The sequence below is a fragment of the Gigantopelta aegis genome, chromosome 3 (genome assembly GCF_016097555.1).
Source record: "Gigantopelta aegis isolate Gae_Host chromosome 3, Gae_host_genome, whole genome shotgun sequence".
NCBI classification, from domain to species: Eukaryota; Metazoa; Mollusca; class Gastropoda; order Neomphalida; family Peltospiridae; genus Gigantopelta; species Gigantopelta aegis.
Window position 1 is genome coordinate 77,992,696 of NC_054701.1, and position 60,948 is coordinate 78,053,643.

The 60,948-nt window shown below is 35.8% G+C and overlaps 2 protein-coding genes across 3 annotated transcripts; one reads left to right on the plus strand and one right to left on the minus strand.

Annotated features, from left to right (window-relative positions):
* Positions 1 to 26,849: 26,849 nt before the first annotated feature.
* LOC121392829 lies at positions 26,850 to 45,799 on the minus strand. 2 transcript variants are annotated; one of them, XM_041523895.1, is made up of 2 exons: positions 45,730 to 45,799; positions 26,850 to 28,017 (listed from the first exon to the last, which is right to left on the minus strand). In XM_041523895.1, the coding sequence occupies exon 2, from the start codon at positions 27,937 to 27,939 to the stop codon at positions 26,974 to 26,976; it is 966 nt and encodes a 321-aa protein (XP_041379829.1). In that variant the 5' UTR covers positions 27,940 to 28,017; positions 45,730 to 45,799; the 3' UTR covers positions 26,850 to 26,973. The 2 variants fall into 2 exon arrangements, with proteins under 2 accessions (XP_041379829.1, XP_041379838.1); XM_041523904.1 differs by lacking the exon at positions 45,730 to 45,799 and adding an exon at positions 35,897 to 35,980.
* A 278-nt stretch (positions 45,800 to 46,077) lies between these two features.
* On the plus strand, positions 46,078 to 60,673 carry LOC121369115 (probable E3 ubiquitin-protein ligase makorin-1). Its single transcript, XM_041493974.1, has 7 exons — positions 46,078 to 46,142; positions 52,622 to 52,747; positions 53,013 to 53,290; positions 57,507 to 57,736; positions 58,265 to 58,479; positions 59,078 to 59,188; positions 59,824 to 60,673. Exons 1-7 carry the CDS (start codon positions 46,084 to 46,086, stop codon positions 60,122 to 60,124), a joined length of 1,320 nt encoding a protein of 439 aa, XP_041349908.1. The 5' UTR covers positions 46,078 to 46,083; the 3' UTR covers positions 60,125 to 60,673.
* The last annotated feature ends 275 nt before the right edge of the window (positions 60,674 to 60,948 follow it).

Consider the following 60,948-nt stretch of genomic DNA (forward strand, 5'->3'; position numbering starts at 1 on the left):
GGATTGAAACATTCTACAAAAACTCAATGTCTAGAATCATACAAAATGGTTATCTTTCAGACTCTTTTAAGCTGCAAAGGGGATGCAGGCAAGGAGATCCTCTCTGACTGTATATTTTCATAATCTGCGCTGAAATTTTAAGTATTTTGGTAAGAAACAACAAAAGTATTAAAGGTATCACCATTGATGGCACTGAATATTTAATATCACAATATGCTGATGGCACTACTTTTATTCTTGATGGATCTTCTGAGTCTCTGAACAGTACAATGACAGTTCTTGACTATTTTGCTGAAATTTCTGGCCTAATAATAAACTACACTAAATCTAAAGCAATTTGGATAGGAAGCAAAAAGTATTCTAAAGATGTTTACCACTATACTCGCTGGAAGTTAGAATGGGGTGTAAACCAATTTATTCTGCTTGGCATAAACTTTACATTAAATATAAATGAAATCATAATATCTAATTTTGACTCTAAAATCAAGCAAATACAGAACCTGATAAAAATGTGGTCATTTAGAAAGCTTACAGCATTAGGAAGAATTACAATTCTCAAAACTTTAATAATACCTAAAATCACATACTTATTAATATCATTACCAAATCCACCAAAATACATTATAGAAGATTTAAATAAAATGTTTTTCAAATGTATTTGGCTAAATAAACCCGAAAAAATTAAGCGAGATATATTAACACAAGATTACAAATATGGTGGTTTGAAAATGCCAAATATACATCATATTATGACCTCTTTAAAATCGTCTTGGATGAGAAGACTTTTTCTAAACAATACAAAATGGGTAAATTTATTTAAGTCAACCACCGGTCTGACTACAAAAGATCTTATTATTCATGGAGATTATTTCATTACATTAAAGCAAACAAATATCCAAAATAGGTTTTGGAAAGATGTACTTATCAGCTGGCTGTTAATACAGAAAAACCAAAATCTTAAAAATACAGAAGATATACAAGGACTGAATATTTGGTACAATACAAAAATACTAAAAGACAATAAACCATTTGTGTATATTAATTATATAAACAAAGGGATTTTGTTCATAAATGACTTACTTGATGATGAAGGAAACATTTTTGATTATATTACTTTTAAAGGAAGATATAACCTAAAGACAAACCTTTTAAATTACGCATCGCTAGTAAATACTGTAAAATCTTTCTTACACTCATTACAAAACATTAGCAATACAACATTCACCCCTACAAAAAGACCTATATTACCTTTTAAAATGAAAATTATGCTAAATGAAAATACGAGAAGTAAAGATTTGTACAATATTTTAAATAATAAATATGTAATACCAAAGTCACAAACAAAATATGCATCTAAGGGTTTAACATATGATTGTTGTATGTGGGAAAAGTTTTATGCTCTACCCTTTAAATGTGTAAAAGATACAACCCTGTTATGGTTTCAGTATCGATTGCTCCATCGGATTTTAGCTACAAATTGTTTCTTACAGATGATACACTATGTAGATTCAAATAAGTGTAGTTTTTGTAAAAATTTCCCTGAAACCTTACAATACTTGTTTTATGATTGCGATAAAATAAAATATATATGGAATGCATTGGAGGAATGGATATTTGAAAAAATGGACGTTAGAATTTCTCTGAATAAGCATATAGTTATGTTTGGTATGATAAACAGTGATGTGAACAAAGTAATTAACTGGTTAATAATCAATATAAAACATCACATTTATAGTATAAAAATTCTAAACAACAGTCTTAATTCTAAACAACAGTCTTAATTTTAATGTTATAAAAAAGAAATTGCAAAACAAATTTCAAATATAAAGATATATTTATTTTAAAAATTGTGAGTATCAAAAATTCGACGAACGTTGGGGAAAGTGGCTTAACCTTTTTAGTGCTGATGGGCCTACATAAAATCCTAAATATTTCTTTTTATAAGGCTGGTAAACCATTTTTTCTTTATAGTCTTTGCTTTAAAAATATAACAGAAAAAAAAAACAATAAACAAAAAACCCAACAACTTTGTAACTTGTTTGGAAAAAAAACAACCCCAAAAAACCCAAACAAAAACCCCCAACTGTTTTCCATACTTCTTTTTGAACCTCGCCTATTTTTACCATACTTCATTCATATTTCTAGGATACCAAGTGATGTTCTTACTACATTAGACACCTACTTAAAGCAGTTATTAAAAAACCCCAAAAAACATTTGGGTGTTGATAGACAAACCTTTCCTTTTTATCCTTTCTTTCCCTTTCTTTTCTCCCCTCTATGCTCGTTTTATCTATCCATTTTGACCCTCAGATCATTAAAACAAAAACAAATATGGATATGCTTGTGCAATATAGACGACAAATGAAATGAATGTAACTACCATATGTATCATATATGTATGTATATGTGTGTATGTGTGTATATGTGTACATGTATATGTATGTGTATGTATTTGTGTATATGTATATGTATATGTATGTATATGTGTATGTCTATGTATATGTATGTGTGTGTGTATGTATGTATGTATATATATATATATATATATATATATATATATATATATATATATATATATATATATATATATATGTGTGTGTGTGTGTGTGTGTGTGTGTGTGTGTGTGTCTATATGTACGTGTATGTGTGCATATATGTATATATGAAATAAGTTATAATTTTATTATTATTGTACATTTGTAAGACGATGACTCAAGGCACCCCAACCTTGACATTGCCAGTGATCTGGGGTAATAAAGTTTAAAAAAAAACAAAAAAAACTTTGTTGCGTGATACCATTTCCGATAGTCTTTAACTGTGTGCATTTTGATGGCTTGTTTTAGTGATGCTGGAGTCATACATGCATGAACCAAAACATAATTTTGGTCAATTCTTATATGAACGCCAAAAGTGTCAAGTGCCTGTCAATTTGGAATGTAGAATCTGTCATTGTAATGGGTTTTTTTTCCCATAATGTTTGTCTGGACAAAATGTAAGAAAATTCTTATCGGTAATTAAAGGTAGAAGAATACTTTATACCATATTTTGGATCCCCGATTAAAATAACAGAATATGACACGGTTGAAGACATGCATATGCATATTAATCCGAAATATTTTCAGTTAAACTGAATTTAAATTGACAGTAGATATATCATACTGTATATCCTAATGAAAAAACTCCAAACAAAACAACAGCTAAACAAAGAAGAAAACATTTTATTAATATTTTATTTTTTTTAAGAAAGAAAATTCCCAAAAGACAAACAAGATCAAAGACAACAGAAGATGACCAAACAAAAAAACTAAAAAACCCAAAGAGAACAGAAGTGAATAGTAAAGACAAACCAGAAATTTTGTATAGATGCCATTGTTTTTCATCTATTCTTTTTTCTTCTTCTTGTTCTTCTTCTCTTCATCAATTCCATGTTCTAAATCGTTCTTCTACTCTTCATCAATTCCATGTTCTAAGTCGTTCTTCTTCTCTTCATCAATTCCATGTTCTAAATCGTTCTTCTTCTCTTCATCAATTCCATGTTCTAAGTCTTCAATAAAGCCTAATACATATACTGAAAATAGACGACAGCCGGAAACGAAAACTGAACTATATCAAGCACCACAACAGCAATAAAGCAATAAAACCAACAAAATAAACAACAAAACATAACAAATCAAACTGTAGCACAAATCCGTTAATGCAACTGAACAAACTGTAAGAGAAAGCAATCATGAAAATTGAGAACAAAACAAACTGTAACAAAAACAATTAATAAGAACTGAACAAACTAAGAGAAATCAACAATGCGAAGTGAATAAACAGTAACAGAAACCCAATTATATAAATTGGGAACTGAACAAAGTAACAGAAATCAATAATGATAACTAAACAGAAGTGAACATTACGGACTGAACATATTGTGACAGAAACTAATTATGAGAACTGAATTAGAAAAAAAAAGAAAAAAGAAAAAAAAAAGACAAAAGACAAAAACCAAAAATGAAAACTGAACAAACTGAAAGATCCATCACTAGTAATAATGAAAACTGAACAAACTGAAAGATCCATCACTAGTAATAATGAAAACTGGACAAATTCTTAACAGAATGAAATAAGAATTGAAATGTAACAGAAATAAATAATGAGAAATGAACTGTAACAAAAAATGAATAATTAAAACTGAACAAACTGGCAACAATAAGAACTGAACTACGTAACACTTAACACAAATCAATAATGAGAACTGGACAAATTAAAACAGAAACGAGTAATAAGAACTGAACAAAATGTAATAGAAATCAATAATAAGAAGTAAACAAATTGTAACAGAAGTCAACAATGCGACATAACAAATTGTAATATACACCAATATGACAATAATGAGTGTCACGTAGATCCTATAATACCCGTAACTGAATAAAACACGATTATCCAAATATCTCTCCTAACTGTATATCTATTAGATCTCTCTGTATCGGGCAGGCTACTACCCGAGTGGCCCGGCTCTAGGAGTGATCAGAGATAAGATCTGATATAAATATATATATGTAGCACGTTTAGTTCACTAGAAAACACAACAAAACACAATACAGTTTGGAATCTGTATTAACTCTAACGCTGACAAATGTACTTGCCGCAGTAGTTAATTAACAACAACAATATAATAACAACCCAGAGCTAATCACTTAATTAGTTAATCACTAGGTGTCTAGTTTACACAATATTCTAATCACTTCACCGTGATACAACCCACACACGTGTGATAATTGAGAAACGCTGCCAGGGGAACTTAATTAATAAAGGAATTACAACTCTATTCCTAACTGGTTAATTTTTAATTAACCCTTAAATACTCATTCAGTAACCTTGTAATACAGAATTAATACTGGTACATATCACAATAAAGACAATAACCTACAGTTTACCTAGGTCCTCTAGGATGACCGGCTAAGCTTTATCTTACCAAATACTCGTATAAAAAATATTAGAACAGTGAAGCCTACAATTTACTTCGTCAGATTACCGGAGACACTGTCTAAAGAATATTGGTATAATACAGTATTAAAATATTTAAAGTCACATCAATCACATCAAGGTTATACAACAGAGCAGAAATAAATATATTTACCAAGTCCGGTCTGAACTAATATATTTCGTTCAGTTGGACCACGTCCGTTCCCCTGGATACTTCCAATGTTTCTCCTCGATATATCTAAAATCCTATCTATTTGTTATAAAAATCCAAGACTAGTCCAAAGACAGCGAATATCGCCTGGGGACACAACGCGGTACCTCAGCTATCATGTGATAGTTCCACAACTCCCAGAGACGGTATATTTTCTTACAAGCCTAGACTGGTCGTCGCCTAGTTCGCGAGAGATACCATGGTCGCGCGGAGGTATTACGTAACCACTCTCCACATGGCCTCCACAACTGGTCTAAGTGCATATTGGGACGCAGGACTACCACCATCGCACGGGGGTATTACGTAACCAAGCTGCACACGACCCTCTAAAACAATTAACATCGCCACAGGCGAAAATATAAGAGCATGTTCCGCCACAATGAGAAATGAACAAACTAATATAAACAAGTAATGTGAACATAACATATTGTAAATAACAAATGACGTACACTGAACAAATTGTAAAAGAAATCATTAAATTACAACAGAAACGAGTAATAAGAACTGAACAAAATGTAATAGAAATCAATAATAAGAAATGAACAAATTGTAACAGAAGTCAACAATGCGACATAATAAATTGTAATAGACACCAATATGGCAATAATGAGAACTGAACAAACTGTAATGTAAACAAGTAATGCGAACTCAACATATTATAAATAAGAAAAGAACAAAATGTAACTGAAACCAATAATAAGAAGTGAACAAATTGTAACAGAATTTAACAATGCGACATAACAAATTCTAATAGACACCAATATGGCAATAACGAGAAATGAACAAACTAATATAAACAAGTAATGTGAACATAACATATTATAAATCACAATTGATGTACACTGAACAAATTGTAAAAGAAATCATTAATAAGAATTGAACAAACTGTAATGTAAACCAATAATGAAAACTAACATATTGTAAATAAGAACTGAACAAACTATATCAGAAACCAATAATGAGAACTGAACGAATTGTAACAAAAGTCAACAATGCGACATAAAAAATTGCAATAGACACCAATATGGCAATAATGAGAACTAAACCAACTGTAATATAAACAATAAATGCGAACTTAACATATTATAAATAAGAACTAAACAAAATGTAACAGAAATCAATAATGAGAACTGAACAAATTGTATCAGAAGTCAACAATGCGACATAACAAATTGCAATATACAAAAATATAGCAATAATGAGAACTAAATAACCTGTAACATAAACAAGTAATGCGAATTTAACATATTGTAATAAACCATTTATGTACACTGAATAAATTGTAAGAGAAATCAATAATATGAACTGAACAAAGTGTAAGAGAAATCAATAATATAAACTGAATAAATTGTAAGAGAAATCAATAATATGAACTGAACAAAGTAAGAGAAATCAATAATATGAACTGAACAAAGTGTAAGAAAAATCAATAATATGAACTGAACAAAGTGTAACACAAATCAGTAATGTAAACTGAACAAAGTGTAACACAAATCAGTAATGTAAACTGAACAAAGTGTAACACAAATTAGTAATGTAAACTGAACAAAGTGTAACACAAATCAGTAATGTAAACTGAACAAAGTGTAACACAAATCGAGAACTGAAGACTGGAACAAAAATCAATAAGATTTATGGATAAATGAATGTTTAACGACACCCCAGCACAAATAATACATTGGCTATTGGGTGTCAAACTAAGGTAAATATCTATAAAATGAAGTGATTAACAAAATCAATATAAAAATTCAAGTTTAATTAAAACAGTGTAAAGAACTGTGCAAAAAATAAACATATCACAGATAAGTAAAATTAAAATTTAGAATAAAATTCAGTATCATGAAGAAATTACAACAAAAGTTCAAGATAGAATCGAAATGATTCCATCACGGCTTTTTTAATACCAAATATTAGTATATCTTTTCTAGTTTCCTTCAAATGATTGCACTTCACCAAAATGTGGCGTTCCGTCAGAGATCACTAACAGTGCTCACACTGAGCTGGGGGATCCTTCTTGAAGATAAATGAATGAGTCAAGTATGTATGACCGATACGAGCACGACACAAGACTACAGGAGGACTGTCACTCCCCAGGACTGGCTTGACAGAACGAAGCTTGTTCGCAACCGCATCGTTTCAATCATCTTGCCAGGAGGGCATAAAAATGTGTGTGAATGTTATACTCCAAGGCTTTAATCAGAATTTTTGGTATGAGATGGACAAAATGTTTTTTTCCTGGCGTAGGAAGCGGGGTTGGGGGGGGGGGGGGGGAGAGGAGCATGTGTCCCTCACTTTGTTGCAGCAGTGATGTTTTATATATATTTTTACATGTATCTATATGAATATATATGTGTGTGTGCCCCCCCCCCCCCAAAAAAAAAAAGAAAAAAAAAAAAAGTATAAAACCAAATATTACGTTCACAAGGGTTGACGCACTGTCCTAAACAATTCAGATATGCCCTAAAATAGTTTATTATTATTTATCAATACATATAATTCGGTACCTATTGTAAAACAAAAAACGGTTACTGTTTTCTTCAAGATCGGTGTCTTCTCTACGAAACAGTAAAACAGCTGTATTGGGATATGCAGAACGCAATGGGGCACCTAAGTGTGTATTGTCACATGCAGAGGCTGATGCTCACAAAATGTACCATCTCAGTGTGCTGTCAAATACAACACCAGGACAGAACGATGCTGATATTATCATCACCCTTCTGTATTCAACCTGACAGCTAAATTCAGTATTTGGATGGACTTCGAATATTTGCGATATCATTACAATAGCAAACTAAAGGTAGATTGTGATGATCTGACATGATGCGACTACACGACACTTTCTTCTTTCTTCGAAAGAAAAAGGTGAATGACTCGGCAGTCTTGTATAAAACACCATAGTTGATGGTGTCAAGCTTAAGAGTGTAGCTGAAGAAATATCAGGGTTGTAGATAGGGGGTGGGGCTGGGGTAGGGAAAATCCGGAAAAAGTATAGAAACTTAAAAGAAAATTCTCTTCTTAACCGTTTAAGGAGTTTTAGACTATTAACTATTCAGTTGCCTCCCCCCCCCCACCCCCCAAAAAATATATATTAAAAAATGCTAGCTTCGGCCCTGAATATACGTGCTCACGTCTTGCTTTTGTGAACGAGACCAGGTTAAAATAACCTTGTACAGAAATACAAATCCACTTATCCAGTCAGGCAAATTTCCAACAAACAGCATAGTGCGTATTTTAACAAGTGCCATTATGTGGCACATCTAAGTGGTCCACGAGAGGACATTCAAACCACATATACTTAGAAAGAGGCTAATGAAGTTTTTCTGCCACTAGTCTAAGGTTTACTGACAATCAGATATCAATTGTTTGACATCATGGAACTTAAAGATGTAACTGATAGAGATGATGATGATTATGATGATGGGTGATGATGATAATGATGATACCAGTACTGATGTTGATTCAAACACTGAAGATGATAATAATGATGACAGTTCTGATAATGCACAACTAAAATATGTTGTTTTAACACGTTTTATTTTAAAATATAGAAATGTGTTACTGTACATGTAAGTTATAATATATGCACAGTATCTTGGTTAAAATTTAACAGATAGGCATAAAAATGTCAAATTGTAATGTTTAGTTGTATTTTGCTTTATAAATCATTTAATGTGGTGGTTTTTATGAGGTTTTACATACTATTCATATCGAGTACAATATAATTAGTATTACTATGACTAATAACCATCTTGGGTCACAATGGCCAATATGGCAATTTTGTCTTAAGTAGGGCCAATAAGACTGCCATCTTTTGGAATCAGCACCACATTTTACATAAAGTAGGCTTGTCAAACCTTCCTTACCTAAAATTCTGATTAAGAACAGAACAGAACTTTATTTCTCTCAGATCACCAAACGGTGATACATTGAGTTGGTTTACAAACATATACTTATATTGACAGCTGCAGTATACTATTAACAATTTATGTTATATAATAATTAATTATGGTATATAATAATAGCAATAATACATAAATGGGTATAATTATTATATACAAATAATTTTAAAGACGGCAGTGTACTCTAGACGTGGTACATATGATATAATAATACACTGGATATAATTTTAACATATACATGTTTTTAAAACCAGTGTCAATAACATTGAGGAACATACATAATTTCTTTGTGGTTGATAACTTTGTAGAATTAAATAGGTGATAAAATTAGTATTTGTTTAGATATGTTGATCTTTCATTTGTAAAATAAGGACGCTGAAATAAATAATGATATTCGTCACCTAAAGAAATGTTTTGCCATCGGCCAGTTTCAACTGGTAAATAATGATTAAAGACATTTACCTCTTAAACTATTATAGCAGCTGTTCCTTTACATTTTCATGCAAAAACATCAGACATGAAAATATATCCTACTGTGATTCCACGCATCCACCAAAAACAGGCTTTCCACCGAAACATATCCTTTGATAATCAGAACTGAATAAACTAATAGAAATTAATAATCTTAACTGAACAAATTCGTAACAGAAACTAACAAGAAGACATGAACAAACTATTTAAAAAAAAACACCCCAAAACCAGGCCTCGGTGACGCAGTGGTTACGCCATCGGACATAAGGCTGGTAAGTACACGATTCGCAGCCCGGTACCGGCTCCAACCCAGAGCGAGTTCTTAAAGGTCAACGTTTATCAAAAGCGTAATTCATTATTGTTTGGTATCTACGTATACCTTTTACAATATATATGAAGTATCAATAAAATTTAAAAAAATAAAAATTTACCCGTTTTTAAAGGGACACGCACTAGTTGTTAACCATTACGCCGTTGTTTTTCGCTATTAAACCCATTTTTTAACAAATAAAATTGCACTTTACTTACCGTTTATTATTTAGAATATACATTTCCATTCACCTGAAGTGGTTTTTGGTAATCCTGGTGTTTTGTAATACCACAAAATGCATTTTTCGTATTTCTTAAAAAGCCACGGGCCTCTGAGAAAAAACCGTTGAGCAGACAAGGTCTAATCTATTTTTAGAGGGGATATTCCCATTTCAATGTCACAGACGTTGGTATACCACGTGACCGTTATCATTTTCTCGTGCACGGTTAGCGCAATGAACATCCGATTTGTTGTCGTTTGCTTGTTGTTCATTTGTGAGATTTTTCTTCACAGTTCGTGAACATTTTCATTAACAATGAAGTTCAGACAAATAAGTATCTCAATACAAAACGTTACAAACCCTTAAAACCAATAATTTTGCTAAGTCTTACGATATCTGGAGAGGGGATACAACCAGGACAGAACAGTTGGAACATTATCAGGAGAGGTGAAAGGAACGCACCCCAAGTCTGTGCGCACTCTGTGAAATTTGTCGTGACGTAGGCATTGTTGTGCTTCGAGCGACAACTACCGGTAACATCAGAATACTAACTTTCGAAATTATTTCAAGTAATTGGGAAATGGGGATTCCCATGGTATTTATCGATATAAAACCTGCTTTTTCACTCCATTTGATAAAAACGTGATCTAAGTGTGTTACAGGTTTGTAGATTAACGAAAATTATAATTTATTTTCGCTGGATGGAACTAGGGCGTGCGGCTTTAATATATTCGCAATAAAAAGTCGCGTTTTCCCCATCGCTTGCCAAAAAGTCTGTCGACTCCAAGAGCCAAGTCATGTGACCCCGTGACGCGCTAACCGGCATAACATGAAAGCGTGATTCGCAGCCTTTCAGACATTTTACTGGGAAGGTGGAACACGTATATTTTAAAACGCGAACAATGTATTATACATGTATTGAATTGAATTGTATGGATGGAATATTCTTTTGGAGATAGTTTTCAAATTGAAAATATGGTGAACCATTGTTTAGTGTTTGGATGTATCAAAGCAGCAGTTTTTCCGAACTTTAAACAAACCGACAATCACAGGGTTTGCATGGAAGTGGTTCTTAAACAGAACCCGTGCATAATAGGGTAGGATCTGCAGTGACCACTTCATCCCTGGGGATTACGACAATTATTTATGGTGGTCGATAAATATGACATCCTGAGTCAGGCCACCGATCTTATCGGAGGTCGGACTCGGGATGGGCGTGTTCGAAACCCTAGTGGTATATGGGCACGTTAAACTAGTTATCATCATCATCACTCAGGGTTTGGAGTCGGTATCTGGATTAAAAATTCCATGCCTCGACTGGGATCCGAAACCAGTACCTACCAACCTGTTGACCGGTGGCCTAACCACAACGCCACCGAGGCCGGTTATCTAAGACAATAAATTCAGATCCCTATTTTATGTGATATTAATCAATAAAATAATGTTATTTATTCTGCTTGTTGTTTTAAATGCGTTCTGACCTGAACACATATTATTAGTCAAATGTTAATATCCCACTTTCAAAAATCAGGACTGAACTTGTGTCCTGCTGTTCACAGGTAGGTAGGTAACTAGGTTAACGTGCTTATATACAACTTCCTCACCAATCGAGGTACCATTAGAGTAGATATACAAATGTGTTAAGACCAAAATGTCCAAACTAGCGTCTGTTAAGAATCAGCTGTTTTTCGAACAATAATTCTCTGCTGTCGGCATGTTGACCTACTAACAGAACGCCTGACGCTACGTCACAGGTCTTATACGGGTCAAATCGACTGAGCAGTGGGTTTTTTACCCAAGAATTTTACAAAAAGTCACTTTATTAATAACTGGGATGGTATTTTTGTTTTTCATTTTTAATACTGTAATGTTTATGTATTTGATATACTGTGTATTAATAATGTGTCATGATTGTGGACCTTTAGGGGCTCGATGGATAGGCGTAAGGCCACTACACCATCTTCTCTCTCACTAATCACCAACTAACCCACTGTCCTGGACAAACAGCTCAGATAGCTGAGGTGTGTGCCCAGGACAGCGTGCTTGAACATTAATTGGAAATAAGTTGAAATGAAATGAATGAATGAAATAATAATAATAATAATAAAAAAAAAAACCCCAAATAAAACTGTTTTGGACTCAATAATCTGCAATCAAGGGGTACAATTCAGATACTGCTAATTTCAATTCGGTGTCGTAAATTATAGACGTCATGTTTTTAATGTAAATACCTGATAGGATAGTTATGCTTTTATGGGATGTCTTGTATGCAATGGGATTACATTTGAATCACGTATGAGAAAATACCCTTGAATGAGCATAGCCAGCTAGCTCATCTCATTCCTATCTCAAGACATTTATGGACATCCGAGGCCTGGGTCTATGCCATGAGACAGATCTGCTGTCCCATTACCGTGACTTTCATTTCATTTCAACTTATTTTCGTGCTTATATCCAATTAAGGATTAAGCACGTTGTCCTGGGCACACACCTCAGCCATCTGGACTGTCTATCTAGGACAGTGGATTAGTGGTTGGTGAGAGAGAAGAGGGTGTAGTAGCCTTACGAACTCGCTCTAGGTTGGAGTCGGTACCGGGCTGCGAACCCTGTACCTACCAGCCTGTAGTCCGATGTGGATTAGAATGTCCACATCCAAGTTTTTATTTCTCAATATAACAATGAAGTTTCCTACCACATTTAGTTGGGAATGGTCTAGTACATGTAGTAGTTGTGAGAAAATTATTTTAATTTGTTTTGCTTTATTTTAACGACACCACTAAAGCACATTGATTTATTAATCATCGGCTACTGGATGTCAACCATTTTGTTTATTTAGACATATAGTCTTAGAGAAAAAAAGCCGCAACATATTTCCATTAGTATCAAGGGATCTTTTATATGCACCATCCCACAGACAGGACAGCACATACCACGGCCTTTGATATACCAGTCGCAGTGCACTGGCTGGAAAGATTACAGTTTAAATGCATTTTGTTATATATTATACATAGCCTAATGTTATATACAGTCCATTTGCGTCAAAAAGGAACCGATGAATTGACATGTAACTTCATGATGAATAAAGTTAAAATTCATATAAAACATATCAAGTTTTAAACCTATACCAGCCAGTGGCGGAGTGTGTGTGTGTGTGTGTGGGGGGGGGGGGAGACACGTGGTCCATGCCCCCCCCCCCCAATCAAACCTTTAAAAAAAAATACTGTATTAAATTTTAAAAACTCATGTATAGTGTGGGTTGCCCACCCCCACCCCCAATATAAGGTCTCACTACACAGATCACTTCCGGGTGAGAGTTGACTGATCACGGTCCACTATGGTTCCTAATTTTGACACAAGATATAGTTCACATATTCACTTCTAGGAAATGTTGAAGATTAAAACAATATGTATGTTTAATGGTAAGCCTTCTGGCTGTATTTTGCCCATGTTATTTTGGAATATTATGCACCGACCTTTTGGGACGTGGGTGTATAGAGCAAGAGACAGCCGGAGTGAATCGGTTAATGAACCACCTGTTTGGACCGGTACTACAGCCAGATGCGGTTTAATAGCGAAAAACTGAGACGGAAATGTTCTCAATTTTGGAGTGAAAATAAATGCTTATATAATGTATGTTCGCAATGGTGCATGTTGTTAGTGCCAATGAGAACCCGTTCTATTGGCAATCTTCATTTGAAGTTGGGCAATTTAACATGGGTTTCAATGGCAGATGACATCTGTGTAGTGAGACCTAAAATCCTGGCTACGCTAGTGATACCAACTCAAATAAAAAAATCGAAAAACAAATCTATAAAAAAAAGGAAAAAAGTTTCTTTACAAATTACCTTCAAATTGCATAGGTTAAATCCTCTCTGTCTCTGTCTCTGTCTCTGTCCCTCTCTCCCTCCCTCCCTCCCTCCCTCTCTCTCTCTCTCTCTCTCTCTCTCTCTCTCTCTCTCTCTCTCTCTCTCTCTCTCTCTCTCTCTCTCTCTCTCTCTCTCTCTCTCTCTCTCTCTCTCTCTCTCTCTCTCTCTCTCTCTCTCTCTCCAGACAGTGGCGTAGCGTGGGTTGCCAGCGCCCTGGGCAAGGCCTCTAACCAGTGGACCGTTAGCACTCCCCGAGTCCCTTCCACCAGTCTAGAATTTTGCGCCCTGGGCGCTCACGCTACGCCACTGGATACAGGTATATGGTGGAAGAGCTAAATTCTACCTTTAGTCTCAGAGTATTGCGTTATTGATTACTTCAGAGGCAATTAATGCAAGTGAATCCCCATACAACTGCTGTTCTAGCATTTTATTTTTACCCCTGTATTAAAAATGAGATTTAATCTATATAATTTAATACTAACTTGTTAAGAAATGTTTTTATTTACATATAAAATTTTTTTAAATAAACTTAAATATATGTTGTTATACCAATTTTAATTCATTAGTGGCCTGTGGCCTAATTCACAAAGGTCTCTTAGGCTCTGCTAGACATCAAAACATCCTCTTAGTATGTCTTTTAGCATTGCACTGCGAGATCGCAAAGTTGTGAGAGTTTAGTGAATTAGGCCCCAGGTGCTTATAAAACTTGTCCTTTTTGCCGCAAACGGACAGTAATAACTATCCTGTAGATAATCTGATTTGAATAACGTCTGTGAATAGGCTTCACAGATATACTCATCTTGAAAAATCCTGGGTGGTGGGGGTGGGGGATGTTGTATGTTATAGTAGGCCCACGGTCTAAGGGTATTCTTATAGGTATCACCTAGTTCATCTTGATGAATTAAGGTTCCACCGTCACCCTGTCCAGGGAAAATCGTAGGCCTAGGTAGACAGATGAGTCTATAAAATCCCCCGCACACGAGAGCTATCAGCTGAGCAAAAAGTCTCAAGTAACTTTTTGCTCACCTGATTGCTCTGGTGTGCGAGAGCTTTAAAGTGTATATTCAAATCTTCTTAGGTTGAGGTCATGCTACGCACGCACGCACACACACGCAACAGCCCAAACACGTAGAAGAAACCAAAAGAAAAACCACCAAGATTCCAAACGGTTCCATAAACTTACCTTAACAATAAGGTGACGTCAAATGATTGACGACGTCACCAAAGTGGGTCTGGTAGCCTAGGAGATCAGCAGCGCCTCCTAGAGGACGTTTATCAAAATGATATGAATTTCCTCCATACTCCCTCGATTACTCAAATACACCAGTATGACCTTTGTTACAGTACAGGCGTGTGTACAGGGGGAGGGGGTAGGGGGTAGGGGGTAAGGGGTGTCGAGGGTTGAAACATTTTTAGTCATTAGTATCAGGAAATATAATTAAGGATGATTTATTTCAATCTTGTTTAGGGCCGTTGAACAATTATGTAACTCAAAATTCGACTTTTTAAAATTATTTATTTAATTAATTTATTGTTAACTTTGCTCCTTAACCACCCCATTCTCGTCTCGTATGTGCTAGGTTCATTCATGATTGAGAAGTTCAGAAGCCGGAAGTAAATAACAGCGAAGAGCGGAACGCGGTGCTTCAAAAATCAAAACTTAACTATTAAATGAAGTTACTATTTTCCATTCCAAACACTCAGATATTATCAGTAAAATATGTCCCCATTTAATAATTTTGGCATGTTGGATATTTGATGGAAAGTTGTGGGATCTGCAGAGACTCAAGTAGACTTCATGGTAGGGTTTAGTACATGGACTAATACCGAACTTGTATATTATGGTACACGAGCGCCACCTATCAGAACATCGGGCCTTGTTCGTGCTGTATATCGATATTCAAATTGTATATTACTTGTTTTCAACAACAGTAAATTAATAAATATTAATAACAATAATAATAATAAACAAGAAGCAAACCAATGCATATATATGTATTAATATTCCAATTATTACAGTACTATATTCATGTTAGTCAAACCTTTATACGAATATAAGTATATTCGTAGCTATAAATACGAAGGTGAAATAAGACTATTTTGGGGCGTATTGGTGCTTATAGTGATGTTCGTTCAACGTAGCGAGTTTACCATTAATATCATCTTAATTCGCAAAGTAGCTATACTTAATTAAGATGATATTAGGGTAGAATCCCTTCGTTGAACGACCATGATCATGTTTAAATGATACACGCTATCGGGACTGCACGCTTTTATTGTTTTATATAAAGATAGATTATTGCATGAGTGGGAGTGCTATACGGAATTTATGAAACAATTTTCGGGATTATTTTATTCCCCGAGCTAGAGCGAATTTCATAAATTTCGTTTGGCATTCCAGCGAATGTTATAATTGATTCATTATCCACAAACTATGAATCTACAACAAACGTTAAATACGATTGTAATCGCTTTACAACCGGCGTTAATAACATTAAGCCATGTTATTTTTACAATGACGTAGAATAATAATAATAAATAATATTAATAATAATAATAATAATAATAATCTTTATTTAAAGAAGGTTACACAAACAATCTCCCTTGTGGCCTTTTGTCTATTAAGCATTACAATTTATTACTCTGCATATAATAAAATAAACAATGTAATAACAAAACAACAATTATCCTTCATTAGATAAAACTTGTGAACAAATGTGATGAACCTGTGTGATCCAGCTAAGATTTTGATCAGCACAGAGTCCTAAATGTTTTTGGCAATGAGCAGGTGATATAGGGTTATTATTGATACTTAGTTACAACTGACCAGTTTGGCCCAATGTTGCTGTGCACCAATTAACATACATGTAGTTTTAGATGGGTTTATAGACATATTATTATTGATGCACCGAGTTTACAGCATCTAAGTTTGTTTGTAAGTAGCCTCTATTACAGACAAATGTCTGTCAGATGTGTGTAATGTCGTGCCATATGCATACATATATATACACTGACATTTTGGGGAGATAATGGAAGATCATTTACAAACATAAGAAATTAAATAAAGCCCAAGAATAAAGCCTTGAGGCATATACCCAATTATTTGGAGCTAATGTTGTTAATTTGAATAAGCTATTTTCTGTTTTATAGGTACTACTTAAACCATTCAACTATTCGTTGACAGTTGGTGTACCTGAAGTTTTTGTAGCAAGATTTGATGATCCACAAAGTCAAATGCTTTTGCTCAGATCTAAAAATACAGAGCCAATCAAAGAAAGAAATGTTTTATTTAACGACGCACTCAACACATTTTATTTACGGTTATATGGCATCAGACATATGGTTAAGGACCACACAGAGTTTGAGAGGAAACCCGCTGTCGCCACATAGGCTACTCTTTTACGACAGGCAGCAAGGGATCTTTTATTTGCGCTTCCCACAGGCAGGATAGCACAAACCATGGCCTTTGTTGAACCAGTTATGGATCACTGGTCGGTGCAAGTGGTTTACACCTACCCATTGAGCCTTGAGGAGCACTCACTCAGGGTTTGGAGTCGGTATCTGGATTAAAAACCCCATGCCTCGACTGGGATCCGAACCCAGTACCTACCAGCCTGTAGACCGATGGCTAACCACGACGCCACCGAGGCCGGTCAGAGCCAATCATGATATAAGATAGCACAGAAGGAAGGAAATGTTTTATTTAATGACACACTCAACACATTTTATTTACGGTTATATGGCGTCAGACATATGGCAAAGGACCACACAGATATTGAGGGAGGAAACTCGCTGTCACCACTTCATGGGCCACTCTTTTCGATTAGCAGCAAGGGATCTTTTATATGCACCATCCCATAGACAGGATAGCACATACCACAGTCTTTGTTGAACCAGTTATGTCCCCCGTCATGTACGCTTATGTATTCACAGCACAGCAATCAATAATATAATTTGTGACGCATGAAGCTAACCTTTGAAAATCAGCTTCAATACACTTATTTTTATACAAAGGATGTTGCGAGTACCACCATCCTCCCCTTGACGGAACCTCATATCTTGCGCGCACATCGTAAATTCTGGCCTCACTATGTGCCTGACTGAGCTAAATGATGCCCCAAGTTTTATAATTAAAATCACCCCATCATTTCCCAACTGGATAAACCAGACAAACAACACCATCAACAAAAAAACAAAAAAAGTTTTTTTCCAAATACCTTTTTACTCTCTCTGATTCTGAATATACATAAAAACATTATTTGAGACCAATCCAAATTTAAATTAATTCTACATCGCATGCTTTTTCATTAACCTTTTAACACTCAAATGTACATATGCATGACTGACAGATTTTTATAATCACTTAAATTATAACATTTATAAAGCTGCAGTCTTAAGCAAAATAAAGTGGCACACTTTCAGGGTATTAGGTCATCATATACTACTAGTAATGTAAATGTATAGTACAGTACTAGTAATTCTGTCTTAATCTCAGTTTCTTGCTTCAAATAGTAATTTGTCACATTTTGTCATGTGGAATATCTGAATTCATTTCTGAATATATAATCGCCTTAAATTCACGTGACACTCCTGAAAACTTTATTTTAAAATCGTATATGAATCTAGTAAATGCTATATATACGGGTACTCACTCGACTAAGCATTCTTAACAAATACATAGTCTGAAGATTCAATACGATTGATGCATTTCTGAAAGGTACTTGCATACCCTCCTAGGGGGCAGTCTCTTGTGGATGAGGGGTGGGGGTGGGGGTGGGGCACAAGCCATATTTTTATCATTGTGTATATAGAGTAGGAACCCCCCCCATACATTTTAGTCTTTAAGTGTGTGTGTGTGTGTGGGGGGGGGGGGGGCTGTTAATAAAAACACCCAACCTCACTTCAAACTACATGTGACAACCTACATGTATCTTCTAGACAAAGAAGAAAAGAAAGGAAAACAATTTGTGAAAAGAGAAACAAATTACTTAATTTATTTAAAATATTTTAGGTAGTACATTTTTGGATTAGAAGCATTGTTATTATTATTTGATAAAAAAAAAAAATCATGTTTGCATTTGTCAATCCTAGTGACACCTAGTATAGCACCATACATGTAAGGAGTTTCTAAAAGAGGGTATAAAGGGTAAAATCATGCAACCTAAAACCTAGGAAATTAAGGGATTAATTTTTATAGTTTTCAAAAAGATTATAGTATACTCTTAAAAAAAAAATAGGGGAACTCTAATAAGAATTTACAATTGCCGAAATTGTAAGGTATATTAGCTGTGGGGAATGGTTATATGATAATAGTGAATTAATTGCGCAAACATGACAACTGGTAGTTCAGTATTACAATAGGATTTATGACCACCAAAGATCTTGAAGGATGATTGGGGTCAGAAGTGAATTTTGAAAGTGAACGTTTTCTTATCAGTAAATCGCAAATTCAAATAATAAAAATGACTAAAAACAAAACAATAACAAGTGTGTGATCAACAGAATGAAAAAGATTGACAAAAATAATGTTCCACAGTGATTAATGGACCTTCCTGGAAATTGTCAAAATCGAGAATGACACCCCACACACGTGTACGCAGCAACTGTGTGATGCATGTGCAAACTATGGAATGTGTTTCAGTGTGTTGATAAACAGACCTGAATGTTCTTTACTAGGATGTCTGTGGTCAAAAAGTATGTTTTAATATTTCAGTTTCCCGTACTTTTTTCAAAGAGTATATTACTAACAGAAATGCAGTGTCCAATTTTGAGATTTCAAACCCATAATCACCTAATAAGAGCACTTATGGTCTGTTTTGTTTTTATCAATACCATCAAATTATTTTGTGGTGGAAAGTCTAATGTACCAATACTCAAATGACTAGCACACCAGATGTGTCAACAGAAACATCCCCCAAACAACAACAACAACAACAACAACATCTACATCTACATGGTTTTGGAAGTAATGTTACATTTACTTCAGTGTCATAATCTTTTAATAATATGTATCAAATATAGTGAAGAAATGTCTTAGAAGATTTAATCCAATGCATGTATTTATTTACATGTCTTTAAGATGTAAATCTTCAATGTGAAAATAATGCACTTACATATACATGATAATAGAGGTCAAACAAATAAACATTTGGCAATAATTAGGGGATGACCCTTCTATGTTTTCTGATTTACTGGAGTATATCAGTAGTTTTACTGTCTCAAAGCAACACACCACCTTTATCCGTTATAGGAGCTTAATATAGTCCGGTTTTTTAAATCTGGTAATTCTAATATGCTTTTTAAAATCTTTCTTTGATGATTACACATAGGTATTTAAATATCCAATTGGTATGAAGTTACTTGTTATAAAAGTATGTATATTTATGATAACAACTGTGCAAGAGGTATTGTACCATATGTATAACAGCAACACGAGGCGGTGCTCAGGCATGAGTAGTACTAACTGATAACAACTGTACAAGAGGTAAAGTACCATATGTATAATAGCAACACGAGGCGGTGCTCAGGCATGAGTAGTACTAACTGATAACAACTGTACAAGAGGTAAAGTACCATATGTATAACAGCAACACGAGGCGGTGCTCAGGCATGAGTAGTACTAACTGATAACAACTGTACAAGAGGTAAAGTACCACTTGTATAATAGCAACACGAGGCGGTGCTCAGGCATGAGTAGTACTAACTGATAACAACTGTACAAGAGGTATTGTACCATATGTACAACAGCAACATGAGGTGGTGCTTAGGCATGAAGACTGTTAACTGAACAATTTTGTGGTTGACCTATGTTGATTTTTTACATGGTACTTGTCGGTTGAGAGCACTCCATAAAATTAGTAGTCACCTGACCCTCTCGATAGTGTTGTATTTTTCATAGAATATATCCTGACAGACATTGTATTGAATTGAATGGGGTAATTAATGGTGGTGTATAACCTTAAATTTAGTTGTATTGGCAATGTGTCGGGTACTTAAATTTGTGGATTGAAATGGTAGTACTATAGATTTGTATTATATGTACACATGTAATACATATATTTTTGTTTCTTAAATAAACAGTATTAGTAAAGTCAATCAGTATCATGTTTAGTTTTTTCACTACATTCAAGTAGCAACCTTTTTTTGACTACATTCAATTATAAAAATTAAAGACACTAACTAAACACTTCAGATGACAGCATTCTGGGTGCATAGTTTCAAGCTATGAACAAATGTGAAGAAAAATAATAAAAATAAAAACTAAACTGTAAAGACAGTAATTAAAATACTGTACATGTAATATATATTGATGTCAAGAAATAAGGGATCACATGAATAATAGCCAATAGTGACTGAGACAACACCAGCCATAGTGTAAGGAATTTAACCAGGTTTCCAATCCGTATCATGCTGCTGACATTCAGTGCCATGTTACTGACTATCAGTGCCACATTACTGACATTCAGTGCCACATCACTGACATTCAGTGCCACATCACTGACATTCAGTGTCACATTACAGACATTCAGTGCCACATTACTGACATTCAGTGCCACGTTACTGACATTCAGTGCCACATTACTGACATTCAATGTCACGTTACGGACATTCAGTGCCACGTTACTGACAATCAGTGCCACATTAGACATTCAGTGCCATGTTACTGACATTCAGTGCCACGTTACTGACAATCAGTGCCACATTAGACATTCAGTGCCACATTACTGACATTCAGTACCATATTACTGGCATTCAGTGTGACATTACTGACATTCAGTGCCATGTTACTGACATTCAGTGCCAAGTTACTGACATTCAGTGTCACATTACAGACATTCAGTGTCACGTTACTGACATTCAGTGCCACATTACAGACATTCAGTGTCACATTACAGACATTCAGTCACATTACTGACATACAGTGCCACATTACTGACATACAATGCCACATTACTGACATTCAATGCCACATTACTGACATTAAGTGCCATGTTACTGACATTCATTGCCACATTACTGAGATCCAGTGCCACGTTAATGACATACAATGCCACACTACTGACATTCAGTGCCACATTACTGACATACAATGCCATGTTACTGATATTCAGTGCCACAATACTGACATTCAATACCATTTTACTGACATAAAATGGCACATTACTGACATTCAGTGCCACATTACTGACATTCAGTACCACATTACTGACATAGTGTCACATTACTGACATTCGGTGCCACATTACTGACATTCACGCCACAATACATCTTTGTTTTTATACAGACATCACTAAACTATTGTTAAAATGCTTACTGATGCAGAAACTGATGTATGTGTTAATGTTGGGAATCAGATGAATTATTTTTTTTTATCAATCATTGACTTACACCAACTGATTGATTGATACCATAATCAACTATATATATATATATATATATTGTGTTTTGATGAACTTTAAGCTATTTGCTGCTTCATATCATACTATTCTTAAGTTTAACTTTTCCACATGCATGTGTTAACAATATTTAATAATAAAGATGTAAATTGGGGTTTTCTGTTGTCATTAAAAAAAACCCCAGTATGTTGCACAAAATAACCTGTATGTTGCATAATATAATAAATAATAATAATAAACAAGTTATATAGTTTTAACAATGTTTTATTGTTTATTATATGTATAATTAAAAGAATGATGTTTGAGTTGTGCATGAAATAAATACTAGTACATGTATATCACTACCAGCCATCAAGTAAATGCAAACATAATTTAGCAATTGCCTTTTGACTATATATGGCAAAAGAAAATTATGCAGTTTCATAACATTATGGCTTGCTGTCAAATACATTGTATATTTGATTTGGCATAACAATGATTGAAAATCAGGTAAATTTTGAGGGTTTAACAAAAGTGTCCAGCATCTTTCAGTTATTCCACTAACGTCACACAGGATACTACTAAATGAACATAACAAGTACTGATAAGTTTTACCAATTATTCCACTAACGTTACACAGGATACGACTAAATGAACATAACAAGTACTGATAAGTTTTACCAATTATTCCACTAACGTTACACAGGATACTACTAAATGAACATAACAAGTACTGGTAAGTTTTACCAATTATTCCACTAACGTTACACAGGATACTACTAAATGAACATAACAAGTACTGATAAGTTTTACCAATTATTCCACTAACGTTACACAGGATACTACTAAATGAACATAACAAGTACTGGTAAGTTTTACCAATTATTCCACTAACGTTACACAGGATACTACTAAATGAACATAACAAGTACTGGTAAGTTTTTACCAATTACTCCACTAACGTCACACAGGATACTACTAAATGAACATAACAAGTACTGGTAAGTTTTTACCAATTAAAGAAGGCAATATTTCTAAATCATAGACAACCGAAACATGGTTGACATGATTTTCACGAGTATTATGTTACACAGGGCTTCTAGAATTTGTATAAAATCCACTAGCCATGGGATCAGTAATTTTTTTTTTTTTTCTAGCCATGATTAAAAATCCACTAGCCCTACTTTACTTTAAAGTAAATACAATTTTACTAATAGTAATAATCAGATATGTCTCCCAAAGAGGAAGATAATTTAAAACATTAAGATTTGGGAGGTAGGAGTAGGGACAGGATATTCATATTTACAAAATAGACTTAAATGCAGCATTTGACAACTTTTTTCACTAGCCGTCGGGCATGGTAATAGTCCCGGTAGTTATTTACTAGCCCAACACTGAATATCACTAGCCACGGGAGTGGGGCTACCATAATCTAGAAGCCCTGGGTCACATTAATTATATTTGCATACAGAATTTAAATTCTGGTGATCCTAAAGTTTGCCACGTTTAATTTTTGAGTGTAACAGTGTAACATGTATTTACACGTACAGTCTTCGACAGAAAAAGTGAGTGATCACTTTTGCTCCACTCCACACTCTCCTGAAAAGTTTTAAGAGAGTGGCACACAAACTGACTGCCATGCAATGAAATTTTCATCATCAGGGCTGTACCCTCTGGGGGGTGGGGAAGGCAGTTGCCCACCTGAGAATCTCACTTTTTTTTTTTTTACTCCAAAAAATAGCAGTTTCATTTGTTTATAAAAAGTAGTGCCCCCCTCCCCCCCCCAAGATTTATATCAGGGTACGGCCCCGAGCATCATGTCAAGAGAATATCTTCAGCTCGCCTTGATTTTTCGCATGGCGAAGACCGATGTGACCAATTGATGGTCTATGTTCATTTAAAGTTTGTAACCGACATGCAAACAGAATTACAATTTACAGTTTGCATACAATATTGTGTCCTATATTAGGTATCATTTAACAGCTTTCAAACGTGAAAGTTTGGGGAAAATTACAGAATAAAAATAAGTAATTCTCACAGTGAAATCATCCCACTCCCAGATGAAAAACATGTTGGCATCACTTGTCATCCAGGATATTTGATTACAGTCAAAAGCTTTTAAGCAACCACCCATGTGAGTATTAAAAACGACTCTTTTAAACCAGGAAGCTATTTAACACATGCCAATTTCTACTTCTACTGTATTAGGTGATTTAGGACATTTTTAAGGTAATCTCTTAAAAGACATGCACCGACTTCAAGGTACGAAATTCAGTTTATGAAATGAGAAGATCTCTGAATCTGACATTTTAATTAATCTGGATGCAAATGTCAGAAACTGAGAAACAGTTCTAGATTGTTTATAATGATATAAATTTTACTCCGATTTTATATAAATTTAATATTTTGTCCTAATATTGACAAAGCACTCATGTCTTAATCTGAATAGTAGTATTCTCCTGGAAAATATATGGTATTGAAGAAAGTTTGCGTCTGCTTGAATGGGGAGGGGTTTCAACCCCCAAAACCCTCCCCATGCACATGCACTTCTACATCATGTATTTTAAGAAGGAAGGAAATATTTTATTTAACAACGCACTCAACACATTTTATTTATGGTTATATGGTGTTGGACATATGGTTAAGGACCACACAGATACTGAGGGAGGAAACCTGCTACTGCCACGCAATGGGCTACTCTTTCTGATTAGCAGCAAGGGATCTTTTATATACACCATCCCATAGACAGGATAGCACATACCACGGCCTTTGATGTACCAGTCGTGGTGCACTGGCTGGAGCGAAAAATTGTATTTTAAGCCTTGAAGTTTGTAGCAATGGTAGCACACATATATTTCTGGCTACTAGTGATTTATAACACCAATTAAAAAACATTTCTTACAATATTCTCTCAACATTGGATTTTACCTTTTGAAAAAAGGTATTAGTAAAAAAAAATCCAGTTTGAGCTACCACGGTACTACATATATTAGGACAACCACAAACACAATGGACACCCGTACTCTAGGCAAGATAATGTAAGTAACTTACAAGTAGTTTTAATAGGAATGTCTAATTAAGACACGTGCCTGCGTTAAAACATTGGACTGTAATTAAGGTTAGTCACTTTTCGCACCCTTGTTTTGGTTTCATACACAATAAATACTTACATATGTGCATAACATATCTTACCAAAATTCACTGTAAATCATAAATAATACTTGTTTTTTTTTAATTGCAAGATTTTTTTTTAACACAGTCACATTAGTTATTTCAAACAGTCATTTACATGTCAGTATGTTTTTATTTGTTATACCTTTAGACAAAATATAAAGTTTTAATTTTTTTTTAAATGAAAGAAATAAAAAGTACCATTCATCAAATATCATGTCAAAAATTTACTGTTGGAAATGTAATATTTATTGTGTATAAAGGGAAACCAAAGATGCGAAACTGACTGTCTTTGACCATAGTTATCCTTTCTTAGTCTCACTTCAAATACAGCCTATAATTTAATAGTAATAAATGCATATAGCAAAATTTTACTAATAATTTCTTTCAATAGTAATCAAATGCATATTTAATAGTAATAAATGCATATAGCAAAATTTTACTAATCTAAATCTCAGCAATCTTTTATAGTTATCCTTTCTTAGTCTCACTTCAAATACAGCCTATAATTTAATAGTAGTAAATGCATATAGCACAATTTTAGACGTCTAAATCTGAGCAATCTTTCATTAAATATTGCTGCCTTCAGCTTCCACTGTCATGATTCAGCACTGCTGAAATTTGAACACACAATGGCAGTTGCTACTGGTCAACAGTTATTTCTCATTAGCACACAGGTATTTCTCCGAACTTTCACTGCATAAATCAGTGTTCAGAAAATATTGATAGCTATTTGGCAACTTTTTCATTAAAATGTACAGCCAAATACAATATTTCTTAATCAACCAGAACATCTGTGGTCTTTAAAGAAGTTTTAAATTCTTCACTCCTCTACACAGTGCATTTGGCAAGCATTTTTATGAACCATATTCAGCTCGTGTCTTAAACCCTGAGAATTACCAGACACCTCAGTGCCTAGCCCTTTCAATAATTCACTTTGGTCAAATAATTGCAAACATTTCACTTCATCAAATCAGGCAAGCACCTTTAAATTCCAAGCTTTAACCGAGCTATAGATCCCAATCAGTTTCTGTCTCCGGTTTCAAGCAAATTGCACTTAGTCAAATCAGCCAAGCACCTTTAAATTCTGAGCTTTAACCGAGCTATAGATCCCAATCAGTTTTTGTCTCTGGTTTCAAGCAAATTGCACTTAGTCAAATCAGCCAAACACCTTTAAATTCCAAGCTTTAACCGAGCTATAGATCCCAATCAGTTTCTGTCTCTGGTTTCAAGCATGTCTCCAGGTGCAAAATTCCACCTCTTAAATAAGCCAAGCACCTTTAAATTCCAAGCTTTAACTGAGCTATAGATTGCAATCAGTTTTTGTCTCTGGTTTCAAGCAAGTTGCACTTTAAATTCAAGCTTTATCCGAGCTATAGATCGCAATCAGTTTTTGTTTCCAGTTTCAAGCAAATTGCACGTAGTCAAATCAGCCAAACACCTTTAAATTCTGAGCTTTATCCGAGCTATAGATCGCAATCAGTTTTTGTCTCCAGTTTCAAGCATGTTCAACTCGAAGGACTGCTTCTCAACCACCAGCTCAGGAAGGTCACTCCGGCGGTATTCACCTCTCTTGTAGAAGTCGTAGATGATGAGGCAGATGACAATGATGTTCTTCATGATGAACGTGGACACGTCCTGGTCCAGCTTGTGCCACAGGAGCAGACGGATGGACAGCAGCGGGGCGTTCACAAGGAACAGCACAGCCAGTTTGTGAGCTGTCTCCAGGGTCTTGGGCAGAGGCAGGTAGCCGAAGTGGGTCCGGCTCAGAGTCATCAGGGACAGGGTCGGCAGCACCATGTTCAGACTAGCTATGCACACGACGGCCCAGTCGAGACCAGGGAACAGAGCGTCTACCCCTTTCTTGTCGAAGAAGATATCGAGGATGTCCACCGAATCGAGGATGTCGAACACCACGGTCTGCGTGAGGATGTCTATGTGCCGCTTGCGCTCACTGCCGGACACAGCATCGTGGAGAGACATGAGCAGCATGAGGAAAACGATCGCAGACAGACACAGGTTGAACTTGAGAGTGTTGGGACCAAAGAAGTCCTGCTCGTCCAACTTCCAAGCAAAGTTTTTGAAAATGATTGCCGACCGCACGGACATCATGCATGAATACACAAACCAGGAAAAATAGCCCATGGGCAGGCTTCCCGTCTCGATGGGAGTGCCCAACATTAGGGCCCTTCTCACCAGGCTGAGATGGCGGTACGAGATCACGAAGGTCATGAGGAAAACAAAAAGCATCCCGACATCCCCAGCTATCCATGCGAACCAGTAGCGGTTGTTGTACAGCACGAGGTAGTAATTGAGCACTGCCCCCTGGATGATGACGAGCAGCATGCAGATCACCCGAGTCGGGATCAGGTGGCACGCAGCACTGCGAGGGTAGAGGATCATGGAATCCTCCCTCCTCGACAAGTCGCGGCGTATTGTCGTCATGGTCGTCAGGATATCACAGGAATCCTCATCACATGATCTGCTTCTTCATATAATGTCAAATAATGTCACATCCCCAACCTGGAAAGAAGAAGAAGAAAAAAGTACATAATTGAGGAGTGATAAAAAGAGAGAAATTATGAAGATTAATTAGGCCAAACAAAAAAATAGGTGTGTTTCCGGTTGACCGACCGTCCCTAGTTTTATCCCCCCCCCCGACCCTAATTTTTTTCTCTCTTAAACTGAAAAAAAATATGTAAAAATAAAAGAGGACAACATCACCAAACAAGAGTATTTCCTGCCTTGCACATTGTTTACATACTATTATACGATACATTTTGCACATGTAAATCCCTTCTGAAAAACATCGAGAAATTATGGAAAAGCTTTTGAAACAGAGTTCCTTCCCCTGATTAGCTACCACCGAACAGCTTGGTCGGTCACGGAAGTAACCGAATGTACGAACATAGCCTTGGTACAGGTTATTTCGATTAAATATAATCGTATCAATTCAGCTTAATTCTCGTCTTCACTTAAATCAACAGGTCTTATTATTAATGCATCTCAAATGTTTGCATAAAGTATTTAAATTAAGAACAACGAAATTAATACAAATGTCCCATTAATTTAAGGAAATACACAAACAGTGCGCATACCAATACTACTACTACTACTACTACTACTACAACAACGACAACAATAATAATAATAATGATGATAAATAATAATAATAATAATAATTATTATTATTATTATTATGATAGTATTCAATTTAATAAAAAAAAAAAAAAAAAAAAAAAAAAAAAATACAACCTACCTACCCTAATTTTGGGGGGGATGCAATCGGAAACACACCTATTTTTTTGTTTGGCCTTAATATTACAGTGAAACCCTTGAAAACTAGGATGAAATTCCCTCAAAACTGAATATTTTTAAAGTCCCTTTTCAAATATCACTACAGAACATAACCTCTCTAAACTGGACAACCTTCTTAGGGCACAGACTTTTTTTTTTCATTTTCATTTCATCTTATTTTCGTGCTTATATGTAATTAAAGTTCAAGCACGCTATCCTGGGCACACACCTCAGCTATCTGGGCTGTCTGTCCAGGACAGTGGGTTAGTTGTTAGAGAAGATAGGATGTAGTGGTCTTACATCTACCCATTGAGTTGTTAAAACTCGCTCTGGATGGGAGCCAGTACCTACCAGCCGTATGTCCAACAGCTTAACCACTGAGGCTGTAACAGACTTTTTACTAGGTTCCATTTACTGTCCAGAGGGGAATCTCTATGTTATAACACAGTGGATTGTTTAAACTGGCAACTGCGTAATCCACATTTCTGTCTAACCTCACACTGTCATAGAGTCCCATTCAGTGACAATACAATTAGGCCAGTATGTTTTAATTTTTAGGTTTACGAACAAAAACTTTTGTGCACAAAGGTAAGAGGAAGGAAAAAAACCCCCAAAAACCCAACTGTTTGGGGTGTATCAGTAGAGGTGATTTTTTTTTTAATATGGCTACTTTGATAGATGTGGATTCTTTGTAACAAAATAAGACTGACAAGGCACCTCTAAGCTCCCACATTTCAAGCTCCTGAACACTTCCTCTGGTAGTCTCGGAGGGCTCAGTGCTGTACAGTATGTACAATCTGCATATGTGCATTTCAATAGACTAGAATGGTAACTTTTTTTCTCTTTAGAGCTATTTGTGGAAGTCGGCGGCAAAAAAAAAGAAAAAAAAAAGGTGAAAAATACGATTTCAATTTTTTTTTATTTGAGCAAAATTTACGTCGGTGGGTTTGTAAACCGAATAATAAAAAAATACTGGCCTTAGCTTGGGTGAAATTCTGTCTGATCAGTATGGTGTATATCTGCATATTGTGTTAGTCCCCACTGAATCTGGGTGGGGTTTTTCCCTGAAAAATTGCTGTAATAATTTTTTTTACTGGCACATGGCCAGACTACCAAAACAAACAAAACATGAATAAGCACTACAGTACTTTTGTACATCAGCCAAGAATTTAGGTTGCACATCACCATTCACTTTTGCATGCACTTCAATAGTATACTACTTCTACGTTGGAATATATTGTGAAAAATAGGGCAATTTCAAGAGGGCTTTGTCACTGCTGTTTTTTTGGTGTGATGCCATAATACTCTTAATTACATGTATAGTCGAGAATCAACTTCCAGTGGTTGCAAAACGAAGTACTATAGTAGGCGTTGGAACTGACAGAGTAGTAGGAGTTGGGGGTTTATCGAGAGCTACAGACACTCAGTAATGGGGGCACTCAGGGTGGGGGTGGGGGCTCTACTACGACACAAGTGTGCAGTGTTGTCCACTTGTAATGTATATAGTGAAATTGTTGGCCCAAAAATAGAATAAGTATGACTCAGTGGTTTTCCATTTTAAAAAAAAGAAGCTATTTTCCGTTTCATATTTTTGTAAATTCCGTTTCAGACTACAATATGTCATTAACAATTGAACTAACATAAGTTGTGACAAATTAAAGGGTCCAAAAATTGACTCAGTGACTGGTGTCGACATGCGTCGCTATTTCTCATTAAATCAAAGTAAGCCTACATATCAGTAGCGAAAAATCACATCAGGAGCAAAGGCTACAATTATAATAACTACATAAAGCACGATTGTCCAACAATTAAGTGCACTGCTTTATTCAACGAGGATTAGGGTTCACAAAACGTAAACATTTATTTTATCATCTCTTTGACAGTCTAATGTCGTCTGCAAATTGAAGTGTACGCATGACACAGTGGAAATAAAGTAACATTGCAACGTTCAGCCAGTCGTTTTTTTGCTAAACGTTTGCAAACATATTTTGACTGGTGGTTCTCGAAATGGTCATTCGGTTTAATATGTAGCGTAAAAATCTGTCTTCCAAGACAAGCGTTAGTGACAAACCACTGGCTAAATTTACTCCTGGAGAAAAAAAACTTACCAATCTGCGCAGGCGCAACAGACTAAGCAGTAAACCAGCCCCAAGTTCAGCCAGCAAACGTTTCGCTAACGTTGAAGAAGTATTTGATTGGTTCCCAATGTGACCATTTGGTTTACCGTGAAGCGCATAATCCAGTCTAGCGTTTGCCAATAGTACTGTGCACAGGTCAACCATCAGTTTTACAGCGTGTGGCAATAGTAAAATAGTATTAATTTTTTTTAACTTCGCGGAAAATCGTAATTAGGACGTAATTATGTAAATAGGACCTACCGTTTCACAATGGGAATTCCATCTGTTTTCCGCAATCGCAGAAAATCACTGGGTCTACTGTGCACACGAATCAAAACAAAATATTTTTTTTAAACAAAGGCAATGAGCAGTAATGGACGCTGTATTCGTGGGAAACTCAAAAGTTTTCCTGAAGAAATTAACCCATAGAAGCTGACCTATAAATTCACACAAGAACCAAGAAAATATGAACTGGAGTCTGAGCAACTGTGGCGAAAATAGACGGCGTCGCATGCGACGTGCAACGCCTTGTTTTGCAACCACAGACTTCTCCTGTTGATATTTTGTAATTCAACAACCATTCATTTTATAACATAGTTACATAATTGTACATACACAAACTACAAAATATATTTGCAAAACTTACTATGGAAAAAAAAGAGATAAAAAGATAAAAAAAATAAGTGTGCATATAAATTTTGCATTGTTCGCACCCACCCTCAGTCGTGAAATTTATAAGCACATATTACTTTAATTGCAGATAAGCATTACAGACACATACAATACCTGTGTACCTGCTTGTTAAAAGGTCCACTCTAAAAGTTGCAAATTTTAATATTTTTACATGTATTTGTGTTTAATAATTACATATTGTGTATCCAACATGTAATTTTTCCATAAATGAATTAATATCAAAATTGTATTGTGCTGCCACTTGGCGTAAATAGTGACTTTCTTCTTACACATTGGTGAAAAGTATAATTCAGAGAAATTCTTGAACAAACATCTTCAGCTGACCTTCATTTTACTCAGGTTAAAGATTGATAATTCCTTTAAAAGAAATAACAATGTATGTGCGCTCATGATATATGAACTACCATTATTTATTTATCAGATTCACCACTTAGAATATGAGGTCCAAAGGTTGAGCTTGCATAAACAATCATTATTAAAAGTCACTTCACTTCCTAGTACATATAGTTTTGATACATTTAGTAATGTGATCATGATAATAATGAATTTCCGTACTAGAAGTATGGTTGTATCATGTAACACAGTACAAAGAAAATGTGACACTTGCACTTTGTGTTTCCTTAAGGGGCCGTTCAAATATTACGTAAGGCTATTTTTGTCAAAATTAAACACCTACCCATCCCCTTGTAACACTCTGTAACGCTATACCATACACCCCCCAAAAAAACCAATATTACGTAATGCTTGGAGATACCCCACCCAAACACACAGACAAAGTAATGTGGCAATGTTTATTTATACCCATGTCTACTATGTTGACATCATTAAAGTGACGTATTGCTGTACTATGGAAAAAAAACCCCACAGGTTTTCACTTGCGCCATTTTAAAATGTCTGGTGTATTATAGCATTTCAGCTTGATTTATAATTGTTTTGGGTTTAAAGTTACCTCTATTGTTGTCATGGCATGGCACATTTAAGAGAAAACAAAATTGTGTTATATAACGCTGTTCAATACACACACACACCCAACGTGTTACGTAATATTTGAATGACCCCTAAAGCACTCACTCATTCATCTCCCCCCATTCTCTCCCCATCCCTATCACATTAGATACAACCCATATTACACACACCCATTAGAATCAGCCTCCAAAAATCCCTGCCTGCTACCACCTACTTATAAAACACTCTGTGTGTGTGTATATGTATATATATATATGTTATATATATATATATGTTACATTGTATTAATACCACAGTGTTTTTTGGTATCGTCAATATATATATTAGGAATAAAAATTGTATTTTGTGAGCCTCTGGCTGGTAATAATATCTCTATCATATAATCTCAAGCTTAATACAACATGTTTTTGTAAACTGACACGCAGCTTTAATTCCAGTCCGCCATTACTAGATATTCAAATGACATAAGAATATGTGGCGAGGTGTCTTTTTGAATGGAAATGACGTCAAATTCGAATGACATAATTTTGGATGCCCTTGCATCAAAATAAACTAGTGTGTAATGTGTTTTGTTTTTATGTGATTACTATATGAATGCATATGTCAATTATGGAGTGTGACCCTAATACGTTTGCTTAAATGTCAATAAACCTAGTGCCGTGACTTTGATTAATTTAAATCTAATTTGCAAAGTTATCAAATTCTCTAAGTATGTGATCTGAAAAATATTACATATTTTGATTGCACTGAAAATGTAAGATATTATATGATAAATATATACTCTTCAAAAGAAGAAACGCAAAACCACATTGTCGTAACATTTGGAGAATTGATTTAATTATTGAATGGTGAGTCCGATAATTACCAAATGTTGCAGGATTGTTCACAATTCACTCTAGTCCATTGTGAGTAAGTGATAGGACACACCACCAAGGTCAAGGTCATCTGGATTCAATACCGGGTGTGGCCTCCGTGTGTGTTGACAACTGCCTGGCACCGCCTGCCCATTGAAGCAACCAGAGTACGGATGACGTCCCGGGGGATGGTGGCCCACTCGGCCTGCAAGGCTGCTGCCAGCTCGGGCAGGGTCTGGGGCTGTGGTTGTCGCTGTCGGAGGCGTCGGTCCAACTCGTCCCATAGATGCTCAATTGGGTTCAAATCCGGTGATATCGATGGCCAAGGAAGGACATTAATGTTGTTGTTCTGTAGGAAAGCCGTTGTGAGACGTGCTGTGTGAGGCCTGGCGTTGTCATGTTGGAACACTGCGTTGGCCATAACTGGAATGATGTGTGGCCGGAGGATCTGGTCAATGTAGCCCTGTGCATTCAGGTTGCCCTGCACGTGGATCAGGTCAGTTCTGCCAGTGTGTGAGATGGCTGCCCACACCATGACACTACCCCCGCCGAATCTGTCCACTTCCTGCACGCAGTTTGCCGCATAACGTTCACCACGACGGCTATACACGCGACATCTTCCATCATGACGTCGGAGCAGAAATCGGGACTCTTCACTGAACCACACCTGTCTCCATTGCAGTTGAGGCCATTGTCGATGAATCTGGCACCACTGCAGTCGGAGTCGACGGTGTTGTGGTGTTAAGATGACACCTCGAACTGGACGTCTGGCATGAATTCCTACCTCACGTAGGCGGTTCCGTACGGTCTGGTCGGATATCCTGCGCAAACCTGGTATTGCTGCGGCTGTGGAGGTGGCAGTAGTCAATCGTTCCCGAAGGTGGCGTACCCGGATGTAGCGGTCCTGCCCGGGGGTAGTGACCCGTGGTCGACCGGATCTAGGGAGGTCACGTGTTGATCCATGTTGCTGGTAACGGTCCCACAGTCTGGAGATGGTGCTTGGGGACACATGGAATGCCCTGGCAACGGCCGTTCTGGATTCGCCTGCGTCTAGTCGGCCGATGGCATTGTTTCTCTGCGGTTCACTGAGACATGGCATGTCCTGGATTGTCAACTGTCGGCCAGATACAGAGGCCAGGCAAGCGAACACCCTGCACTTTTATACTGTCGGTGTTCATGTTGCATGTGCAGACAACGCACGTGCAGTGGTGACATGGTTTGCACGTGGCTGCGTTTTTGCGAATATTCACATTTTGGAACTTTATTGTACAGTAGCTGCGTTTTATCGAATGTAACTGTGGGAATGTGTTTGGGACATGCAATGACCTTATATTCACAAAGCATGAACCGGTAGGAAACATAAAATCGGAGTTATAACCCATTTGTACCCTTTTGCGTTTCTTTTTTTGAAGAGTATATATATTATATAATATGTATTTGAGGGGAAATCAATTACTCCAGTTCCACTTTGAAGTAAACCCTGACAATTAAATTCTGAATTGTTAATATCAGAAAATGTGCCCCCCTTTTCTTGATCCAGTAGCAGCAGTGATGGTTTATATATACAGTGAAACCTCTCAAAACCGGACCCTCTGTAAACCAGAATTTCCCCAAAACTGGACCTTTTTCACAGTCCTTTTTTATAATCAGTATAGAACTTAACCTCTCTAAACTGGATACCTCTATACACAGGACATTTTACTTGGTCCCAATGGGTGTCCGGTTTAGAGGGGTTTCACTGTACATATATAAATGAGCAAGCCCCAATTAAGTACAAACATGCTAACCTTTAAACTAATCATGTCAAAATCAATGGATTGTCAAGTTGTAATTGGATTAAAATAACTTGAAATACATTTCTGAATGTCTAACTCCTCATCAGCCGTTATTAACATCATTGCACTAAAAACCCACCTTGGTTTGCTCAGAACAGACAAAAAACCCTATTATAAATTAATGAGATCTGAAGCCCCGACTTTCAACACTTTGTTGGGGTGAGACGTAGCTCAGTGGTACAGTGCTCGCTCGATATGCGGTCGGTCTGGGATCAATCCCCATCAGTGGGCCCATTGGGCTATTTCTCGTTCCAGCCAGTGCACCACGACTGGTATATCAAAGGCCATGGTATGTGTTATCCTGTCTGTGGGATGGTGCATATAAAAGATCCCTAGCTGCTAATCGAAAAGAGTAGCCCATGAAGTGGCGACAGCGGGTTTCCTCTCTCAATATCTGTGTGATCCTTAACCATATGTCCGACGCCATATAACCGTAAATAAAATGTTTTAAGTGCGTCGTTCAATAAAACACTTCCTTCCTTCCTTCAACACTTTGCATTTAATTAATCTAAAAGTTTAACACTTTGGATTTGCTTTTTAAGCATGCTTTACATCCTGATAACCCATACAGTATAATCACAGGAGACAATGTACTGGGTTCAAATGTAATCAATAAGTATTTTAATAACAAGAGACCTACCAGCTGGCAAAATCATCTGTAACTGGAAAAAAGCCACTGTGACCACACTGATACAGGCAAGCCGTTTACCGGTTTACCGTTATGTCATGTCCAATGTAATTCATGAAGTACTGAAGTCAGGTCAACTTGTTGACAATGCATTGAACTAGTTTCCCGACACTAAAAACCCCAACAGTATCCCTTCATGGGTTAAACCAACCGATGACAAACATGTACATGAACACATGATGACCCTTGACCAGCAATGCATTTCAGTGACTAATGTTTATTAATACATGCTGCAGAAACTTTCCACTCGGCTTAAAATCAATAAATGATTTTCTCCTAATTTCTGTTTATGTTATGTTCAGCTGCTGGGAAGTCTAGCCCAAGATACATGTATATATGCCTATGCACATGTCATGGTGTACAAGAAGATAACACTCAACACTTTGGACTAGTCAAAATTTTATATTGGAGGGGGTCAGGGAGGGAGGGCAACCACACTATCCATGAGATGTGTTATGAGCTGACAGGATAATATAAAAGATGGTGGAGGGAAAAGAGGTGTGACTGGTGGGGGTGGGTGGGGTGGATGGCCATAATTATTCCTACACAATAGATGATGTAACACCCTGTACATGTAAAATCGGCCAGAGGTTAGGTTTCTTAAAGCAAAACGTGAGAACATGCTTGTCAACTCCCTTAAAACCAGCATGCCCCTTATCACTTCACCCCAGTGATGGGTCACCTCACCCCAGTTTATAATCTATAAGTCTGTAACCATTTGTAAATGACATGCCAATCACAAATACACACAATTGAAAAGAGACTTTAGGAAATAAAATGAAATTTAACCAAGTACAAATATTAAAACGATCAGAAACATGTTTAATATACAGCCACTAATATTTTATGCATAAAAATATATTTGATATGTAATTACAATTGTTAAAAAGTCTCTGTTAGTCGATAACATCTGAAAAATTGAAGCAAACTCAGGAATGTCCCTTTAATGTACGACTTTTGTAATAAAAATTTACCTTGATAATATCTGTTATTCCAACATGAACATCCTAGGATGATGTGTATTTATTACTAAAAGTAAATGTAATTGATTTTAAAAGATTCTATTTACACTACTAAACTAACTTGAAAATATTGCTAATAAAGTTAAAGTTTGTTTTTGTTTAGCAACACCACTAGATCACATTGATTTATTAATCATCGGCTATTGGAATTCAAACATTTGGTAATTTTTGACATATACCGGTAGTCTTAGACAGGAAACATACATTTTTCCATTAGGTCAGGTCAGGTCATAAGTTTTATTGTGCACATTCAGAATCAGCTAGTTGTAGCACACGTCTATCATGGGTGCAAGTGTCGACTTTCACTGACTCCTCTATCCAGGAAAGGAAAAGGTTTAGGAGGGTGGGTGGGAGAGGGGGTCACCAACGCTAGCGTGTGCAAGGGAGCACAAGCAGCATGATCAGTGTCGATAGTGGGTGAGGGTTGGTTTTAGTGCTATTGAATTTGCAAATGTCCCATAGGATTAAAGCCAAATAGAAAATGTTGTGTAATTTCTTGAAGGTAATTTTGACGCATAATTTTGAATGGTTCAATTGAAAATGGAGCTACTTGGTTGATTTGACTTAAGATGATCGAAAGGTAGCTCCTTACTGGAACCTTATTTTTCCATTAATAGCAAGGGATCTTTTATATGCACCATGCCAGACAGAATAGCAAATACCACAGCCTTTAATATACCAATTGTAGCGCACTGGCTGGAATGAGAAACAGCCTAATGCACCCACCGACAGGGATCGATCCCAAACTCACTATGCATCAAGCGACTGCTTTACCACTAGGCTACGTTCCACCCCTCCAACATATGTTGATGACAATATTGATCTACAGTGGGTCATATAGTGCAATACAAAAAGACTTACAAAGATGATGTGATGTTGCTAAAGAGAGCTTAGGAGAGAACTTTGAGAATTAAGCCCCAGGCTCCATATTCATAAACATACTTAAATCAATGTATGATACTTATCTATGTACTTTACGTATGTATTTAGGTATCATACATTGACTTAAGTACGTTTATGAATACGGAGCCAGGGCTCAAAACTTAAGTGTCTTTCGAAAAGCAGTCCATTTGTTTACACCCAGAACTTAGAAGATGAAACAGAAACTCACCTGCTAAAACCACCAAAAAAAAAATCATTAATAGAAAGAAACAAATGTTTTATTTAACGATGCACTCAACACATTTTATTTATGGTTATATGGTGTCAGACATATAGTTAAGGACCACACAGATATAGAGAGAGGAAACCCACTGTCGCCACTTCATAGGCTACTCTTTTCGATTAGCAGCAAGGGATCTTTTATATGCACCATCCCACAGACAGGGTAGTACATACCACAACCTTTGATATACCAGTCGTAGTGCACTGGCTGGATTGAGAAATAGCCCAATGGGCCCACTGACTGGGATCGACCCCACGCCGACCGCGCAATTTACGACTGCCCCCCCCGCCCCCCCAAATCATTAATAGATTCTTTTTTGCGAGAGATGTAAGCAGGAGTGCAGGAGTACTCACCAGCTTGCCAAATGAGAGTAAAAATTCTGACGAACGAGTTAATAAATGTAACTACCGGTCGTACATTAAAGGGACTGGTGATCTGTCTTTTTCTGACTGTCAGAATTTGTACTCGCATTTGGCGGGATGTCACTTGAATTTTGTAAATCTAGAAATAAATAAATGTGAAATTTTTTTGTCTTTACCAGAATACTTCAAAATTTATTGATTTGTCAATCAAGGTTTGGGGCTTGATTTCATTTGCCATGTGTTGTTGATCACTTACCAAGTGTTCTTAAACATGTTTTTGTCAAATATATATCTATCATTTGAAGTAATTATAATATTTTTAAACAATAATATGTTGTTCTATATGCTTGCGGACTAGTAGAGATTCTGGTGGGCTAGTACATTTTAATTGGTTCTGGTCTGGCGTGCTAGTGAAATATTTTCTATTTCTGCACTCTGGTGTATGTATAATTATCTCATTTGCTATTTAGATGATAATTCTGTTATGAATAAAAAAACGGTCAAATTACCACAACTCCTGTCAAAATATTTCCTAGTTCTACAATGTATATTGAGCTAACAACACTTAGCTGTTGGTATGTTTTTATTTTCCATAATTTTAGACAAAATATAAGTTTTAAGTTCTAAAAGATGAAAGAAATAGAAAGTACCATTCGTCAAACATATCACATAAAACAAATTACCATTGGATATGTGTTATACCTACCTGCACTGTGTACAAAGCCAAAAGAAGGATGTGAAGAGTGACTGCCATCGAACTTAAAGTCCGAACAGCTACAATAAATTACTCTCGTACCTTTAATTGCCCCACATTTTGTCCAGTGACAAATCATGAAAAAAACATTACAATGACAGATTCCACTAAAGTCTGAACCAAAATGTTAACAACTACAATAAATTGCTCTCCTACTTTTATTTTTCGTTAGATTTTACCGCCATTATGTCCAGACAGAAATCTTGAAAAAACCCATTACAGTGACACAGATTCCACATACTAGATAATAACCATGTCACCTATATCGACTTCGCTGAGATCACATGGGCAAAAAGCATGTAATTTTGTGTCGGCTGCCATTTTAACTTATTATAGAATATTCTCTAAAAGGAGTGAAAGGATATGACATAAAATTTAACAACGTCATAACATGTTATGATATAAAAGCAAATGTGATGACATCATATTATTTTATTATTATTTTTAAAGATACCAGTAGAGATAATTGATTTTATATTATTTATGTCAAATACTTTGGAGGCTCTTGAAGAGTATTCCATAAAAAAGCAAAATGGCAAACGGCAGAAAACTGCATGTATTTTGCCCTATGTTATCTCATTGAAGTTGATACTGGTGACATTGTTACAGTCTCATATGTGGAATCTGTGTCACTGTAATGTTTTTTTCACATCTTGCGTCTGAACAAAATTTGGGGAAAATGTAACACTACTAACAGTAATTAAAGGTAACAGAGTAATTTATCGTAGTTGTTAACAATTTGGTTCGGACTTTAAGTTGAAAGTAACAATGTTACCGTACCTATATCGACTTTGCTGAGATCTCCTACCTAGGACAAAAAACATGACTGTACTTTTTGCTGTCTGCCATTTTGACAAAATCTTAATTAAAAGTAGGAGAGTACTTTATTGCAGTTGTTAACTATGTGGTCCAGACTTTAGGTGGTACAGAAATTGTTCTTTAGAATGCTGGTCAACTCATCCCAAAATATTTAGTCAACTCGCCCTGGGCAGTGGTTGGTCATCTCACCCAATGGATGATCAACTCGCCCCAATACCATTTTACTGTCGATAATTTATGTCTACTACTTTGGTGTGTCATCTTATTTATTATTACATATTAGGCCAACGGTGAAACTGCCATTACAACCACTTATAGGCCGTATTAAAGGCACACGTGCAGAGAGGGTTTTCAGTGGTTCAACCAACACCACTGCTGCAAGTTAATTTTCTTTTCTAAAATATATTTTCCAGTGAGCATAACTCAAAACCCCTAGAAACTTTCTTTCCAGTCTAGACCCCCTCCCCCCTTCCACACAATATCCTGCACATGCGACTATATTATAGTGGTCCTAATATCGGATTACCAGTATCTATTGATAATGATTATAATTTGGTACTTTCATGTAGTGTATTATATATTCCAAGTTTGTCTCAAATTGTAAATATATATAGAGAGTACTACATACAAGGCTAGCTCTGATACTCGTCAAATTCACGAGATAATTTCATGTAATAACTGACATTTTATTAAAAAAATAACTTGGTTTAAAGCGACATACCCTAGTTTCTAAAAACACATGTTCATCTAAAACATAATGGTTAATGAGACAAGCTCAAGTTATTTTTGACAGTATTTCCCTGTTTAAAAATCTCAGACTTTAGTTTTTCTGTTATAACCATATGCAAATGTGTCTTGCAGGTTTGTAGATTAATCGAACTTGGTGTCAATTTTTACGGACTGAAACTAGGGTCTGCGCCTTTAATAATAAAAAAAAACCCTGCTAAATTTCCTGCTCACCCACAGCTATAGCCCTGACATGAGTGGCCGTTACAGACCATTTATCTTACAACAAGCTGTTTTAAAACATATCTAATGAGCAAAATTGAATGTACAAATGTAGTATTCTATTTCTTACATATCCTCATAAAACCAGGTTTAAAATAAATTTAAACGTCTTTCCCAACTCAAATCTTTTATAGCCTTAGCACTTGTAGTTAACTTATATGACACAGAGCAATCAATTTCAATTGTTTGTTTTTGATTGGATGGTATGATGGTGGCGACCTGGTCATCACCTAGGAGCAGCCAGTTATATGTCTTTAAAGCGTTATCACACATACTGTGCAACAAAATTGGTTAAATCAATAAATGATAGTATATTCAATTTGGCATTTGCAAACTTAAGATACCAGTATTAGTATTATTACAATGAACTCTCAAACCTACTTAAAGCTGTTACTGAGTCTGTACCTTTAATTATTTTCTTAATTATTCTAAAAAGAAAGAAATGTTTTATTTGACGATGCACTCAACACATTTTATTTACGGTTATATGGCATCAAATATATGGTTAAGGACCACGCAGATAATCAGAGAGGAAACCCACTGTCGCCACTACATGGGCTACTCTTTTCGATTAGCAGCAAGGGATCTTTTATATGCACCATCCCACAGACAGGGTAGTACACACCACAGCCGTTGATATACCAGTTGTGGTGCACTGGGTGGAACGAGAAATAGCCCAATGGGCCCACCAACAGGGATCGACCCCAGACCGACTGTGCATTGAGCGAGCGCTGTACCACTGGCCTACGTCCCGCCCCTTAATTATTGTATAACTGAGATTGAAGATATAGTCTTGGGGCATCAATGTTTAGTCAGGGGGAAACCAGCAGTCTGTGAACATTGCAGATGGCATTCATGCAGTTTTAATTGTTACTGCAGTCCCATGCATACCAAAATTACATGCTTCAAACTCACTGGGTTGATTGACTGATAATTTGGTAGAGCCAAGTTAACTGTGCGGAACTGTCGATCAGGTTATAGCAGACAAATTAAAAAAAGAAAAGTTTAATAATTGTTCATTGCTTGTTTTACTACTATGATAGTTCACACTTTTGAACCTCCACTGTATTTTATGGCATGCAAGTATATTACAGTTCCATCTAGCTAAAGGGCAAGATCAAGCAAAATGACACATCTGAGAAAATAAATGATTTCTGAATTCAGTAACTTGTGTGGTATGATCAGAAAGCTGTTTGTGTCTAGTTTCCAAAACTGTTTAGTGTTTACAGTTCTTAGATACACCTAGCCATGGATTCAAAAATTATGACCATTTTATCAAATCACATTTTAGACTTCAACAAGAGTATAACTTTCTGTACAAAATATATACCTTTTTAGACGGTACTAGACAGTAAAAAAATATCTAAAAAACATATTAAACAACTTTAACTAGCAAAATATACTTTACTTTACATATTTAGCTAAAATGTTTCACTTTTAAATAGTATAAGTACTTGGTAGTAATTAATTAAAATATACTTTCTCAAAAACATGATTTTTCTAAAAAGAATTGTCAAAGCAAATTTTTTAGTCTTTTTAATCCATATGATAAATTAACAGCTTGAAAGTATAAATAAGATATAATAATAATAATAATAATAATTTTTTTTATTTAAATTTAGTTATTATGGCCAAATAAAAACCTGTACATGTATTTTGATTAAATGAACTAAAATCATTTATATAACATTAACTTCTGAAGTTCACAAACACTGCAAGTCTTTAGATATTACCTTCTAAAGGGATTACATAGCTCCACTAATAAGTCTAATTTGGGCAATAATATTTCTATAAAAGACTAAAAGGTGTTACTGGATCACTTCACAAAGTTTGTGTATCTCTACTTCTGGCAGACTAAGAGTAATTAATTTCCTTCACACATTAATGCTAATTATAAGCCCAAGGGAAATGGGGGCAGTTGTAATAACTGAAATTTTAAACAGGAACATGAAAGATATTGTTTAGCTTTATGTTTGCTTAATACACATATTCATTTTTATAAGCCCAATCATTGCCTGTTAATATAATTTACATTAAACTGTTCTACAGTCAAAATACCTATTGTCTGTTGAGAAAAATAAAGATGCTATAGAGAACACCAAAAGAAAAAAACTAGGTTGTTTTACAAACATGACATTTTGGACATTCTGAAATCATATGCTGTAACGAATGCACAAAATTTTATTCGCCAGGGGGACAACTCACATTAAGGTTTTGACTCGCCCAATGTTTTCACCTGCCTTGGGTGATTGGGTGGAAGTAAAATGCATATCCTGTAACAATGAACCATGAATTAATTTTTAGTAAAAATATAATTACTGAGTGATGTATTTCTAATTTCAGATTTATGTTGATGATTTCAGTTAAATACTAGTTCCAGTATTGGATAGCTAGCATGTGCAGCAAATATGAAAACAAAATGAAGAGTCATTTTATGACCTGCAATTTATATTCCTCCATTTCACAATTTCAAAAGCCCATTGATGACAATTAAAAGAGAGTGTAAAGGAACCCATCAGCTACAATACCAATCCAAAAGTATGTTGATATGACAAGAACTTAAAAAAATCTAAAAAACAAATTATGCATAAAAGTAGCTAAAATTTAATATTGTAAGTAAATTTGGCAATGCACATATACTTGGATATATAGTGTTCAGTAATGAGTTGATCCAAAATAAAATATCAATGAACCACTGATGTTAAACTATACTTATACTATTTATTGATACATATACATGAATCCATTTAGACTTTTGTAATGGTTCAAATAAGAATGAAAATGCAATGCCACAAAATGTGTCCCTCCATTAGTAATTTACTTTTTCAATGCATCCCTCCGTTACCATGAATTTATTTTTATTAAAAATATAATTAATGAGTGACGTATTTCAGATTTATAATATTTTTATATGTACATATGTTAGCTTGATTTCTGTTTATAAAACCTAGTTCCAATATTGGATGCCTAGTAGTAGTACAGCAGATAAAAAACCCATAGCAAGTCATTTTATGTGATGTGTATTTTATGTCCCTCTGTTACTGAATATTTAAAGCTAATTTATGACATTTAAAACAAGAGTAACAGGTAAAATGTCCCTCCGTTACCACTTGATCTTGCCTTAAAGTAACTAGTAGCTTGTCTAGTAAGATGTCCATTTTTAATGATATCGTCACAATTATGGGTAGTAAAAATACTAAAATGGAATTGGGGCAAGTTGACCAACCACTCAGGCGAGATGAACAAACAATGGAGCGATTGGAAACTTTTTGGGGGCGAGTTGACTAAAGCGTTTAGGGAGTGTTGACGAACCACGAGAGCAAGTCCAAAGCCGATTCTGAGGTGGTGAGTTGACAACCGTATGTCACATCTAGCCCTCCCCGTATTGATATTGATAATATGTAGGGGAAGGCTAGAGGAAACTCCATGTGATGCTTTGGCAATCGTTGACAACCAAATGGTCGCAAGTTACTGTGTTTAAAATATAATTTTTTCCCTAAATCTGATCCCACAGAGCTTTAGTTTGATTATTCTCAAGTTCAATCATGACATTGAACTTACATGTTGTTAACCATTACCAACACTACAGGAATCGATATGATTGTAACCTAACGCCATGACATGCCCTAAGGTATAATGCACTCATCAGATTAATTATTTCACATACTTGGGAGGCTTCCACCCCTCTTGAAGAGTATTCCACAAAAAAGCAAAATGGCAGACTGTGAAAAATTGCATGTATTTTGTCCTATATGCAATCTCAGTGAAGTCCATATCGGTGACATTGTTTGTGGAATCTGTGTCACTGTAATGGCTTTTTCACAATTTATGTTCGGACAAAAAGTGGATAAAATCTATCAGTAATTAAAGGTAGGAGAGTAATTTATCATAGTTATTAACAATTTGGTTCGGACTTTAGTTAAAGGGACATTCCTGAGTTTATTGCAACATTTTAACATGTTATCGACTAACAGAGACTTTTTAACGATTGTAATTACATATCAAATATATCTTTCTGCATAAAATATTAATGACTATATATTAAACGTGTTTCTGATCGTTCTAATATTTTTACTATGTTAAATTTCAGTTTATTTCCAAAAATATTATTTTTTCGTACGTAGGAAATTATTTTAAGACAGAATCCAGTTTGGGCTTCTTACAAATATTAAGACGACCAGAAACACATTGAATATACACACTGATATTCTAAACAAGAAAATGTATTTAATATGGAAGTTTAATCGTAGAAATATTTTATTTGTCAGAAACATCTTACAATGCAGCAAACTCGGGAATGTCCCTTTAAAAGTTATTGACCTTAGAAGTTAGATCATCATCATAGATGTTCGATTACGAAGAAATCCTTAAAATTGTTCGCTTTCAACAACAAAAATGGTGCGCACATTAAGTATAGCATAAATGTGATGTTGCCAATCTGGTCTCAACAACTCCCTATTTTATACACAGAAAAGAATCTCATATTAACTTATTGGACCAAGGAGCAAGTTAAACGAAAATTGGTTACTGTTGTACAGGTTAAACGACAATATTATGAAAATAGCGGGTTCTTTTATGAACATAAAAAAACGAATTGTCAATCAGAAACCTCACTAAATGAAACTTCTTTCAGAAGTAAACATTTATAATCTTACCGGACTTCTGCATTAATAATGTTTCCATAAATTTCAAGATCAACCACAAGAACCAACTTTTGCGATAAAAGGAAAATAACAATGCATTCGGAAATCCACGGATGACTTACGAATATACACGATAATTTCCGAACAAGACCGAACTTATACCAGCCAGTTTACTCTTTATTATTTTGTATCACATATAAAACAGATGAACACATTTATCATAAAAAATGGCAGCAACAACCAAACTAATCTAAAATAATAACTATACGAAATTATATCTCAAAAAATTAGTTTTTACAATATCAACTGAACAATTTGCCACGCTACGCAAACAAAAAGAACCAGTGTAGATTTCGTAAACAAGCAATGGCCGAAGCGGGCAGCACGCAATCGTCTTCTATATGGACCAATAATGTTTTATGCAGGTACATAAGACCTACATGTTTAAAATAAATGGAAACATTGTTATATATGTGACTTACATTGGAACCAAAAGGTCTATCCCAGCTGTCTGATCATGATGTCTATCAATTTAAAATTGAATGGACAAATATTTGCGGATTCAATCCGATTCAATGACAACGTTTTGTAAAACAAATATTTAAAACATAATTAAAATGTTCTTGATTAAATTGACTGCAACATGCAAACAAAATATGACTGTCACTATAAATGCACTATTTGGTGGCAAATAATAATGTTTTAGGGGAAATCGGGAATTCCTTTAACAGTCGAAGGTCGATAACAGTCGGTGAGTCACTCTTGCACCCATGTTTTTTGTTTAGGCTTAGGCTAGTACACAATAAATAATATTAACTAGGTGAAACCTAAAAGCGAGCACAAGTGAGATAAATTAAATACTGTGTGTGTGCAGTTGGTCAAACTGTTTTTAGTCTTTTCAAGGATTATGTCTGGACAAAATGTGGGGGAAATCTAATGGTAATTAAAGGTAGGTGAGTAATTTATCCTCGTTAACAATGTGGTTCAAGCTTTTAGAGCGTTACATAATTATTGAACGGTGGGATGGAAGGATGTGATGTGATGTAATACGTCATGACATGCATTGATTATGATATAATGCAATAGTGATGGCGTCACATTACTTATGTCACATACTTGAGAGGCTTCCATCCCTCTTGAAGAGTATTCTGCAACAAATTACATATTTTTTGTCCTAGAAGATAGGTGACATGGTTACAATCTGGTATGTGGAATTTGTGTCATAGTGATGTTTTTCCCATGATTTCTGTCGTGGCAAAATTTAAGGAAAATATATTGGTAATTAAACGGGTATGCAGTCAAAACGGCCCCATGATGAAACGGCCCTGAACATGTAAGTCAAAACGGCCAAAAAAGAAAGTCAAAACGGCCAAAAGAAATGGTCAGAACGGCCAATAGGTACTATCACGTTAAATTAATTCCCATTAGTAATAATTAGTAATCAATATAGCCTATATCACAGGCAGTTCAAAAAATATATATAAAAACAACCAAAACAACGGAATCACTGGTAACAATTTATTAGCCTACACAACGCAATATACTATTGTAATTAAGACCACCAATTAACATTTTATTTAACAACACTGAATTCAATCACAGAAAGGTGGGGAGGGTTAGTGGACCATCTAGGTTTTCCGGTTGAGTGCGTATCGTCTGAACGAGTTCCTAGTGGCGCTGCTCACCCGGGGGCCACAACAGGCCTGTCCCCCAATTTACTAATATAATTAAGACCACCAATTGACCTTGTATTTGAAAAGACCGCCCCGCGTGCATATCGCCGGGCGAGTTCCAAGTGGGGCTGCTCGCGGGGGGGGGGGAGGGGGGTGTCGTAGCGTGCCCGCCCCACAAGTTATTTTAATAAATAAAAGAAAAAACGGGGTAGTGGACCGTATAGACCCTCCGAGTTGGATGTTTGATATAACTTTCTCTCATGACACTGTATGACGTAAACTATATGATAAAAAGAGAAACCTTTGTATCCTGAAAAACAAACACCAAAAATAAATCCGGATGTGTGTTCGCGCAATGGCCTCTTGGAGGAAGCGGGCTCTTTGATACGGTCGGCAGGTAACAGCAATTAGCCTTTTAACTTCTGCAGTGAGTGTATTGAGTTTGTATAAAATCTGCTTTACAAACTAGTTTCATTTCATGATACCATTCGTGTTTTTATTAGGTAATCGGTTAGGTAATCGGAGTGTTTTAAGGCTTGGGCGGTTTTGTTAATTGTCAAATCAACAGGAGTAACTTTTCCTCTGCTCTGGGTAAAAAACCCCAAAAAACAAATAAAAATATCGCTGTGAGTTAATCTTGAAAGAGAGCTCTTCCTTTAATATCAATAAAACACTGGTTTAATGCAACCATAGTTTGTAATTTGCCGGTCCTCAATCTTCCAGGGCGTAAATAATTATTTTAATTAGGAATTTAATATTAAATACAGTGAAACCCCTCAATACCGGACATCCATGGGACCAAGTAAAATGTCCGGTTTTCAGAGGTGTCCGGTTTTCAGGGGTCTGCCTGGACGGAAATACCTTCCGTTCTCCATAAAATAGGGAAAGTGTTAAAGTGTTTTAAAACAAGAACAACAAGAATATGTTGAAAAATGGTGCATTTATGAGCATTTAGAAAAATAAAAACATCCATGGGAGTAATATTGAATAAAAAATACATTAAAAAGTCCACAAATTGTCAATCAATCGATATCTGTGTTTAACAATGGTTGCCTGCGTTAAACTTAAGACCTTAAACACACACTCGTAACTTAATAAAGACATCTAACCCAAACCCGAACTCCGCTAATGTTAACCATAATTACAACACAATCAATGTGTTTACAGTAGTTAACTCCATACCAAAGCTTGTGATCAGTCCTTTTAATTGTTTATTGTCAAGTTGCTAATCTTGCCTGCTGAGCGGTACCTGTACTGTATGCAGCGGTGATTACACTGATAACAGCGATCTCGAGCATGCGCATATTGCACTAGCCATCAGTGTTCACAGACAGGTGGGCGCCATATTGATTGGTATCGGTTTGATCGTCCGGTTTTCAGGGGTAGGATTTACACTAAGTTGACACATTGGGACCGAATTGTTTGTCCGGTGTTCAGTTTAGAGGGGTTTCCGGTTTAGAGGGGTAAAATATAGTGTTAAAAGATGTGTAAATCACGGGACCGCGGAAAACGTCCGGTTTTGAGAGGATTCCGGTTTAGAGGGGGTCCGGTGTTGAGGGGTTTCACTGTATATTAGATATTTTTTTATATATAATTTTAGACCAGCCCGACTGAAAAATTGCACCAACTAATGACTAATTGTAAATACATAACCTGATATATTGATATATATTACTTATGGTGCTTCTAATATTAATTTTATTAATTGTTTAACGTCCCATTTTATCTTTTCGACTCTTATAATGGTCATACCATATTAATACAAAATTACTTCCCCTTCATTTTAACTCCGTCTCCCCCCCCTCCTGCCCCGGAATTGGTCACTGGCGAAGTCAGAGGCTAAGTCCGGGGTGGGCGTGCCTGAACCTCTGTGGATATGGGCACATAAATAGAGTTCCTAATCCCAATCCCAATAGTTTGTAATAAATAGTTTTCATCGTAAATATATTTGTTAGCATTCCCTCTTATTTTTAGGGTTTGGGCTTTGAGGTAGGGTTGGGGTTTGCTTGGTGCAATCTCTTGTATAATGGCTCAGGAGATGTGTTTGGAATGGTTATAATAATAATTATTCATGTTTCTCCCAAACTTACCTATACTTAAAATCTACATATTAACACAGATGTACTAGTACACTAACCACATATGTAGATTTTAAACTCTTTGTTTATTCAAACATAAATAAGACGCAGATAATATCCGTGTAGTGAGACCGTACTATAAAAACTGTCTTTGCACAGTTATCTTTCTTGACACTTGTGCAGATGAAATACATTTTTAAAGTATTATATCTAAGGCCGTCTTGATTTTTTTCAAGGGCCGTTTTGACTTTTTTAGGGCTGTTTTGACCAATTATTGTTAAGGACGTTTAGTACTGGGGCCGTTATGACTACGATCCATTAAAAGTAGGAGAGTAATTTATTGTAATTGTTAACAACGTGGTTCCAATGGACTTTTAAAGCGTTACGTAATTGTTGAATGGTGCTGTATACATGTATATAATATTATTTGTAATGACCACACCTTCATTATTAGTGTTACAGCGTATTATGGTACAAGTGTATAACAGTGACAAATAGTCTAGAATCGCTAAATAATTTGCAGTGTGCATCTGACAAAAATAACATAACACTAAAGTTTATTAAAAAGTCCTTCCCACAGGGATGTTTGTTGTATTATGTTTTAGTAATTGACAAAGTAACGGCAATGATTATTTAATCTTACTTCCAGATATTCTAGCACATGGTCTTTGATTTTATCTGCAGAATCGTCCGGGGTTCATTTAGGACACTGGACAAACCTGAATGTAATATTATAATCGTATATCCAAGGTGTAAATATTGTATTTTTCAAATATTAAGTACTTACTAAAACGGAAGTCAGTCGATAAGATAAAAATATTGCCAGATTCCTTGTGTAAAATTAAATTTAAAAAACATTAAAAATTTACCTTTGGTGAAAAGGAATAGCTCTACCTAGTACCATTCACCAATTGCAAAATTTGAAAAAATCAATTGCAAATTTTAATTTTATTTGACAAAATAATTTCATGTAATAATTGAGTTCACCCAGAGTTCGTCCTGCCGAAACAGTAGTGGTATCAAATTCATATTGATATTTTATTACACCTAGAGATATGTTCAGCTGTCACTGTTAATTCTTAATTGTGTTATGCAGGCCTTGTGTTTTAAGACGGGCAGTTTCCTGCATGCGCCATGACTCGCGTAAAGTGCCAACCAGGCGGGCTACAAAATGCCCAAATAGCCTAAAATAATGTAGAAGTACTTTCCCTATGCCTGTTAACCAATGCCAACAGTTAAATGCTAACATAAATAAATCTTGTTTAAATTACAAAGTTGAAATCCAAGTATTAGTGTTCCGTTTAATTCTAAACCTACTGTACCTAATAAGAGGTCCCCTGGTTTTCTTAATAGTTAACTGCCTGGAACCCACTAAAGTAAGTTTTATACAGCAGGGCCCCGTTTAACGAAACTACCATATGTACTTAAGGTGATCTTAGTACTAAGATTTCTTCCTAAAATGGGCCCCAGGTCTTCTTCTCTTCAGCATTCGATTGGTTGTATTATATTCTTTGTCCTGTGAGAGTCACAAAAAGGGCTGTCAGGCATAACTGGCCTCGGTGGCGCAGTGGTTAAGCCATCGGACTACAGGCTGGTAGGTACAGGGTTCGCAGCCTGGTACCGGCTCCAACCCAGAGCGAGTTCTTAAGGGCTCAATGGGTAGGTGTAAGGCCACTACACCCTCTTCTCTCTCACTAACCAACTAACAACTAACCCACTGTCCTGGACAGACAGCCCAGATAGCTGAGGTGTGTGCCCACGACAGCGTGCTTGAACCTTAATTGGATATACGCACGAAAATAAGTTGAAATGAAATGTCGGGCATAGATCTTTTGCAGAGCCCCACAGCTTGGCATCCATTGTAGTACTCACAGGCCAGATTTGTTGCCTCTCTCTGTTATAGAGTGGACAGGACTGCAGGAAGTGTTGTGGTGTTTGGTCATCTTTTCCACAATCACAGAGAGCCGAGGACTGAATACCAATCTTTTTAAGATGTCCTTTCAGTCCACAGTGACCTGTCCTCAGGCGAAAAATTGTTGTTTGCTCGTGGCGAGACAGTTGGTGGGGAGGATCTTGATGTAGATTGTATCCGCCATTTGAAGCAAAGAAGGTGGATTTTTGCCTGTTGCGGATCAGAGTTCTGGTTTCTCTGTAATATAGATCTGAGAGAGGCTGATAGTTTTTGCTTCCCTCCCTTGCCAGCAGATCGGCGATTTCATTGCCGTGTATGCCTGTACAATCTTTGTTGATTGGGTCAGTTCATTGATGTTGTCCACTTATGTGAGTCGTCAGTTTTTTTCAGAAGTTAGGGCCTGCAATGCTGAAAGGGGTCTGAGAAGAAGACTGCTTTCTTGGGTTTTCTTTCCCACAGTTTTAGGGTCCCAGATCAAATAAGTGAACATTGTACGAGTGTAATTTCAGCATGCAGAAGAAGATATAAAATAAAATGGGAATATTAATGTATAGCTTCAAAATACACACAACCGAGTCAACATATTTTTAAGGAGGCCCACCATAAATAAGTTGCTCTCAGTCAGTAAAAAACAGCTCGCCTAGCTAATAAAAACAGATTATGGGGGGCTGTTTTAGCCCGCCAACATATTTAAAATCACACGGCTTGGTTATGGTCTCATCATATTTGTATTTGAGCAAGTTCACCTATAGTTTGTCCCATCCAACAACAAAAATGTTTTTTGTAAATAATTTCAGTTTGGTTTGACGTAAAAAGAAAAGTAAAAGTATTTTGGAAATAAATAAAAAATAAATTTAGAAAACCACTCTATGCTTGATTGGACTTTTGTTTTAATCTTGGTTTGTGGTCGGATACCTCTGTAGTTTTATTGACTGGTTAACTATACTTGAGTTTTAACCAAGCACCCTTGATACACTACACCTTTTATACCTCTTGAGTTTTCTGTTTCTCCTCATACTCTTTGAAAAAGTCTGTATTATACAGACTAAACTTCAAGTTTAAGTGTTATTTTTTAAAGTGGATGATTTTAGACAAATACTTTTGGTTTTAATTTAGAAAACAATCTGTTCAGAAATACATAACTTGTCATAAATTCCATAGTATGAAAAAAGGTGTTCCCTGTGGGAAGGACTATTGTTTTATGATTTGTTTGGATTACTAAAGTTAGTGAATTTTTTCAGGTATTTCATCCATGGAGTGTGTCGAGAAGGCGATTCCTGTAGGTATTCACATGACCGGTCCGCCCAGCCCTCCATGGTCTGTAGGTTTTACATCAAGGGGCGATGTACCTATGGAGAAAAGTGCAGGTTTCCTGTTGTTTGAACAACTTGTTAATTTTTAATTTATATTCTATTTTATTTTAAGTATTTTTTGTCATATTCATTATTATTCATACAATAGAATGAAATAATTTATATGCTCAGTTGCAGTCAATATTTGTCGTCACTATTATATGTTCCCTCATTTCTTTCCATGAATATATAATCTAGTATTAGAAAAACAACTAATCAGGAACAAAATCTTGTAATCTGCGATGCTATGCTGATAACCCATGACTTTGTTTTTCATTAGATACGATCATGTCAAACCATCCTGTAACTCGATAACCGACAAAGAAAACCAGCCAGCCAGCAAGACCAGCCCATCAAAGATGATCACATCGAGCTTCCACAAACCCATTCCGCTAAGTAACCACTCGGGGGACACGTTCAAGAGTAACATGGTGTCGCTCAAGAAAGGCGTCAAACCAGTAACGCCGAGTGAAATTTCAACAACCGTGTGTGGGAAACCAGATGACGAGTGGGTCAAAGCCAAAGAATTCATTCCCGGCCAACCATACCAGGGAGCAGGTAAAGACAAATTTTATTATTATTATTATTATTTTTTTAATACCACGGACATGAGAGCTAGGCGATATACCCTCCGGTATCGGTATCGGCTGATTTACCGTACCGAGCAAATCTCAAAATACTGAAATTTTGGTATTGAAAAATGTTATCCGCCATTTAGTAAAGCACTAACAATATATCTGATGAACGCAAAATGGCTGAAAAGAAAAGAGAGAGAAATGAGGGCTTTGTGTATGTAATTTAATTTTATTTAGATAAAATAAGCAGGTGACACTTAACTTGGGCATGCATTTAAAGCAAAATATACCAAAAATACAGCTCAGTATCGCAGGGGTTCTAGAATATTTTTAAAATTCACTTACCATAGGGCCAGTGGATTTGAAAATTCACTGGCCATGGTGAAAAATTCACTTGCCCAATTTTAACTGTTGATAAAACAAAAAAACAGTAAATTAAGATAATTAACTTTTTAATGTCCATTTTTCATACTGAGATCATGTTTAGTCAATTTGTCAATTTACATAACAGATAGGCTCATTGGGCATGCTTTATGGTTTGTTTAGAAAAATATGCCAATAATTTCCATCAGTTTAGAATAAAGTTACCGTACCTATTAAAATTTAAAAATAATTGTTTTGACTAAAACCACCTAAGTTATAAAAAATAATCCATGTTACTGAGATATTATAACAGTTAACAGCATTATTTATTTACTTATGAATGGGAACTCACCCCCCCCCACCCATCCCCTCAAAAAAAGAAAAGAAACAATTAAAGGAAACATGTCACGTAAACCATATTTGGCACCAACCATGTACAATTAATTATAAATTGAATCACCTAAAAAAAAAAATTATAAAAAATTAATTACTTAAAATATCTCCATAAAAGAACCCCAGATACGAGCTCTTAGCGGAAATTGCCGATCTTTAATGAGCAGGGCAATCACGAGGTCCGTGACGTCAGAGACGCGTCGCTTGATCTGAAGCCTTACACTTAAAAGCATTAGTCCGTACCACTCATAAAGAATCTAAGACTTGCACAGCTTACCAAAACAATGAGTGTTCGTTCGCAAAACGTTTTGCCGTATCAATATGAGCTGTTAGTAAATGAAGAAAGACACACATTTACTTACAACAGTGATACTGAAGAAAAAACGGATAGCGAGTCGGAGGGTGGAGAAACTGATGGTGCCAGACCAGACCGGTCGACCAATTTACAGCCCGGAGCCCGAAAGCAACCCGGAGACAAAACCAAAACTCGGATGCTAATGCCGAGGTGTATACTGTTCATATTTAGCATAAAGATACACCTCGATATGATGTATTTAAATATGTAAAAAATATAAATGTAGGACAAACATTTTGGGGTTTTTTTTAAAGAAAATATCGCATTTTTTATGTTCGGGCTGTACATAATGAAATCTGTATGCACAGTGTAAACAAACGCTCTAATTTACGACAAGGCGCTTCACTTTCATTAACCTGGCTTGTAAAACAACATAAATGACTTGAGAGTATAATCAACTTTTAAACTAAATATATTTCTATTTGCATCAATAGAACGAAATGGGGTTATAGTATTTTTCTCTCATAAAAAAAAAGTAGCATATTATTAGGCCTATTGGTAGGGTGCGTTAGAGTAAAAACGACCACTCACGATACCCAAGTGATAATTTTGTTTTCTTTGGTACTACGTAATTGGTCAGTTTTGTAATTTTAGATGCGAAAGTCTACTTAATCAAGGGTTTTACAGCATTATTTACAGTAATGAAGCAGGGCGGCTGATAATGTCTATTAACATTGTACTATAGTCGCGACAGGTTACGCCATAATACCCTGTGATCTTAAAAAAACTGGCACGTATTTTGTACGTATGTCTAGACCGTGGTAATCACTTACCTGGTCGATACCCTGCAATATACACCTGCCAATCAGGAATCACATGTGCAGGCCACGGAAAGAAAGGACCAATTAACTAAAACAACACTCCGATTCTCAAGTCAGCCCGTGGATGAAACATAATAGTTATTTCGACACCGACAGTAGTGGGTTTTTTTTTGTATTGAACTTCGTGTTGCTTTGGGGCTTCGGGCGATGAGCCCCTGCGCGTGCTGTAACCTCACCGTGGTGCAGGGGTGTAACATTCTCTTTGAGAATGGCCAATACAGCACAAATTGAAGTTTAGAGTAAAATTCGGTGTCCGTAAAATTCTGTGATGTTTGTATTTGTATTTTTTGGCACAGTACACTGTTTTTGTTTAAACCTTGAATTTTTATATTGATGTTGATCATCACTTTATTTATTTGCATTACCATAGTTTGACACCCAATAGCCGATGTATTTTTCGTGCTGGGGTGTCGTTAAACATTCATTCAATCGGGCGATGAGGAACGTTTTTGTGACGTATTCCGCCCGAAGATTAAAAACATTATTTAAAATTATTATTGTTTTCTACACGTTTTTTAAAAACATATTTAAATACATCGTACTGAGATGTATCCTCATGCCAAATCCCATGTTTGTATATGCCATATTTAATTACTTATTGACGTTTCCTTCTTCGGACGGTGAATACAGATTTTGTTATGTAGGCCTACAGCCCTAACATGAAAAATCTTTTTTTTTTTTCCAAAAAAAATAAATAAATAAAAAATTCTACATTTTTGTTTTAACATATATAAATACATCATGCTGAGGTGTATCTTTGTGCCAAATATGTACAATGTACACCTCGGCATTCGCAACCGAGTACTGTTTTTGTCTCCGGTAACGTTCGGGCTCCGGGCTGTAATTAGGCTGACACCAAAGTACTATGCGGTGTTGGTGTCCAATCTTTTCTTTTGCGATAAAATACACGCGTCTTTGTTCGGATACAATCCTTTGGAAAACCATAAAAAGACAATCCCGATCGTTTAAACTGTTTATTTTTACACCCAAAGGCCGCGCAGTACGGCACTGTTGAACTGAAAAGATCGTAAGCCCCTTACTCCATATATAAACAGTTAACAACAATGGAAGAGTACAGCGGCTCTGACGTCACTTCCCTTTTTTTCCGAACGCTCACGAAGAAATATGCATAAATCGTACTTTGATACTGATTAGCGTAATTTTTTCATTTTAAGTTAACTACACGTATTTTATTGTTATAAAGTTATTTGTATATTATTTTTATATCATTTTTCTTTTAAAATGAGCTATAATATGGTCTCGTGTCATGTTTCCTTTAAGCACCTTTATTAGCATAAAGTGTACATGTATTGCAGTTTAAGGCTTACCCACCCCCTCCAACACACACACACACACTCCATATTATTAATTTTTCAATTTGGGTACTTTGTTAAATTTATCTATTTCATGATATTGTGTTCCTAAGCTTTTTAAAAAACATTTTTGCAATTTATATCATATTTTATACATTAAATTAATAATTTACACATTTAAAGTATTTGTAAATAGTGACATGCAACCTTTAAAACTAATAAAAGACTGGTTAACGTTTTGCATATTATTAGTATTAGAGTAATAAATCTTTGGATTCCAGTGTCAAAAACAAAATGGTGGCAAAACAATGAACTTTTGTTTTTTCAATGTTTACACTTTATAACTAATAAAGTTATATCAGTAGGTATATTGTTGTCATTGATGGGACAAAGATTACTGGTAGCCAACTATTTGTCAGTGAAATATTGCATGTGATAGCAAATCGAAAGAAGTGACTTGTAGATGTTTCTTTTGTTTTTGTATGATCGTAGGACATAGCGTTGTAGATTTTAATTTTTTTTTTTTTTTAAACCACTTGCCATCAGGATTGCACAAAGTAACTTTTACTGGCCCGAATCCAAAAAACACTGGCCTCGGGCATCGGGCCACCGTATTCTAGAAGGCCTAATATCAGTATTGTATTAATACCAACTACTGTACCAATACCGAGTTAAAACATCCCCAAAATACAGATACCGAATCTGAAATTTCAATAACGCCCAACTCTAACAGAAATTTAATGGAGATGAATACAGTTTTTTTTTTAAATTATGTCACAAGCATATAAAGCTGATGGTGAGATAAGTAATTGGTATAGGTCAACTTCAGAGAATCTATTTTAAACTGAAGTACATTGAACCATAATTTGTTAAATTAAAAAAAGAAGAAAAAAGCTGAATGTTAAATAGACAGACGTGCACTTTTAAATTTTAACTGTTGTTGTTTTATTTCAGTGCCCGAAACCTATGCCAAAGCTGCCCTGGTGGGAACACCTATCGAGAACACCACCGATGTAGACGAATCTCAATCAGGTGGTGCTAACCCTCTCCTGTGCCCATTTGCCGCTAACGGTGAATGTTGGTACGGTGAAAACTGTGAATACATCCATGGAGATGTCTGTGACCTGTGTGGTCTGGCCATACTCGACCCAAACGATCCAGCGCAGAGAGAACAACATGTTAAAGTATGTATACCTCCACCATTACAGATTGTGGTGACCCGTCTGCTTATGGTAGCAGTGTCAGAGCCATGTCAGGGCTTGAAATTCACAAGTTTAGAATTTTTTAACTTGTATCAGTTTTGAAAAGGTTGTAGCTGTAGACAACCATTAGAGCTGTTTGTGATCATTGAAATGAGAAATTACTAGATTTTATCTTTTAGATTATGCATTTCCATACATTCGAAGAGATTTTTGTCATCCCGGTGTTTCTAATTCCATGAAATGCAGTTTCATATTTTTAAAAACACACATGCCTCTGAAAAATAATGTTTATGGAGACAGGCTTTAGTGTATTGCCTCAAGATATTGAGCTGAAATTTTGTGTATAGCTTTATTTTGTACTGTTACAGATCATGTTTGACTGTTATGGCGATTTACCTATTTTTCACAGTTGAGTTCCTTGAACATCAGAGATACAAAAATTTGTACGGCCTGGTAAGGACATATATTGCTTTAGCATGACTCTTTAATGCTTGTAATTGCTGTTTTCAGGACTGTATGAACCAGCACGAAGAAGACATGGAGCTGTCATTTGCCGTGGCTCGTAGTGAGAACAAGGCGTGTGGCATCTGTATGGATATAGTCATCGACAAACAGCCGCCCAGTGAGCGCAGATTCGGCATCTTGCCAAACTGCAACCACTGCTTCTGTCTGTCCTGTATCAGAAAGTGGAGATGTGCCAAGCAGTTTGAAAATAAAATTATTCGGTAGACAGAATTTTATTAACCGGGGTGAATCTTAGATTTAGCCAATCATGGTGTGTGTGTAAGAAATTTTACTGTTAAAAAATATTCTTCTTATTTTATATATAAAAGATGCCACAGACATTTTTGTTAGGACATCACAAACCTATACAGAAGATGATAATGAGATGAGTGGTGAAGGGGCAGTATTTCCCTTTCGGTATGGGACTGCATAACGGGGCCATACTCCACGCATGCTCCAAGTTAAGCTATCTCAGTAGCACCCACCACTGGGCTACTCGGTACCTGTAGCAACTGTCAGATAATCATCCTCCATAGACACGCCAATAATTGCACTTGTGAAACAATTTTTTTCAGTTGGAACACTAACCCAGTACCTACCAGCCGCAAAAAATAGTTAATTGGTGTCTCTATAACCTCCTCCCCCTAAAATCCATGTCTATTTGTACCCTCCAGAATTAAAGCCCACTTTATGGCTGTCGTAATATGTATGTATTTTTAAAAAGCAATAAAATATGTTTTAATCAATCTTTACGATTGTTAAACAATTACGTAATAGTTTAGGAGGTACCTTAATAGATATTTGTTTTGTTTGTTTCAGTGCGTGCCCAGAGTGTCGAGTACTGTCAGACTTCGTAACACCAAGTAAATACTGGCATGAATCAAAGGAAGATAAAGAAAAACTTATAGAAGGATATAAATCAGCTTTGAGGTATTTATGACATGTTTAATGTTTGGCATAATTAACAGAATTCTTGAGTAATTTTTATATATTATATATTTTAATTGATAAAAACAATTTTTATATTGAATCAGGATTAATAATATTTATATCTCACTCCCAACACTATAAATTCTTCTTCTTTACGTTTGCTGACTACACTTCTAAATTTGATCGTACGATGAAGAGCATCGTCCTCTCTAGGTCCTCCTTGTTGCCATAGAGCTTGGTAGCAAGAGATTCCTGGTGAGGCCAGATCTCCTCCCTGATCTTCTGCTGCTGCGGACATCTCTGGAGGATGTGCTCTGTTGTCTGGTCTTCTGATGAGGCTGATCATGATATTTTACAGGAAAAATTCATATATTTCAGTTGATTAATTGATTTTTGAAATGGTATATTTCTACATGTTTTACAGTCAAGTAAACCTCACAGTCTTTTTTAATGTTCATAAACCTTTTATCATCAACCACAGTTATTAGTTGCCTAACATTATTAAATACACATAAAAAAATCCCACTTGCTAATCAGAAGGTAAACGCCATGTAACAGCATGTTCCTCTTCACCATGATCAGTTTTTGACAGTAAACAATGTCATTAAAAAAAACACACCCAACTTTCTTTCCAGTCAAAAACCGTGTCGCTACTTCGACGAAGGACGAGGAGAATGCCCCTTTAATGAAAAATGCTTTTACCTCCATGCCTACCCCGATGGCCGTGTGGCATCGCCGCAGCCGAGAACAGTGAGGAAACGGAAGAACGCTGATGGAGAATTCGACCTCGTTCGACACATTCAGCTGTGGGACTTCTTAGAGGAACGGGACGAACGCTCAAACTTGTTGATTCTTGAAGAGGAATTTTTGTCCCATTTACTACTAGATCTTATGCTAGATAGTTCTTCGGAAGACTCTGATGATGATTTTTGGTAGTCGACGTTTAATGCTAAATATATATATATATATATAAATATATATATTCACTGCCTGGTACCAACACAGGATTTGGCTACTGTCATAGCAACACATGTTGCTGTGATTACTAGAGAAATTCAGTTTTAAATCTTTATTTAGTTTTTTGTTTCTTTTACGTTCATTGGGGTATCAGTAAAAAAAAGAATTGTCTGCAAACTGTGTAAGACATTTGAATAAAGTTACTGTGGAGCAAAACCAGGAGCTGTGATGTTGAAATGAGGAAAGACCCTTCAAGAATAGACTAGAGCTTGTCTCTATGACTTTTCAGACATCCATGCATTTTTTAAAATATAAAAAATGCATTTTGTACTATTAGAATTATAATGGAAATTTTATTATTTTCTATTAATGTCTTGCTGGTTTGGGTCATTTACCATCATCAGGGCTGCAGAAAGTACTCGCCAAATGCGAGTAAAAAGTCTGACGGACGAGTTATAAAATGCAACTACCAGTCCGACTGTCTATCTGTCTTTTTAATTTGGTTTGCCACGTGATGTTGATCACTTATCAAATGTTCTTAATTATGTTTTGTCAATATATATATATATATCTATATATATAATTTGAAGTGAAGACACTGTATATTATAATATTGTTAATAATATATTGTTCTATAGACTGGCGGACTAGTAGAAATTCTGGAGGGCTAGTAAATTGTAGTTGGTTGTGGTCCAATGGGCTAGTGAAATATTTTCCATTTCTGCACCCCTGATTATTCATCTTTGGAAAAGTTCATATAACTTTAACATTGTAGAAAATATGTATAAATTTGCAGTTCTTTC

Bases quoted from the DNA above. Each gene is read 5' to 3' on its own strand.
- LOC121392829 (XM_041523895.1), bottom strand. From the start codon at position 27,939: ATGACGACAATACGCCGCGACTTGTCGAGGAGGGAGGATTCCATGATC.
- LOC121369115 (XM_041493974.1), top strand. From the start codon at position 46,084: ATGGCCGAAGCGGGCAGCACGCAATCGTCTTCTATATGGACCAATAAT. The intron at 46,143-52,621 runs GTACATAAGACC...GAATTTTTTCAG, and splicing joins ACCAATAATGTTTTATGCAG to GTATTTCATCCATGGAGTGT. The intron at 53,291-57,506 runs GTAAAGACAAAT...GTTTTATTTCAG, and splicing joins CCAACCATACCAGGGAGCAG to TGCCCGAAACCTATGCCAAA.